The sequence below is a fragment of the Spinacia oleracea genome, chromosome 6 (assembly GCF_020520425.1).
Source record: "Spinacia oleracea cultivar Varoflay chromosome 6, BTI_SOV_V1, whole genome shotgun sequence".
Taxonomy (NCBI): domain Eukaryota; kingdom Viridiplantae; phylum Streptophyta; class Magnoliopsida; order Caryophyllales; family Amaranthaceae; genus Spinacia; species Spinacia oleracea.
Window position 1 is genome coordinate 108,286,852 of NC_079492.1, and position 71,578 is coordinate 108,358,429.

A 71,578-nucleotide genomic window follows, 5' to 3' on the forward strand; every position below is an offset into this window, starting at 1 on the left:
CGGTATGCAAAGGGAGATGATAATTCAGCCGAGAACTTCCAGACTTGTTCTCACTATGACTCACAGGAGGCATACTGGAGTTGGCCCCCATCATGGCGGTTGATGCAGCCTGATTTTGGATGACAAGCCCAGAACCGCCGCCATCACCATCTGTGTCCAAAATCTCAATGGACGGTTGAGGAGAGTGGTGCACCACAATGGCAGAGTCCCCGGTCTTCTTAAAGGTGTTGTCTACGGGAAGCTCAAGAATGTCGCCGGTTGTAGAGATATTCTCCGCACCAACAGCTTTAGTCTTCTTAGTTGGATCAGTCCGACTACTTGTAAGAGAAGACCTCTTCCGGCGGCTACCACCTCGGCCGGTTGGATTAGATTGCATATCTGATTGAAGAGGAGGTTTAGACACGGCGACAGAGGATGATTTGGATTTAGAGCTGGTACTCACACGGTTCTTAGCAACGGTTACAGCAGAACGCCGCCGGGAAGCTCGTGTGGAAAAATGTAGATATTGTGTCTTATCGGCCTTTGGGCTGAGGAGGCTGCGTACACAAGGGTCTCCACTTGTTGTCAAAACCCATAATATCTTTGTCCAAAGTGTGAAGACCTGCAAAAAAATAGAGTAACAATTAATGCCGACAGAATACATATACAATAGATTAGACCCATGTAGCGAAAACGTAAACGGCCCAATTAACTGAAGGCATGTTTACCAAAGCAATGAGTACTGCATAGGCCGACATCCAAAATATAATATGCATTAGGGAGCCAGTTTAGGTTTACAGCCTGCTTTTTGCTGAGACCAACATCCAAAAGATCATACTCTAAATAATTGAACGCCTTTCTCTCACGGCGGCCCAAACCACGTTGATTATACTGCTCCATTCGAGGTCTAGGTTTGCCAAAAGTCCGATGAAGAGAGAAGTCGTCAGGAACCTGAAAAAAATAAAAACGATCCTGCCGGAAACGGAAATGACCGATCTCGGTTCCAGTGGGAGTTGAAATCGTCAAAAGGAAAAATATAGAATGCTCCGGAAATGATGATATTGCCGGAAACGGAAATATGGATCATGTCGGAAATATAAATATTATCCAAGTCGTAGATGTTGCCGGAAACGGAAACATGGTTCGTGTTCCGGGGTTGAAACGATGGTAGGAGCGTCCTTGATATCTTGAGTTCCGGTCACGTACGATGCCTGCAAGATGAACTTCAGGACAAGGAGGGGTCCCCAAGGCGGAGCCTCCAACGCTCAAGTCAGTACAATTGATGTATAAAATGAGAGTGTTTAGGGGAGAGAGGTTGTAGGGTGGCTTCTCTAGAGTTAGAGAATGGCCCTTTTACCTTGCCCTTTGAGGGGTATATATAGTGCCTTGTTGGGCCTTTGAGGCCTTGTAAGTGATATTGGGCTTGAGTAAGTTTTATTGGCTTTTGGGTTAAAATGGTGAGCCCATTTTAACACCCCAACAAATGCCCCCCAAACCCAATTCTATTTGAAAAATGGGTTGGGTTTTGATTTTGATCACGGAATTTTACCTTCAGCTCGGTTTTTACCTTTGGATCGGTTTTTAACCTCGGCTTGGTTTTTACCTTCGGCTCGGTTTTTACCTTTGGCTCGGTTTTTACCCTCGGCTCGATTTTTAACCTCGGCTCGGTTTTTTACCTTCGGCCCGGTTTTCTATCTTCGACTCGGTTTTTAACCTCGGCTCGGTTTTTTACCTTCGGCCCGGTTTTTAACCTTCAGCCCGGTTTTTTACCTTCGGCTCGTTTTTTTTTTTTTTTTTTTTTTAACCTCGTTCTTCAAATCCGGAGATCTGTTCAAGAACGTGCTTTTAACCTCGGCCGGGATTGTAACATCAGTTCGAGTTGTAATCTCGGATGGGATTGTAACATCGGTTCGAGTTGTAATCTCGGATGGGTTTTTAACCTCGGCCCGGATTGTAACATCGGTTCGAGTTGTAATCTCGGATGGGATTTTAACCTCGGCCCGGATTGTAACATCGGTTCGAGTTGTAATCTCGGATGGGATTGTAACATCGGTTCGAGTTGTAATCTCGTATGGGTTTTTAACCTCGGCCCGGATTGTAACATCGGTTCGAGTAGTAATCTCGGATGGGATTGTAACATCGGTTCGAATTGTAATATTTGATGGGTTTTTAACCTCGGCCCGGATTGTAACATCGGTTCGAGTTGTAGTCTCGGTTGGGATTGTAACATCGGCTCGGATTGTAACATCGGCTCGAATTTTAATCTCGGAGCGGCTTTTAACCTCGGCTCGAATTGTAACATCGGCTCGAGTTGTAATCTCAGAGAGGTTTTTAACCTCGGCTCGGATTGTAACATCGGCTCGAATTTTAATCTCGGAGCGGTTTTTAACCTCGGCTCGGATTGTAACATCGGCTCGAATTTTAATCTCGAAGCGGTTTTTAGTGTATTTATGTTTGTCAAACACGAATTTGTAATTCGTTTTGAACATGATGAACAATTTGAGGTGTATGCTCTTGCAAAATGACTTATTGTTAGACAGTGTCTGTCAAATTAAGTTTCCAAGAATATTAGCATTTCACCAAATTTATCAAGTCAAGTAAATTATATATGCTGACAAAATATGAAGTACAAAATTTAAATAAATGGAGGACTTAGCTTTGGGCTGACAGCAAGGTGGGTTATATTAACTGGATGTTTGAGCTCCGAGGACTAGGAACAAGCACCCGGGGTCCTGGAATTAGTTGAGCTTGTGCTTTGCTCGATCCATTTTGTTTACCCAATTTATCTCCAATTTCATTGAGGCCATGTTGGCCCATTAACAAATTCCTTGCCTTTTATTATTTGGCCCATCAGAGTAAAGGTAAGAAAATGCTCTTCACCGTGACTTCTAATGAAATGGACACAAATGGAGCCCACTTGTACTCCCAATATATGACAGGAAGGTTCCTTGACTTTAGATACATCCAACAGGTTATCATCAACTTTGAGCTTTTTTATCTAATCCTTCCGCCTATCTATTCGTTGAGGTGCGAGACCGTCGAAATGAATAGATCTGGGTACTAGATATTTTCTTCTCTCACATTGTAGCTGAGGGATTCTTCTTGTGTAGTTTGTTTCTAGTTCCATCGATATTTACCCTTGAGCTTGAATGCTTTACATATACTCTGTGGTTGATGTAAGTTGCTGATGCTTGAAGATGGACTTGACTCCATGGGATTTTTGACCGACACTTTGTGGTCATCAAAATGACATCGGCGGGTCATACTGAGGTGTATATGTTCGGCTCGATGGTCGACCTCGGCGGGTCAACCCCGACGTTGATAACCTTGGATACGAAGCTTAGCTCGGGCCTTGACCAACTCTTGAGAGCTGGCCTCGGGTTAGCCATCTATTTAGACCTCGGGAGCATGAGCTTAGACCTCGGGACCTTGGCCTCGACCTCGGGAGCGTCGACCTTGACGGGTCGATCTTGGATGGGTCAGCACGAACTCGGTGGGTCAACCTCGAATCTACGGGTACTCGGCACAAAGCTTCTACGTTCGGCACTGCCCTCATCAAGTGAGCTTCGGAACTGAGTTTTGGTACCGAGCTAGGGAGCTGCTGACCCCGATACTGACCTTGGTACTGAGTTCAGCCTCGGGAGCATGGGCTCGGACCGTGGCTCCACCTTCAGACCAGCTTCGGGTGATAAGCTTCGGGATTATGCACCTCTTCTTGAGTTTTGCTACTCCAGCTGCTGAAAATGAGTTTCAGATTTACATAATCATGATGGTTAATATGATTGATGTTGTTGTTTCACCAATGAGCTTCGGCTTGGGCCTCGGTTTGGCTCGATGCCGTGCTCAGTTTTTGGTACAGGGTTGGCATCTTCGGCTTCGACGTTGGAGATGTTCGGGAAGCTTTCTGCTTTGGGAACAAGTGTCTGCTTTTCCTTATGTTGCTGAAGTAGTCAATTTGGATCAACTCACAGCAGGTATGAAGGATATATATACATAAGACTTTCCAATCCACCACTTGATAAGCTTGCTGACTCTCATTTGGCACATTGTATTTGAGATCTCCTCAATTACGTAACCTCGAAATGCTACTCTAGATGATGCCGAAAATGATATGTATATCATGAAATGTAGCTTCTTAGTGCTTCCCTCACAATAATCATGATGGTTACTGTTAGGTTATGAAAAATATAAAACATATATTTCATGCAGAACAACAATAAAGCCAGGAATCCAAATTGATTGCCACATAACAATTAGCATAATTTAGGATAAATACATTCGAAGCGTGCCTTCCCTAGCTACTCCCGAACCGAACAAGAACAAGTTTAGGACTCCAAGTATAGTCCCTCCGTAGATAGTCCACAACACGTTCGGATCCGCCTTAGATTCAATTAACTAGAATTTAGCCTAAGGTATTATGTTATTCGTTTATAATTATTTGGCAAATTATTAACCTTTAGTTTTTAACTCAAAACTATATGAATACTTGAATTGATGTATTATAAATTGTGATTTCCATCACCTATTTATAGGGTAGGATTATCGGAACTAGAAACCTATTAGGATTCAATTTATCTAATTCAATTAGAATTTAGACTTAAATTAAATCTATTAATTTTAGTGTTTAGCTTAACAACTAATTCTAGTAGTTTCAGGAAAATAGTTAATCGGATAAATCCTAAATGCATAAGGATTCGAAACACGCACGAACACAACGACAAGCACCAATCAGCCCACGAGGAGCTGTTATGCGCGCGGTGGGTTGGCTCGGCCCAACGCTGGTACGCGACCCACGAAGGGCGCGCCAGCCTGCTGCCCTTGCCGAGCTTGCTGAGCCTGGCCTTGCTTCATTGCTTGGCTAGGCCTTGCTTGCTTGGCGGGCTGCTGCTCGCCTGCTATGCTTGCGCGGGCTTCTCTAGGCGCGGGCCTAGCTTCGTGCTGGGCCTTGCGTCTAGCAAGCTCGTCCGATGTTTATTTCGTACGTCGCGCTTCCGTTTTATTTTCCGATTCCGAAATTCATTTCCGATTCGAACAATATTTAATATTTTCGATTCCGGTATTAATTTCCGTTTCGAACAAATATTTAATATTTCCAATTTCGGAATTTATTTCCGATTCCGATAATATTTCCGATTCCGGCAATATTTCCGTTTCAGGCAATATTTCCGATCTCGGCAATATTTCCATTTCCGATAATATTTTCCGATACGTACCATGTTTCCGTTTCCGGCAACATCTACGACTTGGATAATATTTATATTTCCGATACGATCCATATTTCCGTTTCCGGCAATATCATCGTTTCCGGAGTATTCATAATTTGCCTTTTGACGATTTCAGCTCCCACTGGAACCGAGATCCGTCGATTCTGAATATCCATAAATGGAGTATTTAATTCACTTAAATACTTGATCCGTTCACGTACTATTTGTGTGACCCTACGGGTTCAGTCAAGAGTAAGCTGTGGATTAATATTATTAATTCCACTTGAACTGAAGCGGCCTCTAGCTAGGCATACAGATCACTTGATCTCACTGAATTATTAACTTGTATAATTAATTAACACTGAACCGCATTTATTAGACTTAGCATTGAATGCATACTTGGACCAAGGGCATTATTTCCTTCAGTTACATGATTACTGTTGTGAGTATTTTGAGGCATTAGGCCACAAATTCATCGATTTCTCGCTTGTTGTTTATGACTTATTTCATAACTATAACTTCATTTTTCCGACACAGTACCCACTTACTAATAATGCAGATCTGTTGGCAAAATGGAAGTTTTAGCCGGCTATTTTGGATTTCTCAGATTTTCCGGCCACTTTTGTTTTAGAACACGATAGCCATGAGAGAGTGGATCTTCGTGGGATTTTGCTCTCGATCCCCACAGACGGCGCGCCAAATTGTTCCGTGTTGAAACGATGGTAGGAACGACCTTGATATCTTGAGTTCCGATCACGTACGATGCCTGCAAGATGAACTCTGGGCCAAGAGGGGGTCCCCGAGGCGGAGCCTCCGACGCTCAAATCAGTACAATTGATGTATAAAATGAGAGTGTTTAGGGGAGAGAGAGTGTAGGGTGGCTTCTCTAGGGTTAAAGAATGACCCTTTTACCTCGCCCTTTGAGGGGTATATATAGTGCCTTGTTGGGCCTTTGAGGCCTTGTAAGTGATATTGGGCTTGAGTGAGTTTTATTGGCTTTTGGGTTAAAATGGTGAGCCCATTTTAACACCCCAACAATTCGTATCGGAAAATATCATCGGAAATAGAAATATTGCCGGAATCGGAAATATTGCCGGAAACGGAAATATTACCGGAATCGGAAATAAATTCCGGAATCGGAAATATTAACGGAAACGTAAATATTTGTTCGAATCGGAAATAAATTCCCAAATCAGAAAACGAATCGGAAGTGCGACGTGCGAACGCTCGACGAACGAGCTTGCGAGACGCAAGGCCCAGCGCCAAGCAAGCCCGCGCGGAGCAGCAAGGCATGGGCCGAGCAAAGGCAGCAGCGCCCAACGAGTGGGCTGCGTGCTGCTTGCTCCCACGCCCAGCGCGCATGGGCCGAGCAAGGAAGCAACGTCCATTCGTGGGTTGCGGGCTGCGTGCTGCACGACCAAGCAACGTGGGCTCAAGGCCACACGTGCAAAGCCTTGGCCGGCTAGGATTGCTTGCGAGTCAAGTAATCGTGTTTTCCTAATTCTACTGAAATTAGATGTTTTAGGTAAATCTTAAATACTTATTATTTTATTACCCCTAGGATTCTAATGTTATTAGTTAATTAGAATCCTAATGGATTTAGTTAATCAATTCCTAGTAGAATTCAAACTCCTTTATTTCCACCCTATAAATATGTGGTTCATGATCACAATTTATTATGCAATTCAATATACTATTCTAACTTATTAAGTTCAAGAGAGAATTTAATACTTGCCTAATATTGTTGTGAGTTTCCCGAGTGCACATAAAACCTTAGAGAATATTCTAGTTGGTTGAATCTAAGGCGGAACCGAACGTGTTGTGGAATATTTACGGAGGGGTGACATTTGGAGTCCTATACTTGTTCTTGTTCGGTTCGGGAGCAGCTAGGGAAGGCACACATCACATTGTATGTATCCTAATTATGCTAATTGACTATGTGGCAATTAATTTGGATTCCTAGCTTTATGGTTTTTCCGCATGAATTATATTGTTTATATTATTCATAACCCTACAAGTGCCTCTGTAGCATTTTTCTCAAACGCTACAGTTTTTTGCCAAATTGCACTTTCCAGCATGGTGCGTCCGCACCCAGTATGGTGCGTCCGCACCCAGTATAGTGTGCTTGCACTGCTTGCGTGTTTTCCAGGATGGTGCGTCCGCACTTCTTATGGTGCGCCTGCATTGCGTGAAGTTGCAGTTCCTATATAACGTGATTGTTGCTGCAAATTGAGGAGATCAGACTTTAGTTTTTTGGGTGAGTAAGTATAGAGTAACGACGATTAGCACATAGAATAGGGGTAGCATTAGGATAGTTTATAGCTTAGATTTCCACAAATCAAACACTAAATTCCAGTTTCATTATTTCAAATTCGTAGCTCTTTCCTTCAATTTCAGATTGTTCTTCAATTTTGTTCTTCACGTTCTTAACAGTTTTTGTATTCAATTTCAATCTTCAAATGGTATAATTCTTTACTATCTTCTTTAATTTGTTCTTAGATTCTTTAATTGCTTCATAGATTTGTTTATACTTTGATTTTGTTGATTGAGTTTTGGATTAATTTGTGGTTGAATTTTATTGGATTTTTGGTTTGTTTTTCTTATTTGAACTTTCTGAATTTTAATGTTTGAATTAGTTTAGTTATTGCAATTAGAACCATGATTAGGTTTTGTTCTATTTTAATTCTAGTTCTAATCATGCTTATAGTGTAGTCATAATCTAGAGATTAGAGTTGAAGCTTTGGATGTAGAATTAGGAATTTTGAAGATTATTTTGTGATTGATATTGTGATTAAATTGTTAAATAATGTTTGATTCCATGTCTAGTTAGTTTAGGATTGGCTAACCTAAATTACTAGCGTGTTGGAGTGTTTAGCTTCAAATTGGCGCGAAAGCGTGATTCGTAGCTTGCATTAATTACTTTGCCTTGTTTGTTCTTGTGTTCCTCTTCGAGTCTTGATTGTAGCAAAAGCTAGATTAGGATTAGTTGAGTAGTGCTTGAAATCGAAAGGTATTCGAAGCCATATATTGGTCATTGCATTCATTCATTTAGTTGTTGCATGTCATGAGCATTTAGGATCTCCGGAACTCCCAATTCGAATTCCTTTGCTAATTCCCGAAATCTCTAGAGTTTCTTTACTTGTGCATATTTCATATATTTTGATTTCAATAGCCTTATACATACATACATTTCCCGTTCGAGCTAGCTTGTGAATGCAATTAGCTTGAAAATATCAAAGCATCCATTCTCTTGGGACGATCCCAACACTTGCCACTATAGTCAATATAGTTTGTTCATTTAGGAGTTTATAAATTTTGTTTGATTAAGTGGTATTCGTCAACGACGCAAAAATCGCTTGTCAGAGACCACTAAAAGGCATAAAAATACCCTAGAATGCACGGTGCACCAGGGTGCACCTAATAATTTTCACAACAACCACCACTACATCCACATTATACAAAGATAGGTTGAGTTTGAAACTAATTACACTTCTTTCTTTTTACGGTGACCAGAATGACAACTCAACGCAATAATCTCAAATAGTGGGTGATAACTAAACGAATGATAGGCGCTACAAAATCACGTAATACAATCATACAAGTACTCTCTCTGTCCATGTTATTTTTCTAAGGGAAAATAATGATTATTGATTCTTTCCTACACTATAGATCGAGAAATTTCAAAACAATCCCCTTGATTGACATATCAAGTGACATTCTCGTAATTATAATGAAACATATACAATCAAAAATTTGCAATGTACAATATATTTTATATTTTTAAAAAATAAAAATAAAAGAAATTAATTTTAATGTTAAAAGATATTGTATATTTAAATATGTAGTTTGTATATTTTGACAATTTATTTGCGAAAATACCCCTTGATATATTTTACTCGCCAATCATGTAGATTGACTGGGCGGAGCTCCTATAGAATATAGTAGAGAAACAAATGTCAACATCGTGATAAAAATGGTATGGAACAAACTCAAATGACAAACCAAAAAGGAAAATGTCAAACATAAGGAGAAAGAGTATTTTCATTGTGTTTATAATAGGGCATGGACTGATTAGATAGACTGATAAAAGCGATGATATATTTAGGGTTGTACTCCGAACTTCATTGATATTTAAAAGTGATAATACTGTAATAACTAATACTCCCTCTGTCCAAAAATTATAGTTCTGTTTTATATTTCGAACGTTCAAAATTTATAGTACTATTTTCTTATTTGGACATTACTTTTCCCACTTTCTCATACATTCTCCCAATTTCACATACACTTTCCAACTTTCCCATATAATGTCCCACTTTCTCTACATTATAATCCACCTTACACTTTTTCATACACTATATTTCACTTTCCCACTTTCACATACACTATATTCCATTTTTCTTAAAACCCGTTTTACGTCGTAAAAGATTTGTCCATGTTCATTGCTCATTCATTTAACATATTGGACAATTGAACCGCCGGCTCGATAAACAAACACTCAAATCTCCGTCCGGTGTTACCAAATTTCGCGTTTTCCTGATTGAATAATAGGGTTTGGAAAAGAGCAATTATTATACGGAGTATAAAAAATGGGGGTTTTTATTCGTCGCCCCATTCCGTTAAAATCGCCCCAATTTATTGTGTGAATGTACGTTTTTTCCCTTTAAATTGATTTCACCCCTCCCCCCTTTCACCCATCCCCTTCCTCGTCCCTACCCCCTTTCCCTGTACTTTACGCCGGCACCAACACCACCCTTATATTTTACACACCACCACCACCCTTGTACCTTCGCTCATTCCTCCCCTCTTTTGCCTCCATCACCGCACACACAACACCCCCTTCACTCGTCCCTCCCCCCCTTTCCCTCCTTCATGCCAGCACCCCTGTCCACACACACCACCACCACACCACATTTTCCCTCCATCACCGCACAAACAACACCGCCGCTCCCTCTTTACCCATCACCTTTTTTTTATGAAATTCAAATTCCCGCGCACGAGATTTACGCCAGTCACCTAGACCACCGCGCAAACCCGGTGCGCTGGAAACACGGGAGTCAGCGCGAATCTGGTACGTTGCCCCCTTGTCGTCGGTGTAAAGGGTGTGCGTGGTGTTCATGGTTTGTGGCGCAATTCTCGTGCGCGGGACTTTGCATGATGGATATGGGAGTGGCGCACGAAATTTGCATGGCTTCCATGTCCACGGCACAAACTTTGTGCGCCACTTCCATGTCTTCCATGCACAGAATTTGCGCCATGGACATGAGACTGATGCAAATTCCATGCGCCACTCCCATGTCCACCATGCAAATTCCGTGCGCGGGTAATGAGTAATAATAAAAAAAATGTACCATTTTTACCTCCTCCATTGATGCTACAAGTCGAAATTCCGGCGTACTACTTCCACGACTAAAACCACTACGTGAGCTCCCCCTCCAGCTTCTTTGATGAATTATGAACAAAGTAACGTTGGCAACAACTTTTACTGGCGAGATTACGAGTTAAGGTAATATAATGAGTTAAAGAGAAGAAAAAAAATTGCACGCCGGAATTTAGGTTTTTCGGCCACTTTCCGGACACCAGGCTGGAGGGGGGTTGAGAGAGAGGTGAGGGTGAGGTGAAGTGAGGTGAAAAGGGTAAAAAAAAATGAATGAAGGGGTAAGTTTATATAAAGGCAATTTTATACTGTCACTATAAAAAATAGGACATTTTTAGCGTGCGCGGGCGACAAATAGCGATACCCTACAAAATAAATACGGAGTAGAAAAAATTAAACAGTAAATACAGAAATTATTCCATAGTACTCTCCTCTCCGAGTCTCCGTAGCTGGTTCCTTTGGCCCATGCAATATTATACTCGTATTTATTGTAGCTTATTTTTGCAGAGGCAGAAAAAAAAATTAGTGGGAGAGAGAGAGAAGAGAAAGATAGAGAGAGAAAGAAGAACAAAGTTGCGGATTCTCAAGCAACTATCTTCTGGAATCTTCTATTTGAGAGCAAATCCTTCTCCCTTTCTTATCGCCAAATCTTACTTGGGATTTCTTGTTTCTCTCTCCTCCTCCTTCTACCATGTCTTCGCCGTCTCAAGCTTCACTTCTGCTCCAAAAGCAGCTCAAAGGTTGTTAACCCCAATTCAATTTCCAATTGATCTTTTTTCTTTTAGATTTAATTTTCGTTTTGTTTAATTGGGTTTTTCAAATTGGGATTTCTTTTGATTAGCTGTATGTGAAAGATTGTTGATTGGTTTTCTCTGTTTTGCAGATCTTTGCAAAAACCCTGTTGATGGGTTTTCAGCTGGATTGGTGGATGAAAATAATCTGTTTGAATGGAGTGTTACGGTTATTGGGCCTCCTGATACTCTTTAGTAAGTTTCTTGTGTAAATTCTGCAATTTTTTATGTGTTTCTTTGATATCTAGGGTTTTAACTTTATGTGAATTTAGCGGGGAATTTGGTGAATTTGTTTGATGATCTTTGTTTGAAAATGAGTGGCTGGTCTCAATTGTTGTTTTGGTGTTTGCCAATTGATTTATTTTCTTTTGTTGCTGTCGAATTGAGTGTTGAAGATCCTATTATTATATTTTGCTGCCAATACGTTTGATTCTTTTGGGTGATCCAATGTGCTATTGTAGTTTGTTCTGTTTTGGATGATTCACTTTTTTTGGTTGTTAGATGTGGTAGTTCAATTGGTTATTTTTGATGATTTTGTTGTCAGATTCTAATCTTTCATGGTATGAAATTGGATGATAATGTCTCGGGGAAAATTGATAGTTTGTAACTGCAAAGAAATCCCTAGAACCAGTAACTTCCTTCATGCATTCGTTATCTTTCGTAGTTGGATTATGTACTTACAAGTTAAAAACCTTCTGCTGTGTAGTGAAGGGGGATTTTTCAATGCCATAATGTCATTTCCGCAGAATTATCCAAATAGCCCACCGCAAGTGAGGTTTACATCGGATATGTGGCATCCTAATGGTTGGTTGATTCTTTGATTTCCTTTGGCTTGATGTTTCCCTTGAAATCTTGTGTTGTGCTGAAAGATGTGCATTGGTTGAATTTCACAGTTTATACAGATGGCCGGGTTTGCATATCAATTCTTCATCCTCCTGGTGATGACCCAAATGGCTACGAGCTTGCAAGTGAGCGATGGAGTCCCGTTCATACAGTGAGTGTTTAACGCATTAGAACTTGTCATTTTTCTCATGCTTGACTTTGACTTGTGAAGTTCATTTGATAAGTCTGATGATGTTTGAATATTGGACTATTTGAGAGTAAAACAGTCATCTGCAAATGTATATTTATATCTATGCTATCTAAAATCTGATTGAAACTTTGAAAGAAAAACGTACCTGCAGCCCTTGCAACATCTATAAATTTTGTCTTGTGAATGTAATTACTGGATTCATTGGTAGTTGCTATGTTTTATTTGATCATGCCTTCAGACTGTCTTACAAAGTACTTCCTCCGTCTTTTAATAGTCGCAACGTTTGGACTTTTGCCACTATTCATATAATCTATTTTGACTATTCGTAGTGTTTTTTGTATAAGATAAAACATAGTCATGTGGGATCTTGTTAGATTCGTCTCAATGTGTATTTTCAAAATATCAACTTTTTATAATTTTTGCATAAAGAGAATTTAAGATATAAATGATCAAAATTGTGCATTGGCATGCGTGAAACTAACAAACGTTGCGAGTATTAAAAGACGGAGGAAGTATATGAAATCGGTTTGTATCAGTTTTAAGTATACTTCCCTCCTTTTCCGAGCATAAATGGCTTCTTATACTTATTATGTTGCTAGACTTAGCTGAAAGGGCATAATTCTTGGTCAGTAGTGGCATTGATGATTGAAAAATAGTTTAAAAGATCATCGCTATGATTTTTTTGCATCTGATATTCTTTGTATTAGATTATGAGGCTGTTTACAGTTTACTTCTCTGAACTTCCACCCACTCTTCCTTCCTTCTATCTTTCTGATTCCCTGCACCTTTTCAATCTGATATTTGAAGAATGGCCAAGTGCTTACACTAGTTTATGTTACATGTCAGGTGGAAAGCATAGTTCTTAGTATCATATCAATGCTTTCGAGTCCTAATGATGAATCTCCAGCAAATGTTGAAGCTGCGGTAAGTTCCATCTATTATTTCTGTTTTAGAGATTCTTATACTGGGAAGATTTTACATTTTTTGTCCACTTGATCTCAAGTTTGCTTATACTTAGTTGGTTAGGGTCTGGTGGTTCTCATGAACAGATCAAGATAAGTATATGGTCTAATCAAGCTGATTTTAAACCCTTTGGTATTATTTGATCAGTTCAGCTAGACTAATTTGTATTTACATCCCTAACTACTTTTGTGGCCTTTTTATCATTACACACTGAGAATGGTGGACCTCCTTGCTATAATGGCTACTATGTGATCAAGTGTTTTGTGGTTCTTAAGGGAGGAGATGTGTTCTCCTAGACTCTTTTATTTTCAATTAGAGCAGATTTTCTAAGGGGGGGGCTGTGTTCTTGTAGACTCTTTTCTTTTCAATTAGAGCAGATTTTCTAAGGGGGGGGCTGTGTTCTTGTAGACTCTTTTCTTTTCAATTGGAGTAGATTTTCTTAGGGGGAGTTATGCTGTGTGCAATTTGCAGCTGTGGAGTATTACTGCCGAGCAGAACACAAGAAATAATAGGAAATCTGTGTTCTCATGTCTGATTGTGTTTACTTCCAGGATAATTTGGTTTAGTTTGGCACGCGTACACATTAATAGATTATCACCCGGTGAACTAAAGTTATGTTTTGTAATTTTGCAGAAAGAATGGAGGGAAGACAAAGATCTGTTCAGGAAAAAGATAAGCCGATGTGTAAGGAAATCACAAGAAATGCTGTGATACACCCACATGGCTGCACATCTCTAAAGTTATCTCACCTGCTCTGGCCTTGATTAGATGGTTGCCATTCTGCTTCTATGCGATGAGAAATTAGAAGAAGAACGAAATCTAATGTGGCATCTGTTTTTATAGATCAGATTAGTCATTTTAGGGGGTTTTGGGTGGGATCAGATTAGATTTCTGTCAAAACTGCCTCATGTGCGCTGTTAGATTCATAACATTTGATGTGCTTGTGCCTTTTTTTTGAGTCGTAATGACAGTATAACATATGTGTTTTATTATGTTGTGGGAATTTTCTGCATCATTCATTATAGCTATTAGCTAAGCAAAAATTGCTTAATGCGCGATAAGTTGCTAACAGAACTCTTATGGTTCTTTCTTGTTGCACTATTATCGTATTATTGGTACATACACAACACAATACTCTGTAGTATTGTTGTACTGTCAGTGTACTGTTGGCACATAGAGTATTGTCATAGTATTGTAGTACGCGTCATTGTAGTATGAAGTTTTGTCGTAGTAACCCATAAGTCTATACGTATTGACGTCAATAGTATTGTCGTACGCGTCCTTATAGTATGAAGTTTTGTCGTAGTAACCTATAAGTCCATACGTATCGACGTCAAAGAAATGTTGTCCAAATTAAGTTAATCGAATTTGCATTTATTTAAGTACTAGGTACGTAATTTGTTGCAGTTGATATTTTGAGTCGTGAACCAAGCAACCAACCGACTATTCATGGAATTAAGCTTTTCAGCTTTTCTTCAAAAAGGGTACACGATATTAATTGATATTCACAACATGGCCCCACACGTGCCGACAGTTGGGGCTATTGGACCCTAGATTTTGCTTTACGCTAATTGGGCAGTTGTGTTTTATTCTTTCCTCCTTTGGATGCCAATTTCGGTAGTCAAACTTTAGTCTTCTTCGTATTTGTTCGACGGAGTATGATTCCATCTCCTTATGCCTATTTCCGTTTCTTAAGTGTATGCAAATGTTTTATTAAATAATGGGGAAAAGTTACTAAGATATGAAAGACTAGATTTTTGTATACTTTGGGGAAAAGAAAATAAAAACACTTGATGAATTAATAGTGTATTTCTTCAGTAACCAAATGAGCTATTGTATTTTTCGCTCTTCTAACAAAGAAAGTTGAAAACACGTAAACAATCAAAAATGGTTTTGGATCCTCTAGAGTTTTAAAATAACTCTACAAGGTAGAGTTTGAGATTATCAACCATTGAATAAAAAATCAATGGTTCATATATTATCTTTCCAAAATTTCCCCTATTTTTTCTAATCAATATGAGTCATTAATTTTAAAATGTATGATTTAGATACAACTCTACCTTGTAAAGTTTTATTAAAACTCTAGAGAATCCGGACTCATTAAAAACACCACTCATATTACGAAAATAGTCTAACTAAAAGAAAATTGGGCTACTACCTCTTATTCCTTGTGTATGGTACGAGATACGTTTAACGTATCATACTCCAAAAGACATTGTCATATCCTAGTCTTCTTGCCAATTCTACCCCAAATTTTTGTCGCACCAGTCTCCGCCAAATCAGAAGTTCAATTTGCTTCGGATCTTTTCACAGCTGCAGATCGCAATTAATGCCATCCCACGAGTGTATTTCATGTACACTTTAATTCTTATTAATTTGTTATATCCTTGTATTTACCCAAAAGAATATTCCCTCCGTATTTTTTTAAGAGATACACTTGTCATTTTTGGTAACTTATCAACCCACCACCTAATTAAATAATATATCTACTACGCTTTATGACCCACCATCCAATTAAAAAATAATTTTACAACTACACCCACCCCACCCCCACCTCCACCTCCACTTGTTCAAAAAGACATGGTCCCCAATGTACTTATTTATTAAAATATCTACCCCAACCCCACTTCTTTTATTCTTCTTAAGACCCGTGCCCAACCAAGTGTATCTCTTAAAAAAATACGGAGGGAGTAACTTAAGTAGTACACGTGATTTTCTTTCCTAATTAATTTAGAGATAGACAATTGACCTTAATTTAGGTTAATAAACTAGTATAGTACCCGTGCGATGCACGTTAATTTATGATCTAAATATCAAATTTGCATGACATTTAAATTATAGGTATAGACAATTATTATCAAAGGAGCTGAATAGATTTGTTACTGCCCTCATTGTGTCTTATTTATTTAAAAAAAAAAAGTTAAAAACATAAGTGTGCATAGATTTTATTCCCTTTCATCACTCGAGTCAAACATTCTCATCCATCCTTTATTTTGATAGTCATACCTACTTAACTCGCGCCCATCATCTACATTAATTACCCTATCACTTAACATCTACCCCCGCAATGTACTTTATGTGGCTAAATATGACTTGGAGTCAGGATGGGATTGATGTGGAGGATTGTCCCTTTGTACTTGTACCCGCCTAAAATTTCCATCTCCATTTTAAGCCACCACGATAGGTACGATACTAATCTCCATCTCTCTCCCCCTCCCTCGCCTAATAAAATTTATCTCCGCTATCACCCACCAGCCTTAAACCTAGTCATAGACACGATAATTTTTTTTAAAAGAGAGTTTTAAAGTTTAAAACTCTATTTTAGAGTATTCGACAATTCGGTTGTCTGGTTAGAGTAATTGAGTAAATAAACAAAATAGTATAATATGTATGCTAGTAGTAAAAAAATGTTGATATATTCATAATCAATTAGATGAAGGATAAACGATGGTGGGCAGGTCCAATCTAAAGTCTGTCCATAATCACCCTGTCACCTACGGCTGATACATCAAATAATTTATCCTCATCACCACCACTTTTCTCCATCTAAGCCCACTTGAGGTGGAGGGAGGGGGAGTTGTCTCCCAAAAAAGCCCCTTTAACAATTCGATATCCCTATATTTGGTCAAATTCACCTTACCTTTCAACTAATTTTTGAATATATTGACATCAATTTATTATTAAAATGTTTTTGTGATTAACCATAATATTAATTTCCCCTCTTTTTGTTAGTAAATAAACAGAACAAAAATATAAAATGTAGGCTATTAGCTAAAAAATGTTGATATATTCATAATCAATTAGATGAAGGATAAACGATGGTGGACAGGTCCAATCTAAAATCTGTCATAATCACCCTATCACCTGCGGTTGATACATCGAATAATTTACCCTCATCACCACCACTTGAGGTGGAGGGAGGGGGAGTTGTCTCCCAAAAAACTCGCCGCATTAACAATTTGATATCTCTCTATTTGGTCAAATCCACTTTCACTTTCAGCTAACTTTTGAATATATTGACACCAATCTATTATAAAAATTGGTTTTATTATCAACCATAACTCTACATATTTAGGATGAAGATTATTTATAATAAGTACAAACTAATTGTTTATATTAAAAAAGAGACAAATCAATGAGATATTTTCATCACCAAGTTGATATCCTCTCTACTTATATAATTTATTTTTTGAAAGGTAAGGAGAATATACTTAAGAGCCCCTCCGCACGAGAGACACTGCTAAGTAGTCATTACAAATAATAGAGGACAAACTTTGACTAGTAGTAGGATCTATATACATATTTTCACTAATTAGATGGCCAACATTAGCAATCCAATTAGCTGCCGAGTTTGCTTCTCTGGAAACGTGCTTGATTTTCCAAGTGTGAAAGAGGCTAAGAAGGTGAGTGATGTCCGTTATGATGTTGTTGATTTTCCAAGGTGCCGCCCATAATCCTTTAAATGCGTTGATAATGAGAAGGTTGTCGCCCTCAATCTGTAAATGATCTATGTTGAGTCTTCGCGCTTCCTGAAGTACTTTATGTAGAGCTATTGCCTCAGCCATGAAAGCCTGTGTATGACCAAGGTTGAAGGTACAAGCAAATGTAGACTTTCCAGTACTATCGCGGATAATAATTCCTGATGCTGCTGACGTAGATTTACTTAAGCCGTCGAATTTGACTTTGAAAGCACCCGTCGGAGGGGGGTACCAACGAACCATGATAGGGGAAGATGGTGGGGGAGGAGTAGTGGAATTGTGTGAGGTGAGAGGGGTGCCTTTAAGTTGGTGATGGTCGATAATAACTCGAGACTCCCATTCATGGTAAGCGGAGTATACTTTATGAACAATTCTGAAAGGATTGAAAGAAGCGTTATTAAAACACGGTTGCTAAACGCAGCCTAATTTTACTTGACGCAACCCTTTTTACTTTCATTTTTTTCATTCTAAAAAAACTCTATATTTTCTCTCAACCTTTATTGATATTATTTTGGTTCAAATACATTTGATTTTTTAGTGTCACGTGTAGCTAATCAAATTAGAATTTATATTTTGATTGCAATGGACGATATTTTTTACTGGAAGACCATGGAATTGAGGTAATTTTTGTATTTTTCCTATTTTTTTGAGTATTTTCATGCAATTGGTATGAAATAAATACTTATATTTTATACAGATTGAAAATAATATAATTAATTATTTCTTACAGATTGAATAAAATATAATTAACTATTCCATACAGATTGAACAAAATAGAACTAAGTATGACGTACAAATTGAACAAAATGATGATACTAGTTCTTTCAATTGTCTATAATGAAAGAGTTGTCTGCTGGTCATGTAGTGGTTGTTTGTTATACATTAGTAGTGTCGTAGTGATGATAGAACTTATTTATGTTATGTTCAATTTTGAACGGAATTATGTTTTGTTCAATTTATACGGAATACTTAGTTCTTTTATGTTCAATCTGTACGAAATAATTTATTATATTTTGTTCAATTTGTACGAAATAGTTAACTATATTTTGTTTAATCTACAAAATATAAGTGTTCATTTCATATAACTTGTATGAAAAGACTCGAAAAAACGAAAATTACCTCAATTTCAAGTCAAAAATGTCGTCCATTGCAATCTGAATATTTATTCTAATTTGATTAGACGTGAAACTAAATAAAAAAATCAAATTTATTTGAACCAAAATAATATCAAAAAGGAAAAATTGATTCTAAAAATACAACCTTTAAGAGATCTGCTTAAAAAGGGTTGACTTTCCGTTTAACTAAGAATAACACAACATTTTAGACAGGTCTTCTTTTAAAGGGCTCCCCTCATAAATGACTTGCTATAATAGGTAATATGAAAACCAACCTCACAAATTATACAATTTTTCTTTATATAATTAACAAGATGATTTGTAACCTATTACTTACTTTAGCAAGTTATTATAGAGGGGAGTCTTTTAAAAGAAGGCCAGATAAACATAAAGTCACCCCTTGAAGTAGATCGCTTAAAGGTTGTATTTTTAGAATCAATTTTTTCTATCAAAAAAGGTTAAGAGAAAATAATAAAGTGAGGGTAGAGTTTTTTTTTTAGAATGAAAAAAATGAAAGTAAAAAGGGTTGTGCCAAGTAAAATCAGGTTGCACATAGTACTCCAATGCAGTCATTCTTCTCCTTCCATAGTGACCATAAAAGAAAGACGAATTTATATAAGGATGTGGGTAATTCCTTAGAAGTTTTAGAGTTTCAAGGAGATCATGGGTGGTTATTGAATAATCCAATCAATGTTTGGTGAGGGAGAGATCCCACATAGTTTTAGAAGAGGGACATTGCATGAACAAATGATTTGTAGTCTCAATGTAAGTATCACAAAAGGGACATTCATCAAAGGAAAGTATGTTCCTTTTATGAAGAGTGTCTCTGACTGGTATGCTATTCTGGCAAATTTGCCAAAGAAAAATAGCAATTTTGGGTGGAATGTCTAATTCTAAGATCCAATTATGATGCCACTTTTGAGAAGTCTTTTCCAAATTATGAACTAGCCAGGCAGCAAATTTGACAGAGAATTCCCCTGACGAAGTTACTCCCCAAGTCAGTCGATGATAGAGATTGAATTCCATTAAATAACAACAACATAATAGAATAGGTATTCAACCCAAATACACTCATACTTAAGTTAGAAAGATAGACGTTACTCAACATTCATCTGTGTGAGATTTCATCATCCACGACGATCGTGATTATTTGTTACGAAGTGTTTTTTATTTACTCGCACTAGTTTCTATTGTAAAATTTGTATGCCTATTTTATTAATTAATTAATTAATTTTACTTAAGAAAAGGAAAATAACAATAAAGTATGAATATAATAAGTAAATATTTTGGCAAATACTCTGTAGAAATATAGAATCAAATGCTTAAAAAAGTATAAATATAGGAAAGCGGACTCATAAATCCTAAATCCCATTGAATTGCCGACTTGCCATCATCCCAATTGAAGAAAAAATAGAAATCAAAAAATTTATTCTCTGCTCTCATGGCTTCTCAAGCTACTCTTCTTCTCCAAAAGCAGCTTAAAGGTATTAAAAAAGGATTTATTTTCTTCAATTATTTCGTTGAAACTCATAATTCTTTTTCCTGAATTTTGGTTGGTGATTTACAGATCTTACCAAATATCCCGTAGATGGGTTTTCAGCAGGCTTATTAGAGGAGAACAATCTGTTTGAATGGAGTGTTACAATTATTGGTCCTCCTGATACCATGTAGTAAGTTTCTTGTCTCTTATTTCAAGATTTTAAATTATTTTCTCAATTGATTTTGTATGTTTTATTTAATTTTCTGTTTCTTGGACGATTTTTGTCGATTAATAGATTTTCTTTGATAAGTTTTGTAAAAGTATTCTGTTGTTTTAGAATATAATCTTGCCTTACCCTTCAATCAATCGTTAATTATGATGGGTTGTTAGTTTATATACGGAGTAGTTCTTAGTGTAAAAATTACATGGGGTTTGTAAAGAAAATTAAAATCGTGGGTAAATTCACGGTGACAGATTTTTATTTGGTCGACTGACAAAAGACTTGCTCCAAAATTGTAAGTTAAGGTTGTTTATATAACATCATATCTTAATTGTATGCAGTGAAGGAGGATTTTTCAATGCCATAATGAAGTTTCCTAAGAATTATCCAAACAGCCCGCCAACAGTAGTGTTTACATCCGAGATTTGGCATCCCAATGGTAATTTTTGAGAAAATTTCATGGTTGGAATTTATGTCTGCATTTTCTTTGTTTGAAAATAATTTCTTGTTTTATAATCGAGGGCATGGCATGTAAAATCCAATTGTAAATTGTATGATAGTATGATGTTAAGACTTAAGAAAGATAACATCATACTCCGTACAATTTTTGCAATTAGTTTGAGTTCTACTTGATTCATTGCCTTATAGAAAAGTGTGTTGCTAATTGTGGTTTTTGCTTGCACATGACAGTTTATAAAGATGGAACAGTATGCATATCGATACTTCATCCTCCAGGTGATGACCCTAATGGATACGAGCTTGCCAGTGAGCGATGGAATCCTGTCCATACGGTATTTCTCTAACCTTTTTATCTTTGCTGTTGTGTAGTTCAATCCCCTCGAGCTCATTTAAATCATAGTGTCATGTAGTCTAGAAGTATTCAACTTTATAATGATTCAATCTGCAAGTTATTTAGCCTCATAAGTCCTGTATTTGTACTGTATTAAGCAAATTTAGCACCACTGAACTGGTTAGAAATCCGAGCTTCTGAATGCACGTGTAGATTGGTTATGCAAGATTTGTCCCTGTATTTTTGTGTATGAATCAGTCTGTAGAAAGAAATTTCTTCAATCATCTGCAAGGATGAGTAAAGCCGGGTTTATGTTAGGAAGCTTGTCTAGGTTTTGCATTTCCTGATAACAAAAGGAAAAAAAAGATTCTTTGATATCATACTTTTGTTGGATTGTTTATTGGCTGACACTATATATGGTTGCTTTGACAGGTTGAAAGTATACTTCTAAGTATCATATCAATGCTTTCTAGTCCTAATGACGAATCTCCAGCAAATGTTGAAGCTGCTGTAAGTCCCTCCTTTTCTGGTAGTTGTAGTAGTGTGCCTTGTTTTGTTAACTTAAATTCCATTACTACAAATATATAGGTTTGCTGATTGAGTTTTGCCTATATCTTCTATGATTGACTATTTCTCTGCACCATTCATCAAGTTTTTATTTTAGTTCAAAAGTTGATATTCCTTTGATTGATTTTGTGGGTATTCTGATGTTGATGAGAACACAAGTCAATACAAGAAACTAAAAGTAATCTTGTTATTTCGCACGTGCAGAAGCAATGGAGGGAGCAAAAAAACGAATTCAGGAAAAGGGTCAGCCGTTGTATAAGGCTATCGCAAGAGATGTTATGATCCTCCACACTTGCAGAGATCCTTAGAGAAATCGCATTTATGTTCTTATTTCTTCTGTTACTCTTCTTTGACCTGAAGCCTTAGGAGTTTAATTTGCTTGAACGTGGTTCAGTAGAATCAAGGGGTAATTCTTTCTCGTTATACTTCATTCAGACTTTCATAGCGCCTTTACTTGTTCTTGTGCACAGCGCAAATTGATTTAATATAATGAATCACAGATTGTCATTTTAATTTTTACTTTCATAAGTACTCCGTATAATTTTGCTATTATTACTTTTCAAACAAGAACATCTTTCCTGTTTATACCTTCTCTGGTGTTTTTGCACGATGAGCAAACCCACATAAGGGAGAGCATGGGCACTATGTTTGAAGTGTGTGGTCCACCGTCCATACATTGTTGATATAAAACTAGATACTAAGTAGTTGGTATAAACAGAGCTTTTATTTATATAGTAATCTGTTGATATACAACTACATGTATTATGTATATAAACAGAGCCTTTATTTATATAGTTTAAGTTAAACTCTCAAACATAGTTCCGAACTTGATAGTAACATGATCTAAGACTAGCTAACCAGTCATCCGCTGAGGAACATGGCACCGAGTTTAACTTTCTTGCCATGACTAAGCTCTGCGATTGACTTGCATCTTGTGGACACACTCGTGAAGCTGGATGCTTCCAGTTTTCTTTCTATTTCATTCCAATCTATTACTCTATAGTTCTCTTTTGGCCCGTCTTCAACGTATACCTAGAAACAATACACAAAAAAAAAAGCATCAAACTAATAAGTAGAGAAGACGCTCAAAAGGCTTTGTAGATGGTTGGAATTTGGAAACATACCTTGTTAGGCTGATCGTTGGAAGGTACAGACCAAGCCAAGAGCCACGCACAATTGACACTAGCATACACCACGGCAGCCTTGGAGCCCTTTGAAGGAGCTCCATAGTGTACGAACTTGGCGGTCCCACCTATTGGAATTTCCGTTGGAAATTCAGCTCGGAAACTCACTTCCCCACACCAATCATGTTTATTATGAATATGTAACCTGCTTCCTTTGGTTACGTTTAGTATGCACCCAGCAATTTGTAGTTGCATTTTCTCAATGTTTGGACTTTCTGTCAGTAGAATTTTCTCTGCCTCTTTCATCATTTGCTCTACAACTGCCTTGTCCTCGTTTTGCAGTATTGATGCTGAACTTGCTAGCTGTTGAGCGGAAGCCATGTTACTCTCGTCTGTAAAATCAATCAAACAATCAATCACCGCCAAGAAAGAATAATATATTGAAATCAAAACTTAAACTGAATTCCATGTTAATTCATAAAGCAAAACTACTAGTAAAAGAGATCGATCGAGGAAGATAATACTTGACTTTAGATGTTGTGCTTGGCTGCTGTAGACTTCCCTAACAATTGTGTAGTTTTTCTTACTTCTTCGTAAACACTAGATAAAATTGGAACGATACAGGAAAACATCGCGTCTTATAAACGCAGTGTATGAATATACACAAGCCATATGGCACGATAAAATAGCGAATGAAATGGCAAGTATTAGGTTCTTTTCATTGCATAATTATATTCTTATTTATAGTTAAAAGTGACACTACCTACCAAAAATTGGGTATAAAGTGGTGAAATGCATTTTTTTTAAAAAAAATTCCATGACTCAAAGATACACAAGAGACCTACCATTCTCGACTGCTATAATGTGCTACTGATTCTCTTGTCTATTTGTAGGTCCTCTTTTCTCACCAGCATATAGAATATATGAATAAATCTCTAATTTTCTTTTTCTTCCCATGTTAAATTTGGAAAATGGAATCTATAATAATCTTGTTAGCCATTCATTGCATACTCCAAATTCAAGAGAACTGATCGAGAACCAAAACCAAAAAAATATCCTCGAAAATTACGGGACATATACAACTATACAAGCCCACTCGATCCACTCCTAAGTATGTTGTCTGTACGGAGTGTATTTGAAATGTCAGAAGACTCAGAACTAAGTGATCGTCACCGTACTAGTTTGAAATGTCCAAACTAAGTGATCATATTCATATGTTCTCCTTCCTCCGTTTCATATTAATGACGGCACTTTGATTTTTTGGACACTATACACAAATTCAATTGTTTTGACTATTATTTGCTATTTATGGGTAAAGAAAAATATAGTTGTGTGAAATCTTGTTTAATTCGTCTCAATAAGTATTTTCGGAATAACAAATTTTTATAATTTTTACGAATACAAAATTAGAGATATTAATGTCCAAAATTTATACTGGCAGGCTTAAAAAGGTAAAAATATAACCATTAATTGTCGCAATGGAACTATAGAAGGCCATCTGGCTTGAAATACGAAAATGATAAGCCATGTCGCAATGATGACATAGCATGCTTATACGTTATGATTTAAATTGAAAACTAAAATATTTAACTTATATAATCTATTATACATGTAACAAAAAAAAAAGGAAAATCAATATATTCGAATTTACAAATTGAATACTGTAATTTTTTATTTAAAAAAATTATTTATGATTTGTATAAAAAATACGTATTTTCTTCTTTGTTACAACGGCCTTATTTACATATTTTATAGTAAAAGTTACATTGATAGTAAATTTTATTGATGACGCATGCCTATATGACGCCCATATATAGCATTTAAAATCTGGCATGAAAAATGAGAACAACTAAATGGTGGTGCAACTTGCTACGTTTATCATCAAACCAAAAAAAAACCATTACTCTACCATTATATCCGAACAAAGGAAGTATATACATAATTATTTTAGTACGTACATAATACATTTATTCTGATGGTAAAATTGTGATTGACCATAAAATGGGCGGTTGTAAAATGTAAATGGATACATAAGACTTAAAACAATGTGAAAGTGAAAAAACATTTAATGTTGAGGGGGAGTGACATTGCTCCCAAGCCTAACTACCATGCCATCTATATCCCGAACGTATCCAACCTTCTGGTTCCATTCCTTTTGTTCTGGTTCACTCACTGCTTCTGCCCCGTTCTCCACTGCCCTCTGCTTAAAACAATGCATTAATTTAATTTAAACCAAATAAATCTCCAAAATAGACAAATTAAGACAACATTATTAATTTGGTATTGCTTAATTTAGTACTCCGTACCTTGTAAGCGGCATCCACATCAGCATAGTCGAAGCACACCTCGATTGGGCCACGTTCATGTTTGGATTGAAATGTTTGAACCTCACCTGTGACCTCATCGGTCTCATGTTGATGGATTTGGGTGAATGCTATTGTGGTCTGTCCACTCTCCAGTTCTCCCCATCTAGTACAAATTTATTTAATTTTTTAATAAATACCAAGTATATCACAATCCACAAATCCATCCTCATTCTAACTTTTATGGTATACAAAGCGATACAGTAACACTCCATAAATCATTCATGATTCATCATTCTTGTTATGAAATATTGTACGACGTTACAATATTTCATAACACATTCATGCACAATATTATTAACATAAACACACGCAATCGATTGTTTTTCTCATCCCTCTGCAGTACGGAGTATATTGCATCGGTTAGCGCAAACATTGACAAACCCTCGCCACATGCACAAATTCTTAATAACGGCTGGCATACCATAAATATTTTAAGGCGGATAAGGAAAACTTTCTAAATTATATTTATATGAAGTATATTTTTTTTTAAAAATCACCCCCTTCAAAATCATTTACATGATAGCACTGCATATAAGTATAACAAAGTAACTTTAGAAAGTTTGAAATATTTAGAAAGTTGGGTGATGATAAAGGTCGCAAGTTGCGACAACATTTAGTTGTCACAATCTAACGTGTCGAAGTTTAATTGGTACATATAGGCGCCACGTAGGCTATGTGTCATCAGGATATTTTTACTATCAATTCAATATTTTTACTATGAAAATATGTAAATAGATTAATCGATATAAAAAAGGAAACAAATTAGAATATTAAAATTTTCTTACCTTTTTTGAAAAATGTATAATAGTTTATATAAGTTAAATATTTTAGTTTCCAATTTAAATCATGACACATAAGCATGCCATGTCATCATTGTGACACGGCTTAAAGGTCGCGTGTTGCGACCTTTATCATTTTCGTAGAAAGTTTATCCGTTAAAAATAACAGTATTAACTTTAAAGTAAATAAAAACCATGTTGAAGTTAATAAAAAAACAAACTGGATATTGATATACAATAAACTATGTACGAGAGGCATGATCATGCATCACATATAGCTTGGAGATATTCAAAAAAAATATATCAAAATCTAAGAAATTAACATAATATGCAAACAGCCAAACACAAATATATTGTTCTTCGACATCACAAATTAATTCGATGTAACATGACCTTCCACATATATGAAGTCCATGTCGATTAATATTTATAATTTGTTAAGGATGGGATGATGTTACATAATACACATACCTGTGGGAATTATCTAAACGGCGAACGTTAACACCAAATGCTTTGGCATAAAAAGCTACTGATTTGGCAACGTCTTTCACATACAAAACTGTGTAAGCATAGGCTGGCTTCAGATTTGAAGTCATTTTTATGTTTTGATCGACTTTGTGAGAGATTTGAAATTAGATTCAAAATTCAATATTTCTGATTATTGTAATTTCATGGAATTGCAGTTTGTTATCGTCATTTATTTACATCTTCCATTTCAACACGTTGTGCGCGCCTCTGCAAGGTGTGAGCTCGTGAAGGCTACGAAGATGCCACGTTCATACATGCACCTGAATACGATGATAATTACAAACTAGTTTTTCTTTGTTTGGTAACTTAAAGGATAATGGTAGAAGATGGTGAAGATTGAGGGGAAGAAAGGAGAGGAGGGAGGAAAGAAGGAAAAGTGGTTTCCCTCCCTTTCAAATGGAAAAAGGGTTTTCCACATTTGAGAGAGTCATGTAAAATTGTTTTGCATGCCTTACCCAACCAAACAACGTAAAATGATTGAATTATGGAAAATCGTATTCCATGAAAAACGTTTTACGCCCTACCAAACGGAGCCTAAGGTCGTATAATTTTCAATAAGGTCCTATAAGTTTAGATAAGTTCAAATACGAAGTAATAATAATAAATAAAAATAAATAAATAATAATACTAAAATATTCTTATTTTGGAATTTATTGGAACTTATTAAAATTTACTAGAACTTATTAAAACTTACGAACTTATTGAAACTTATTTGAACTTACTGAACTTATTGGACCAAAAACTTATTTTTTTAAAGGTGAACAGAGTGTCCCATAACCAGTATTTACTCGATGCGCGGTACATGATTTACAAATTTTAACTTTAAACGAAATATAATAATTTATAGAAAAACAAAGAAATATACTCTCTTCCTCCATTATTACGGGTTAGTCCTATTTCTTATTGACTTATATTTTTCATTAGTCTCTTATACAATATTTCTTTATTTTTCCAACCGTTTAAACGAAAAGTTAAATTAATTTATGAAAAAAACAAAAAAATATACTCCCTTTCTCCATTATTGAGGGTTAGTCCCCGGTCTTTCTTATTGAGTTGCTTTTTATTAGTCTCTTTACAATATTTCTTTATTTGTTTAACCTTTATCCCCATTATACCTTTTAAATATACAAATCTAACTTATAAGAATCAATTAGAAGTATGATCTCATCATTTATTGTGTTATCCTTACCCATTTTTTTTATTCGTCCGAGTGGTCACTGCATATGTACCTTACCAGTAGAAAGGTTCATAACACCTAAAATATTTAAAATTTAAATATAAATATCTAAGTACTCCCTCTGTTCCATGATGTTCCTCATGTTTACTATTCACGTGGTCAAAGTTTAAAAACTTTGACCGTAATTAATAGTATGAAAACTTTGACCGTAATTAATAGTATGATTAAGAGTATAAATGTTAACTTGTGGGATATCATTTGATTCGTTTTAATATAAATTTTCTAAATATAAATTTTCTAAATATAAATTTTTTATAATTTTTACTAATACGAAATTAAAAATATTAACGGTCAAAGTAGTGCATAGGAGACCGCGCATAAGGGAAAGTGAGGAACATTATGGAACGTAGGGAGTATATGGTATCCCACTTTTGAAAATACTAGTTGTTGGACCGTGCGCTAGCACGCACATGTAAAAATATTACATAAAAATTTACATTTATTTTGTATAAATATACATAAAAAACGGGCATTTACAAATTTATGGAAAATATTTGAAAATCAATGCTAAAATTCAATTTGTATGTAATTAATAATACGAAAAATCATAAATACGTTTATATCATAGGTGTCTTTAATATTGTAGCATTTTTGTTCTTCTTTGATTCCTATTTTTTTATTTTCTATTTTTCAGCAACTATATATATAATAATTGTACTTATGAATCATAACCATTAGTTAATTTAGAATTTTAGAAATACATTTTAGAGAGAGAAAGAAGAGAAGATTTATATTCTCTTAACATAAGAGAGATTTTTTGAGAGAGAAAAAGTGAGATAGTGAGTGAAAGAGTGAAAGAGTGAAAAATACATTTTCTCCTTATTTTCTCTTTAAAATTCTTTATGAATGTTTTTCCTTAGTTGAAAATGAGTGAATTAAGAAAAATGCTAGTTCAATTTGGCAAGTCTTCGAAGTCAGAGAATCACATGAGAGCATGATATTTTTTGAGGATATGATTGAGATAAGTTTTTGAAGATTTATTAAAAGATATTGATGAAGGAAATAGTGCCCTTGGTCCAAGTATGCATATAATATTAAGTCTAATAAATACGGTTCAGTATTAATTAACTGTAGACACCTACTTTTGTCCCCATTCCCGAAAGGGAAAGGTTCGATGATGAAAACATAAATCTCCACTTGACAACGCATCTCCTATAAAATAAATGAATCTCAATTCCCCTTTTCATTTCACCCGAAACCTGCTATTTATGGAAACCTGCTAAAAATAGTAACTGCCGTAAAAGGTAGCTTCTAAAAGTGGCAAGTCATAAAAGATAAAAACCTGTCAGAATTAGGTGTTGCACTCCAACATAAATCCTAAATGAGATAGAAAACTGCGAGAATCCAATTCCTAATATGATTCGGAAATAAGAGTTACGTATTAATTAAAATCCTAACGAGCCTAGAGTTCGTAACGGGCCCAGACGCATTCCGTCATGAAATTGATACGCACTAAAAGACTCGATTAAGTCTCAAACACTACGGATTTCAGGAATCCGAATCTGACTAAGAAAACAGCCCAGACCCTATTTTCAACGCCTGGCTCTGGGCGCCGAAATCTTCGGCGCCCGGGCCTGGGCGCTGAAAATACCTGGGTACGTGTTTTTTCCTAATTCTTTGTGGATCAGAACTCTGCAATTCTATCTTTCCAGAACTCTTCCCTATAAATACAGCCCCAAATTCGACGTGAAAGGAACACACACAACACACACAATTCATATTCTCAGTATTGACTCAAACCCTTAGCCTAAGCCTCACGCTGCGAAATTGTTCACGCGTTCTGTCGCAATCGATCCATAAATCGAATAGAACGTATCCTGTCCCATAATTGAGATTCGTTAAATAAAAAGGAGAAATAGCAAAGTCAAAGTGGTTAGTTTTCTGAGAACCGTGACGCACCTCTCAAGGGTGCGTCGTAATGTGTCCCTTTCCGATGATTTAATTGCTTTCCTCGCCCTTTTTATGAACTGTTAAACTAACTAAATCTGATTGTTCTATCACGCCTAACAAATATAATATTTTTGGGAAATTGGATTATCATGCTAGGTCCCTTAATGCTATCTAAATAAGATAATCGCGATCGATCTAGTATTATACGTTGCATATTGCTAAAATCAACTCAGATTAGTTTAATAGTTAACGCATGTCCCTTCAATTATTTATGCTGAGCTAGTAAGGATATCCTGCCTCTGGAGTTATCGACGAGCGAAGTACTCCTCTCGGTAGTTACAGTCCCCCGAACCCTCAATCTGTACCTTGCGGGTGTATGTTGAGAGATCCCCACACCAGGGATCACAAGGGAACCTACGGCCGTCGTGGTCAAACATAATTGCACTCCCTTTATGTCACGATAACCGGGTTTCGTCAGTTTTTCTCATTGTTGTTAAAAACTGAATGGCGACTCCTATATTACTAGTCAATTGGGTGTAAACTCACAGGAAATCCAATTACACTTGATTGAATAAAAAGAATCGTCACATCCACGAGGGACGAGGTCACGCATTAGCCTCGTGCTTTTTCGACCCCCTCACAGTGGCGACTCCACTGGGGATAGTGAAGGAAATACTCGTGCTTGTAGGTAATCAAAATAGCCGAAGGGTGAAATGATCCTACCCCGCGTTTATTTCCCCATCACGTTGGGACGACCTGAAAATCAGCATATTAATGTGAACGGGCAGAACCGCATAACGAATCTCGGCTCCCACGGGAGTTGGGACTAAGGATACCTTTTTTCGCCAATAGGGGGGTGCATACGCCGCGCATGTTGCCCACTCGGTACTTGTGCAGGTAGTACACCTATCCCGAATCCAATCGCTCGCTCATTAGGTCCCTCTCGCCTGCATGCCCCCTTGGCTTGCACTTACGGGTTGGCCTCTTGAGCGAAATTCGTCTGTTGAAGACACTACCTTGATCGGGGCATGTGTTGGATCTACGATAGAAGCGGTACCAAGCTAGGCGCAAATACTACCCATAGAAGCCTATCATAAACTACGTGACATATTTAATTTTCAAATCCATGTTTGTAATGTAGTTATGTGTAGCGAACTATGTGACTATGTTATGATTGTGCGTACGAATAATGCTAGACAAATAATGCTAGAAAACCAACGACCTTAAAAATTGCCCAAACATTCATAAACCAATTTGCCGAAGAGTTATACCGAAATACGCGTTCCGCAAACCCGAACGATCGCCACAGAAATAAGCGACGCTCGGGATGGCCCGTAACGAATCCCACAAACGCTGTACAACGCGTAAAGGACGTTATAAGGCAAGCGCGCAAAATCAAGTCGCATAAACAAAAAATATACGCCAACAGAAATCGAGCACCAGTCAGGGACGCATTTTCAGCGCCCCTGGCTGGGCGCCAGAATCTCTCACGCCCACTGCTGGGCGCTGAAGTTGCTGCCTGGCCTTATGGTCAGGCACAGCAGCCTCGGTGCCCGCGCATGAAAAAATATACGTAGCAAAAAAAAAAACTTTTCGTAAAAATTGCTGCAGGGGCGTATGAAAAGGCACTCGACTCTAAAAGCGACTAAAAATTAAAAAAATAAATAACTCTTTGTGTCGTTGATTAGGCCTCCTACGACGACAATGCTCGGCATCAAAACCGAACATGCTAATAATTATGAATGTCACATGGGCAAAGTATTCAAAAAATAATGTTCGAATAAAGTCTTCAAGAAAAAATAAATGTTCAAATAAAAAATACATAAATCCGAGTCCAGACTAGGCTATGCCAAAGTACAATCTAAATACTAAGTCTTAGTTGTATTATCCATAAGAATCGGTCCTAATGCTTGGTGTCGCTCTGCAAGTTAAAAGGTTAAACCATATTGAGTCTCCCTTCCTAACGTTTAAATCAATAAGCACCCATATGTAATTGTCATCCCTTGCTAAGAATCCACGGCCTCAATACTCTCTCTCACCCATAAAAAGAATATGTTATGTATTTACAAAATGGAAACGGTCACATTCTGAAAATCATAGTCGCACAACCCCCAGAGTGAACCTAAGGTGTCAATACCATTAGCAAAAATTAATGGCCTCAAGGCTTATGATCACATTGGGTCACGACTATCATAGTCCTCTCGAGCCACTCGCTCCTCTAAATACTCCTAAGTACGGACTAAACGATTTTCCATGAATGCAACATGACCAACCATGAAAATACCCAAATCGGCATACCATAAGGCCCCATTGGGGTAAAGCAATACACACTAAGAGAGAAGCCGCACTAATGATTCTAGTCTTACAAAAATGAAAATTCGATTTCCCCAAGTAACTACCTTGCCAACATTAAGCAAAATGGCGCATGACGAATGAACACCCAAGGGTTAAAATCTAAAGTGTCAACCAACGAAAGTTATGGTCCAATTAGCCTAAGTCTTAGAGTCACTGGGTCAAGTATTATAGGCTTACGCCACGTCATTATGTTGAGTCTAGGCCACCTCCTTGTATTCATACACGGGTTATAATCAGAAAGATTAATGAAAGTTCGAGTCTAAATCACAACTTTCAATTAAATCCCAGAAACTGGAATCTGAAAAGAAGCAAAAAAGTTATTTTCGATGCAATTCTTTCGTTAAATTTCAATAAGGTAAAAACAAGATTCCGAATCTACGCTATTTGCACATTTTAAGAAACGACTAAATACGCTTGCAAAATAAGGCAATTTAAAGGTCCACCCTAGGCCTACTAAAATTAAAAGTCCACTATAGGCCTACCAAACGAGGCTCACTCAGTCTCGCCTCGTGACTCAAAGACCACAACCATCTACCTTTTAGCCCAAATAAAAAATTTGATTGAAGGATTTATGTCGGGGGGGAAATCCCAAGCAAAAAGAAAAAAGAGAAAGAGGAAAGGGAGAGCGAAAAGAGCCATGAAATACTTAGCCCGTACCTCCCAAAGTACGAAATCTACCCAAGTAAACGAAGGAAAAGAATTGAGTCAACCAATCCAAATCATAAAATTCTACGATGTCTACCCTTTCCAATCCTTATGCTCTTAGACGCCTTCGCTCTGGGGTCCCTGTTCAGCTCATTTAACCCATCCATGTTCTCATTGCCATAACCCAAGAAACCATTACTATATAATGACTATATAACTTGTATGGATACATCCTGTTGATATACCCTTGAGCTGTCCCCATGCTACTCATTGACCTTGGTTGATTTAAACTCATGACACTAGCTTGAGGCTGCAAATTGTGAGTCCTAGAAGATGTAATCCTTATGCTATACAACTCAACTTATCCTATCTCATTCAACCCATCTTTCAAGCCGTCTTGAGTCACGAATAAAAAAGAAAACAAATGAAAAGTGCAAAAAATAATAAATAATAAAAAAAGCAAACCTTGCAAAGCGCCTTTAAAAATTAGTCTAAAAAGAAAAAGAAGCATTTAGCGCACCAAAAAAGATCCGCCCAGAAATAATTTTCAGCGCCCACAGCTGGGCGCCGAAATCTTTAGCGCCCCAGCCTGGGCGCTGAATCTCTCTGCTTGCCAAATTTTGTCCAGAAGTGCTCGTCATTTTATCCACACATGCACGGAAAAATAACGAGCACTTGGAGGGGTACAACACGTATTCAGATATACGTACCACCAAAAAATACATGTACTCAATCAAAAAATATAAAACAAATTTTTTGCTTACGGCAAGGCAGCAGATTAAAATAATAATAAACTTCACTTATTCTACCGTTTCAAATAATATGTTTCCATCTCAGAACATACTTATCGAATTCGGCATTCTAAGAAACCATTTTCTAGGCTAAGAACTACGCAAGACCTGATTCCAAATTAAATCTATTTAAGGCGGATACGTAGGCAATCCATGATTCGGTCCAACCAATTTGCAAAAATATTAAAGCCTATAGAAAAACAAGAATAAGAAATAGAGTCCCTTATTGAAATTTAATTACTTGCAATCCAAGTCGAAAGAAAAATTTAAATCAAAGGGAGAATCCAAGTAATCAAGATGCCAAAATTAATGAGCACACATCGAAAAATAATAAGGGGACGTACCCTTGCCAGAAAGAGCACTCACACTCCTAGGCACCTAGCCAAGACTCAAAAGATCGCTTTGCCTCAATTAAGTGGGGGCTAGCACAAGCGTCCATGACCTCTAAAGTACTCGACTTGACCCTCCCTAAAGCGAACTAACTCACTTAAAGACTTTCTTTCACCAATAGACATAGTCGTTCGCTTAAAGACCTTCTTTCACCACTAGACACAGTCATAATCGCCAACAAGTAATAAAGGCAGTAAGCTTGCAATAAAGAGGATTGTTCTACGGCATCGCCCCATCGTTCATTCGAGCTCAGGGCACCCGTTTGTGGTAATTCAAATGTTTGCAAATCCCCTTTGAAAAAAAAAAGAACTCACCCTACTCAGACATATGACACGGGCATCTAAAATCGAGATCTAAAAGCATCATTAATGGGAAGACATAATAACAACTGGGGGCTAAAAAATTGAAATGAAAGAGCTCGAGAAAGAACTAAGTATACCTTGACCTTTTGTGCAGACATACACCAAGTAAATCTAAGTAGATTTGAAAACGGTTTATATTCCCGCAATTCTGGAAAAGATAGCCCTAAAAGCCTAAAGCATATGCCAAACGGACACAAGTATATCTTGACGCCTGCACCCTGGCTTCCAGCAAATCCTTAGACAGCATTCCAAAAAATCGTAACAGTATTTTTGATTCACTCATGTAATCCTGTACGAACCCTTCTATAAGTCAACCTACTTAGGACACCTCGGATTGTACACAGTAGGACTCGGATTTTAAATAATTTTCAAATGATTTTTAAAAGACTTCTTCGAACATAATAAAGTGTCGTTGGTTTAAAGCTAAGTATGTGTTTATCTCGATATTGCAAGTGAGTAAAAAAGATTTCTAAATATGATTATGGGTAAAGAAAGGCACCTAGCTTTTGGTCAAGGCATACTTCAACATGTGACTACCTTGACCATGGCAATGTCGCATAATACGACATTTACAAGAAAAGTAGCAGATCACTACTCGAACATACCTCGCACTAAATGAGTCTGGTTCAAACTATTCATGATCCGTGTCACCATGAATGCATAAAAACGTATGCCAAATATTATAGCACCAAGCCAATCCCGTAACTACAATTGGGGGCTTGAGAAGCACACTCTAAAAATGCTCGAAATGACGATTTTATCGCAAATTCTCGACGCTAATGCTATACATACGTCATAGGGGCACAATCCTAAGCTTAATCGTGTAAAACGAACCTTAGAATGGCTACAACCCCTCCCAAATTCTAAGCACTACTTAGAATATATAAAGTCACCCCACTAACAAGGGTAACTGAAAATCGCGAGTCACCAAAACTCCGATCAAAACACTGCACATAACGCTCTCCCTATAAAGCGCCCGTTACACAGTCTACCTCGTTCCAAAGCAAAAGCGAAAGAAAAATCAAGGATAAGAACTGTCAAAATATACCCAGAAATCATTTTCAACGCCCAGAGCTGGGCGCCGATATCTTTAACGCCCCAGCCTAGGCGCTGAATCTTTCTGCTAGCCAAGTTTTGCCCAGATATAAAAAGAGAAAGAAACACCTATGAATCCTCGCATCGAACGAAGTAATAAGCCGTGCAAACCCACGCAGAAGGTGCTACACTTGTTCGAACACCTGAACGAGGCGTGATGAAGTACTCCAATGCAAAAAAAATATGATATCCCAACACCTGGAGAAATGTTCTAATACATGTGGTTAGGCCACACAAGCCTACGTCGCACCATAAGTTCAACCATCCCACGGTACAAGTCTAAAAAAGAGTAAGGCATATTGCACTAATGTAGGCACGACCAAGAGCACGTGTAAAAGAGGCAAAGACTACTTATCGCCCAAATGCAAGCCACACGACTTCTACATTAAGGATTAAAGGTAGCAAAACATTACCTACCACGGAAGGGATAGCTCGCACTTACACGAGCGATACCCCAAGGCATCTTTTTCGAAAGAACCTACGAAAATCGTACGCCAAAAGGAAGCATCCCAGCATGCATACTTGGGGGCTCCAAGCTACGAAACAACCATAGCAAAATAAAAAATTTCGAAGCAAATGTTTGAACAAACGAAAGGGCACGATGTTTGAGCCCACTTCATGAATGGGCCTGAACCCTATCAAGCTTCTAAGAATACTATTCAAAATCAGTCATTGCTCAAAAAAAAAATGATTCAAGCAAACTGATTAATGGATCGCACACAAGGGCCATTCTATGAACGCTCGTTCGCACATACATATCATCATTCTAAGTATCGAACATTCACGAACGCGTTCAAAAAGAAAAATATACAACAACAAGAGCGGTCAAAGTCTTACGCCTCAAAGTATGTTCCTCGGGCCATATAGACTCGCCCAACTATCGCAATAACTGTACGCCTTAAGAGCAACAGTTCCTTAAAATAACCGCCCAAAGCGACAAGCACCGTAGTCCACCAATCGGCTACGGCTTCTCAAGAAAATCATCACGTTCTAAAAATAAAGAAAAAAACAAAAGAGAAGAGAATACATAGAACTTCCAAGAGGCCAACTGTGTCATCAAGAAAGCTAGCCAGGAATTATTTTCAGCGCCCAGCGCTGGGCGCCGAAATCTTTAACGCCCAAGCTTGGGCGTCGAAAATGATCCCAGACCCTCTCTGACTGCTATAGGGTCCTGCCATATTCATTTGACTTGAAAGTTGCCGATTTCTTTACTGAAAGTCGCACCTCACGGCTTTGTTAAGAGTAGCACACCACTACAAAGATCGCTCGCACTTACGAGCACAATCCCAAACACGATCAAGGACATTACAGAATGCGTAGGAACCTCTTTGACAAGAAATGACCGTCAAGCACGAATGCTTGGGGGCTCGAAGGAAAATATATATTATGCAAAGTAAAAACAATATTCCCAGACTACGCTGTACGAAGTCCCGTGTTTGGATGTCTCAAAAAATAAAACCGGTTTACGACCTCAAGACAAAGGTCGCCGTTGATGCTTATACATAGTCCCCTAATCAAGGACCCAGGTAGTGGCAAGATTGAGTCGTAAAGACTAGCTCAAAACCATGAAAGGTGATGACCACAAGACAATGGTCCGTCTAAGCACGTTGTCAACCCATATTCAGGTTACAACTAAATCCGAGCATCCCTCGAAAGAATTCGCTCCTGCAAGAATGAATGAAAAGAAATTCTCAAGAGAAATCACGAGAAAAAATAAAATAGGGACTTGCCCACCTCAATCGGGCAAGATCGCGCCACGAACTACGCGAGTTCCAAATCGAAAAAACGAATTCAGGGATGTCCACCCTCAGCGGACAGGACTCGCCCACCTTCAGCGGGCGGGGTTTGCGTAACTAGCCGCGCAGATCCTCAGTTTTCCAAAAATAAAATTTTCAAAATTCAAAATGAAACAGGCTCGCCATCTCCAGCCGGCGGGGTCTACGTCACAAGCCGCGTAGGTCCTTATTTTCAAATTTCAAAAACAGATTCGTCCACTTCTATCAGACGGGGTTTCCACCCTTAGCGGACAGGTTCGCCATCTTTAGCCGGCGGGGTCTACGTCACAAGCCGCGTAGGTCCTTATTTTCAAATTTCAAAAACAGATTCGTCCACTTCTATCGGACGGGGTTTCCACCCTTAGCGGACAGGTTCGCCATCTTTAGCCGGCGGGGTCTACGTCACAAGCCGCGTAGGTCCTTATTTTCAAAATTTCAAAAATAGATTTGTCCACTTCTATCGGACGGGGTGTCCACCCTTAGAGGACAGGCTCACCATCTTTAGCCGGCGGGGTCTGCGTCACAAGCCGCGCAGGTCCTTAGTCGCTGCAGCGATAACTTTTTCTGGTTTTCCCTTTTCCAAAAATTAAAAGGATTGGTTTTCCGTTTTTTCATAAAAAGAGCGATGTGCTGGATTTTCCTTCGTTTTACGTCCCATAAAAACAAGGGGGTTTTGTCGTTTAACTAGCCCTGAAAATGAGAATCTTTAAAAACATTTTTACCTCGTGATTGGGCTTGGCCAGGCCCAATTACACTTTAAAGCTTTGATTTCAAAAACATCTGTAGCTACTCCCAATGACAAAGTGAGGGAGTTTCTACGCACCTTTAGATCCTTCCAATGACAAAGTGAGGAAGTTTCTATACTATCAGTTGACAAATCCCAATGACACGTGAGGTATATGTCGACATTTCAAAGTGATGACCCTTAAGTCAAATGTTATCACTCGGGGGCTCGTGAGACCCTCGCAAAAAACAGGTCACCATAGCTTATTTGACGCACTGCGTCTAATACTTTGACCATCGTCTCATCCCGAGACTCAGTCAAAGTGGGGGCTAACTGTAGACACCTACTTTTTTCCCCATTCCCGGAAGGGAAAGGTTCGATGATGAAAACATAAATCTCCACTTGACAACGCATCTCCTATAAAATAAATGAATCTCAATTCCCCTTTTCATTTCACCCGAAACCTACTATTTATGGAAACCTGCTAAAAATAGTAACTGCCGTAAAAGGTAGCTTCTAAAAGTGGCAAGTCATAAAAGATAGAAACCTGTCAGAATTTGGCGTTGCACTCCAACATAAATCCTAAATGAGATAGAAAACAGCGAGAATCCTATTCCTAATATGATTCGGAAATAAGAGTTACGTATTAATTAAAATCCTAACGAGCCTAGAGTTCGTAACGGGCCCAGATGCATTCCGTCATGAAATTGATATGCATTAAAAGACTCGATTAAGTCTCAAACACTACAGATTTCAGGAATCCGAATCTCACTAAGAAAACAGCCCAGACCCTATTTTCAACGCCTGGCTCTGGGTGCCGAAATCTTCGGCGCCTAGGCATGGGCGCTGAAAATACCTGGGTACGTGTTTTTTCCTAATTCTTTGTGGATTAAAACTCTGCAATTCTATCTTTCCACGAACTCTTCCCTATAAATACAGCCCCAAATTCGACGTGAAAGGAACACACACAACACACAAAATTCATATTCTGAGTATTGACTCCAACCCTTAGCCTAAGCCTCACGCTGCGAAATTGTTCACACGTTCTGTCGCAATCGATCCATAAATCGAACAGAACGTATCCTGTCCTACAATTGAGATTCGTTAAATAAAAAGGAGAAATAGCAAAGTCAAAGTGGTTAGTTTTCTGAGAACCGTGACGCACCTCTCAAGGGTGTGTCGTAATGTGTCCCTTTCCGATGATTTAATTGCTTTCCTCGCCCTTTTTATGAACTGTTAAACTAACTAAATCTGATTGTTCTATCACGCCTAGCAAATATAATATTTTTGGGAAATTGGATTATCATGCTAGGTCCCTTAATGCTATCTAAATCAGATAATCGCGATCGATCTAGTATTATATGTTGCATATTGCTAAAATCAACTCAGATTAGTTTAATAGTTAACGCATGTCCCTTCAATTATTTATGCTGAGCTAGTAAGGATATCCTGCCTCTGGAGTTATCGAGGAGCGAAGTACTCCTCTGGGTAGTTACAGTCCCCCGAACCCTCAATCTCTACCTTGCGGGAGTATGTTGAGAGATCCCCACACCAGGGATCACAAGGGAACCTACGGCCGTCGTGGTAAAACATAATTGCACTCCCTTTATGTCACGATAACCGGGTTTTGTCAGTTTTTCTCATTGTTGTTAAAAACTGAATAGCGACTCCTATATTACTAGTCAATTGGGTGTAAACTCATAGGAAATCCAATTACACTTGATTGAATAAAAAGAATCGTCACACCCACGAGGGACGAGGTCACGCATTAGCCTCGTGCTTTTTCGACCCCCTCACATTAACAAGTTAATAATTCAGTGAGATCAAGTGAGCTGAATGCCTGACTAGAGGCCGCTTCAGTTCAAGTGGAATTATTATATTAATCCACAACTTACTCTTGACTGAACCCGTAGGGTCACACAAATAGTACGTAAACGGATCAAGTATTTAATGGCATTAAATACTCCATCTATGGATATTCGGAATCGACGGATCTTGGTTTCAGTGGGAGCTGAGATCGTCACATGTAAGAAATGAATACTCCGGAAACGATGATATTGCCGGAAACGGAAATATGGATCGTATCGGAAATATAAATATTATCCAAGTCGTAGATGTTGCCGGAAACGGAAACATGGTACGTATCGGAAAATATTATCAGAAATGGAAATATTGCCGGAATCAGAAATATTGCCGGAAACGGAAATATTGTCAGAATCGGAAATATTATCGGAATCGGAAAATAATTCCGGAAACGGAAATATTAAATATTTGTTCGAAACGGAAATTAATTCCTGAAACGAAAATATTAAATATTGTTCGTATCGGAAATAAATTCCGGAATCGGGAATTTAATCGGAAGCGTATCGTACGAATTAGCATCGGACGAGGCCTGCCAGACGAAGGCCCAGCACGAAGCCAGGCCATCGCCCAGCACGAAGCCGGGCCATCGCCCAGCAAGCCGGGCCATCGCCCAGCAAGCCAAGCGCGCCACACGAACAGCCAAGGCCACGCCAGGCCCAGCGCAAGGCCAGGCCCAGCAGGCCGTGGCAGCGCGCGCAGCGCGCGCAGTGGGTTGCAGCTCGCGTGGGCTTGTAGCTCGTGTGGGCCGAGCGGCCGTGTGGGCTGTGCGCGGGCATGGCCTGCACGCTTGCGGGTCATGCTCGTGTAATGTTTGTGTTCACATACGAAACCTAAAAAGTATAGGATTTGTTTAATGATTAAATTCCTAATCCTAAAAGATTAATTAATTAAATAAGAATTCTACTAGGATTCTAATTTAATTAATTCGTATCCTAGTAGGATTCGATTACTTATTCCATGGTCTATAAATATGAGTTAAGGGCTCATAATTTAGATCGAGTATTCAAGTGTTCAAAGTGATTTTTGAGAGCAAAAATTCAGTCACATAATTGCCTACAAGTTGCCGAAAATTCCAAGTACCTTGAGGGCGATTCTAGTTGATCAAGCTTAAGGCGGATCCGGACGTGCTGTGGACTATCTACGGAGGGACGACACTTAGAGTCCTAAAGACTTGTTCTTGTTGGGTTCGGGCGCAGCTAGGGAGGGCACGCAACAAAGTGTATGCATCTAAACTATGCTAAATGATTATGTGTAAATAATATGCTTTCCTGGCTTTATGGTTTTTCCGCATGATTTATGTTTTGTCATATGAATCATATGTTAGGTTATGATACATATGACATTTACATAGATCATGCGGAAACAACCATTAACCCAGGAAACATATTATTTACACATAATCATATAGCATAATTAGATGCATACTCTTTGTTGCGTGCCCTCCCTAGCTGCGCCCGAACCGAACAAGAACAAGTCTTTTAGGACTCCAAGTGTCGTCCCTCCGTAGATAGTCCACAGCACGTCCGAATCCGCCTTAAGATTGACCAACTAGAATCGCCCTTAAGGTACTAGAAAATTTCGGCACTTTTGAGCAAGATGTGTGTTTGATTTTCTCTCAAAAACTCACTTTTGAATACTTTAAAACTTGTATATAAATTATGACCCCTAGGCCTTTATTTATAGAGTTATGGAAAAGGAATCGTAATCCTAGTAGGATGCGAATTAATTGGAATTAGAATCCTATATGAATTCTATTTAATTAATTTATCCAATTAGGAATAGACATTTAATCATACACTGACTCTTGCTGATTCAGGAATCACGCATGAGCACAAACTCACACACACACGGCAGCCACAAGGACTGCCCATGCGTGCGAGCTGCAGCCCACGCAGCAAGGCCCACGCATCCGTGGCCTTGGCGCGCGCTGGGCTTGTGGCGTGCGTGCTTGCTGGGCGACGGCCTGGCTTCGTGCTGGGCCTTCGTCCGGCAGGCCTCGTCCGATGCTAATTCGTACGATACGCTTCCGATTAAATTTCCATTTCCGGAATCTATTTCCGATACGAACAATATTTAATATTTCCGATTCCGGAATTAATTTCCGTTTCGAACAAATATTTAATATTTCCGTTTTCGGAATTATTTTCCGATTCCGGCAATATTTCCGATTCTGACAATATTTCCGTTTCCGGCAATATTTCCGATTCTGGTAATATTTCCATTTCCAATAATATTTTCCGATACGTACCATGTTTCCGTTTCCGGTAACATCTACGACTTGGATAATATTCATATTTCCGATACGATCCATATTTCCGTTTCCGGCAATATCATCGTTTCCGGAGTATTCATTTCTTGCCTGTGACGATCTTAGCTCCCACTGAAACCAAGATCCGTCGGTTCCGAATATTCATAGATGGAGTATTTAATGCCATTAAATACTTGATCCGTTTACGTACTATTTGTGTGACCCTACGGGTTCAGTCAAGAGTAAGCTGTGGATTAATATCATTAATTCCACTTGAACTGAAGCGGCCTCTAGCTAGGCATTCAGCTCACTTGATCTCACTGAATTATTAACTTGTTAATTAATACTGAACCGCATTTATTAGACTTAACATAGAATGCATACTTGGACCAAGGGCATTATTTCCTTCAGTCTCCCACTTGTCCTTAGGGACAAGTGTGCATTTCCTAATTCCTTTGTCGCTCGATGCTTGCTCTTGAACATAAGGTAAGAGTTGTCATCCTTATTATGTCCAGAGGTGTTCCTCGGTTTCAGAGTTCAACTGATCAAATAAACAGATAATCATAGCCTATGATTCATCCGAGCACGGCCATGCATTTCACAGTTTCTAGCTCTCCGAGTGGCCTTGTACAACTTTTAAGCATCTCATCCCGATTTATGGGAGGACAATCCCAATCTTGCGATCTTGAGATTAGACTTCGTTTGATAGGTGATTACCTGAGCGTTGCCTTTATAGCCTCCTTTTACGGTGCGACGGTTGGTCAACGTCAAAGCAACCAGTTCTCAAACAAGTAATCTCAAATCACTCAGGTATTGAGGATTTAGTGTCTAATAATTTAATGAAATTTACTTATGACAGATTTTCATCTCTTACAGTAAAGTTTCATAGGTCTTGTCCGATACTAGTCTTCCCAAAGTAAGTATCTATGCAAATGATTATGACATTGCCATGTCCACATAGTTCAAGAAACAGAACTACTAGTCATCTTGCACTCTAATCGTCTAACGTTTTCTATGCGTCCAATTTTATAGAAAACTCCAATTAGGGACCATTTTCAACCTTTGACATTCAAGTTCACTTGATAGACATTTCTTAGTCACAGGACTGGTCCTGACAGTCTATCTTGAATATATCGTCAAGTTGAAGGGACTCATCATTTAATAAACCACAAATTAAATGGAAAAATGAATTTCTTTCATTTATTGTGAATGATTAACCAATAATGTTTTACAAAGATTTAAACTCTAAAACTTTAAAACATTAAACAGAGACATCAAAGCCATTCTCCAATATGCTTGATTCCCATAGCTGCAGTGTGCGAGTTGTGCTTCGCTTGCGGCAGAGGTTTAGTTAATGGATCTGATATGTTGTCATCAGTTCCAATTTTGCTTATCTCGACTTCTTTTCTTTCAACGAACTCTCGTAGAAGGTGAAATCTACGAAGTACATGCTTGACTCTCTGGTGGTGTCTAGGCTCTTTTGCCTGTGCAATAGCTCCGTTATTATCACAATACAGGGCTATTGGTCCTTTAATGGAGGGGACTACACCAAGTTCTCCTATGAACTTCCTTAGCCATATAGCTTCCTTTGCTGCTTCATGTGCAGCAATGTACTCCGCTTCAGTTGTAGAATCCGCAATGGTGCTTTGCTTAGCACTTTTCCAGCTTACTGCTCCTCCGTTGAGGCAGAAGACAAACCCAGACTGTGATCTGAAATCATCTTTGTCGGTTTGGAAACTTGCGTCCGTATAGCCTTTAACAATTAATTCATCATCTCCACCATAGACCAGGAAGTCATCTTTGTGCCTTTTCAGGTACTTCAGAATGTTCTTGGCAGCAGTCCAATGCGCCTCTCCTGGGTCTGACTGGTATCTGCTCGTAGCACTGAGTGCGTACGCAATATCCGGGCGTGTACATATCATAGCATACATTATTGAACCAATCAATGATGCATATGGAATCCCATTCATTCGTCTACGCTCATCAAGTGTTTTTGGGCACTGAGTCTTGCTTAGAGTCATTCCATGAGACATGGGTAGGTAGCCTCGCTTGGAGTCCGCCATCTTGAACCTATCAAGCACCTTATTGATATAAGTGCTTTGACTAAGTCCAATCATCCTTTTAGATCTATCTCTGTAAATCTTGATGCCCAATATGTACTGTGCTTCTCCTAGGTCCTTCATCGAAAAACATTTCCCAAGCCAAATCTTGACAGAGTTTAACATAGGAATGTCATTTCCGATAAGCAATATGTCGTCGACATATAATACTAGGAAAGCAATTTTGCTCCCACTGACCTTCTTGTATACACAAGATTCGTCTGCGTTCTTGATGAAACCAAAGTCACTGACTGCTTCATCAAAACGTATATTCCAGCTCCTGGATGCCTGCTTCAATCCGTAGATTGATTTCTTTAGCTTGCATACCTTTTTAGCATTCTTTGGATCCTCAAAACCTTCAGGCTGTGTCATAAACACAGTTTCTGTTAAAACGCCGTTTAAGAAAGCAGTTTTGACATCCATCTGCCATATTTCGTAATCGTAATATGCAGCGATTGCTAACATTATTCGAATAGACTTTAGCATTGCAACTGGTGAAAAGGTTTCATCGTAATCCACACCGTGGACTTGCCTGTAACCTTTTGCAACCAATCTAGCTTTGAAAACTTCAAGTTTCCCATCCTTGTCCTTTTTCAGTTTGAAAACCCATTTGCTTCCAATGGCTTGGTAGCCATCTGGCAAATCGACCAAATCCCATACTTGGTTTTCAGACATGGAGTCTAATTCAGATTGCATGGCTTCTTGCCATTGCTTGGAGCTAGGGCTCGTCATAGCTTGCTTGTAAGTCGCAGGTTCATCACTTTCAAGTAATAGAACGTCATAGCTCTCGTTCGTCAAAATACCTAAGTACCTTTCCGGTTGAGATCTATATCTTTGCGATCTACGCGGGGTAACATTTCTAGATTGACCATGATTCTCACCAGATTCTTCTAAAGATCTCTGAGTTTCATCCTAAATGTCATCTTGAGCATTCTCTAGAGTTTGTTGTTCGACTCGAATTTCTTCGAGGTCTACTTTTCTCCCACTTGTCATTTTGGAAATGTGATCTTTCTCCAAAAAGACACCATCTCGAGCAACAAACACTTTGTTCTCAGATGTATTGTAGAAGTAATACCCCTTTGTTTCCTTTGGATAGCCCACAAGGATACATTTGTCAGATTTTGGATGAAGTTTGTCTGAAATTAATCGTTTGACGTATACTTCACATCCCCAAATCTTAAGAAAAGACACATTTGGAGGCTTTCCAAACCATAATTCGTATGGAGTCTTTTCGACAGCTTTAGACGGAGCTCTGTTTATAGTGAGTGCAGCTGTATTTAGTGCATGTCCCCAAAATTCTAATGGAAGTTCGGCCTGACCCATCATTGACCTGACCATGTCTAGCAAGGTTCTGTTCCTCCGTTCTGACACACCGTTCCATTGTGGTGTTCCAGGAGGAGTCAATTCTGATAGAATTCCACATTCTTTCAGATGGTCATCAAATTCATAGCTCAGATATTCACCGCCTCTATCAGACCGCAGTGCCTTGATCTTCTTGCCTAATTGATTCTCTACTTCACTCTGAAATTCCTTGAATTTGTCAAAGGATTCAGACTTATGCTTCATTAGGTAGACATAACCATACCTACTGAAGTCATCAGTGAAAGTGATAAAGTAGCTGAAACCACCTCTAGCATTTGTACTCATTGGTCCACATACATCTGTATGGATTAAACCCAATAGTTCATTTGCTCTTTCTCCAACTTTAGAGAAAGGTTGCTTTGTCATTTTGCCAAGTAAACATGATTCGCATTTACCATAATCCTCTAAGTCAAATGGTTCTAGAATTCCTTCCCTTTGAAGTCTTTCTAAGCGTTTCAAGTTTATATGGCCTAATCGACAATGCCACAGATAGGTGAGATCTGAATCATCCTTTTTGGCCTTTTTGGTATTTATGTTATATACTTGTTTGTCGTGATCTAATAAATAAAGTCCATTGACTAATCTAGCAGATCCATAAAACATCTCTTTAAAATAAAACGAACAACTATTGTCTTTTATTATAAAGGAAAATCCCTTAGCATCTAAGCAAGAAACTGAAATGATGTTTTTAGTAAGACTTGGAACATGGAAACATTCTTCCAGTTCCAAAACTAGCCCGGAGGGCAACGACAAATAGTAAGTTCCTACAGCTAATGCAGCAATCCGTGCTCCATTTCCCACTCGTAGGTCGACTTCACCCTTGCTTAACTTTCTACTTCTTCTTAGTCCCTGTGGATTGGAACATAAGTGTGAGCCACAACCTGTATCTAATACCCAAGAAGTTGAATTAGCAAGTATACAGTCTATAACGAAAATACCTGAAGATGGAACGACTGTTCCGTTCTTCTGATCTTCCTTTAGCTTTGGACATTCTCTTTTGTAATGGCCTATTCCATCACAATAAAGACAGCTTGATGTGGACTTGTCCTGCTTTGATTTAGCATTGCCCTTGGACTTTCCACCTTTCTTGAATGGTCTCTTTCTAGCCTTGAGTAAATCTCTGGCTTCACAGTCCAGTACTATTTCAGCCTTTCTAACAAGGTGAATAAATTCTGCAACTGTTTCTTCTCTTGGTTCACTTAGGTATTGTTGCTTGAAGCGACCAAACCCACTGTGTAGTGAATTGAGCAAGACAGAGACTGCCATCCTTTCGCTTATTGGTGTTCCTAGTAGACTTAGGCGATCAAAATATGAACACATAAGATCCACATGGAACCTCAGTGGGACGCCTACCCTCTGTTTAGTGCGAAGGAGCTGAACATGTGTTTCTTGGACCTCCATCCTATAACACCTGTTGGGAGAACTAACCTTTAGCCCAGACATTGATTCAATCAACTCATGGACGTTCAGGTCCCTGTCCTCCGTACTTCCACGACAGATATCCCTCAGATTCTTGATGAGCGTAAAAGGTTCATAGGCTACAAACCTTCTAGCCCAATCATCAGGGATATTGTTCAGCATGAGACTCATAACCTTTTTGAGATCCGCATCCCAGGCGTAAAATCTCTCAGGGGTCATGTCTCTGGCATAGTAGCTTGGCATGGGATGTGATAGTACATACTCAAGTCCATTGAGTTTGACTATTTCAACTAGCTTAGCTTCCCATTCAAGAAAATTTGTCAGGTTCAGCTTGACCATAAGCTCAGAACCCATGATGATGTTTTGATTGTTGTTTGCCATATTAAAACTACAATTGAAAAGAATAAACAAATAAATAACCATTCACAGTTTCTCTTAATAAACTTAAATTCTAGCATACATGCATAATTCAATGTTTATTAAGCATTTTATTCAAGTTATGTGTTCCGGCAGGTGTGAATAAAATGATTCCAAGATCCTAAAATCATTGAAGAACTAAGCACAGTTTGTCGACTTAATCCTAGAACATCTTAGGTAAGCAAAAGCCTTTTGCTAATAGTCTAGAAACTATTCTTGGTTGATAGGTACGTCTAAGAACTTATTAGGTAAACCTATCGAATTTGCCACGACATAAAAGGACTCCTTACTTATATCGTTGAGTTTCACCAAAACTAACATGTACTCACAATTATTTGTGTACCTTGCCCCTTTAGGACCAATAAGTAACACCTCGCTGAGCGAAAACTATTACTAGATTGATGTAAAGGATATCCAAGCAAGTGTATATTTTGGCATGGCACCTTTTAACTCAATTTTTAAGTTTGGAACTTAAGGCTCTTACTATGTTGGTTAGATTTTAAGTGAACTAAAATCCTTAATCATGCAACATAATAAGCTTTTGATCTCATGCATTTTAAGACATATTTAAAGCAATAAATAACTTAAAACATGCATAAGATATTTGTGATCTAGTATGGCCCGACTTCATCTTGAAGCTTTGACTTCAAAGTCCGTCTTGAAAATCTCCGTGGGAGGCACCATTTTCTTCAAATAGGATAAGCTATAACTAATTACAACTATTTGATGGTACGCAGACCATATTTGAATTGAAAAATAACTTTGGTGCTTTAGACCAATTACATTCAAATTAATGGTACGCAGACCATATTTTCTATCCTATTTGGGCCATACTAGTCACTTCATAACCTGCAAAACAGTACATATACAATATATACCATTCACCCATTCATTATCATGAATGGCCCACATAGCTGGTTAGTAAAACACATTATGCATCACGTAAACATTTGCAGCAATTAATCAAGGTCACCAATAATCTACCAATTATTCAGTCCTTATTAATTCTAATCGAGTTGTTTTAACCTTAAGGATTTGTAGACCTAATCAAGAGTTTATGACTAAAAAGCGCTCCCACTCAAACCAATAAATTCATATGCTTTACTAATTTTAAACATAAAATTGTATTTCTAGTCTAACCGGAAACATACAAATTTAATTAAAATTTAAAGCTCATATAAATTTATAATTGAATCCAAAAATTTAATTTAATTTCAGTCGCATTTAAATTAATTCATGATTTTAATTTTAGTAAAATAATTAGAATAAATTAATTAATTCATCATATGCTTTACTAAAATCCAAGAAATTAATTCAAATTATTAATTTTAAAATTAATTAAAATTACGTGAACTGAAATTTTCAAATTAAACATTCAAAACGATCTAATCGAAACGCAAACACCCTACGCGTTGCACGCCCATGGGCCGTACGCACACAGCCATTGCTGGCCATGTGCGCGCAGCCCATGCGCTCGTAGCATAGCTGCTGCTGTCCCAACGCAAGCCTCCGCACAGCGCCCCATCGCACGCGAGCTATCGCTCGCAGTGCGCGCGCGAGATCGCTCGCTGGGCGCGCTGGCTCGCTCGCTGGCGCGCGAGATCGCTCGCTGGTGCGCGCGAGCCATCGCTCGCTGGCGCGCGAGATCGCTCGCTGCGCGCGCGCGAGCCATCGCTCGCTGGTGCGCGACATCGCTCGCTGGGCGGGCGACGTCGCGCGCTGTGCGCGCGAGTGATGCTGTGCGCAACGCTCGTGGCACGCGAGCTTGCGCTCGCTGCGCGCGAGGCTGCGCGCACTTGTGCGAGGCAGCGCGCGTTGTGGCGCAGCTCGCTTGCTGCCCACACGCGACTGCCTTGGCTCGCCCCTCGCCCATGCCCATACGTTCATTGCTCGTGGCACACGACACAAGGCAGGGCTGCTGCCTTGCGCTCGTGCACTACGCCCTTGCTCATTGCATTCGTGCCGCACGGGCGACGAGCTCCCTTGCTCGTCGTCGCATGCCCGCATTATACAACACCCCTTAAGGGTAACACGAAGCGTCCATTGCTTCGTGCGTGCAAGTTATTTGAACGAATCGCATAAAAATTTAAAATTTATATTTAAAATTAATGACAAATTAATAAATATTATTAATTTCATAATTTTAGGGCGAAAAAATCGAAAATTTATTATCCAATTGATTTCCGATTGTTATGGATTCAAGTCTAGGTCATAAAAATTTAAAATTTATCGTAAATTTACAATTTTTATGGTGGTTTTTAATCATAGGTTTCTAATTAAATTACAATTAATTATGAAAATCAAATTAATTCTAAATTATTCTAATTTTCAACAAATTAATCATAATTACAAATTAGATTGCATAATTAACAAGACTAGGCATTCAAACTTGTTAAACATATGCAGTAGGTCAATCAAAAATTCAAGATTTATCAACAAGAATCGCAAATATTTAATTTAACATCTTAAATTTACGAAATTTTGCATTCGAAAAACTAAAACCTTCGAAAAGTCATAGTTAGGCTTCGAATTTGAGAATTCTGGGTTCGGCAGAAAAATACTATTTTTGTCAAAATTTTAGAATGCCTTTTACATGCGAAATTGACACAAAAATCACTCAATTCGGATGAGTAACGAAGAAACTGCCGAAAAACTGCGTACATATAATTAAATAAACGCAATTTGCAATTAATTAACAATTACGAAAATTAATCACCCCTTTTAATTCTTGCAAATTTGTAATATTTAACCATGTTCATGCAATTTAGATTATGAAAATAATAAGAGGCTCGTGATACCACTGTTAGGTTATGATACATATGACATTTACATAGATCATGCGGAAACAACCATTAACCCAGGAAACATATTATTTACACATAATCATATAGCATAATTAGATGCATACTCTTTGTTGCGTGCCCTCCCTAGCTGCGCCCGAACCGAACAAGAACAAGTCTTTTAGGACTCCAAGTGTCGTCCCTCCGTAGATAGTCCACAGCACGTCCGGATCCGCCTTAAGATTGACCAACTAGAATCGCCCTTAAGGTACTAGAAAATTTCGGCACTTTTGAGCAAGATGTGTGTTTGATTTTCTCTCAAAAACTCACTTTTGAATACTTTAAAACTTGTATATAAATTATGACCCCTAGGCCTTTATTTATAGAGTTATGGAAAAGGAATCGTAATCCTAGTAGGATGCGAATTAATTGGAATTAGAATCCTATATGAATTCTATTTAATTAATTTATCCAATTAGGAATAGACATTTAATCATACACTGACTCTTGCTGATTCAGGAATCACGCATGAGCACAAACTCACACACACACGGCAGCCACAAGGACTGCCCATGCGTGCGAGCTGCAGCCCACGCAGCAAGGCCCACGCATCCGTGGCCTTGGCGCGCGCTGGGCTTGTGGTGTGCGTGCTTGCTGGGCGACGGCCTGGCTTCGTGCTGGGCCTTCGTCCGGCAGGCCTCGTCCGATGCTAATTCGTACGATACGCTTCCGATTAAATTTCCATTTCCGGAATCTATTTCCGATACGAACAATATTTAATATTTCCGATTCCGGAATTAATTTCCGTTTCGAACAAATATTTAATATTTCCGTTTTCGGAATTATTTTCCGATTCCGGCAATATTTCCGATTCTGACAATATTTCCGTTTCCGGCAATATTTCCGATTCTGGTAATATTTCCATTTCCAATAATATTTTCCGATACGTACCATGTTTCCGTTTCCGGTAACATCTACGACTTGGATAATATTCATGTTTCCGATACGATCCATATTTCCGTTTCCGGCAATATCATCGTTTCCGGAGTATTCATTTCTTGCCTGTGACGATCTTAGCTCCCACTGAAACCAAGATCCGTCGGTTCCGAATATTCATAGATGGAGTATTTAATGCCATTAAATACTTGATCCGTTTACGTACTATTTGTGTGACCCTACGGGTTCAGTCAAGAGTAAGCTGTGGATTAATATCATTAATTCCACTTGAACTGAAGCGGCCTCTAGCTAGGCATTCAGCTCACTTGATCTCACTGAATTATTAACTTGTTAATTAATACTGAACCGCATTTATTAGACTTAACATAGAATGCATACTTGGACCAAGGGCATTATTTCCTTCATCATAACCTAACAGTGGTATCACGAGCCTCTTATTATTTTCATAATCTAAATTGCATAAACATGGTTAAATTTCACAAATTTGCAAGGAATTAAAAGGGATGATTAATTTTCGTAATTGTTAATTAATTGCAAATTGCTTTTATTTAATTATATGTACGCAGTTTTTCGGCAGTTTCTTCGTTACTCATCCAAATCGAGTGACTTTTGTGTCAATTCCGCATGTAAAAGGCATTCTAAAAGTTTGACAAAGATAATATTTTTCGGCCGAACCCAGAATTCCCAAATTCGAAGCCTAACTATGACTTTTCGAAGGTTTTAGTTTTTCGAACGCAAAAGTTTGTAAATTTAAGATGTTAAATTAAATATTTGCGATTCTTGTTGATAAATCTTGAATTTTTGATTGACCTACAGTATATGTTTAACAAGTTTGAATGTCTAGCCTTGTTAATTATACAACCTAATTTGTAATTATGATTAATTTGTTGAAAATCGAATAATTTAGAATTAATTTGATTTTCATAATTAATTAATGGTTTAATTAGGTATCTATGATTAAAATCCACCATAAAAATTGTTAATTTATGTTAAAATTTTAATTTTTATGACCTAGATTTGAATCCAAGTTAATCGGAAATTAATTGATTAATAAATTTTCGATTTTTCGCCCTAAAATTATGAAATTAATATGTTTTATTAATTTGTCATTAATTTTGAATTAAAAATTTTAAATTTTTATGAAAACACTAATTAATGTTGCACGTACAAAGCAATGGAAGCTACATGTTACCCTTAAGGGGTGTTGTATAGTGCGGGCACGCGGCGACGAGCAAGGGAGCTCGTCGCCCGTGTGGTACGAATGCAGCGAGCAATATAGCGCATGACGCGCGCACGAGGCAAGGGAGCCTGTGCGTGTGTGTCGTGTGTGCTATACGATGGGCGAGGGCGACGATTTAAGGCACGAGCGACGAGCAAGACGCGTGTGGACAACGATGCTACCGCGCCACAGCGCGCCTGGCTCGCTCAGCCAGCAAGCAGAACGCGCGAGCAGGGAGCGATCCCTCGCTCGGCGCGCGCTGGCGTGCGGAGCAACACGCGACACAGCACAAGGCTGCGCGCTGCGTGGCCAGCTGTGGCGTGTGGCTGTGTGTGCCTTGTGCTACGATCAATCGAGCGGGGCGCGCTGCCTCGTAGCTTGATGGGACTTGGGCGCAAGCCCAAGTGCCTCATCTTGCGACGATTGGTACGTTTTGATTTTGATTTTGAATTTTCAGTTCGGAAATAATTTTAATTAACTTTAAAATTGATAATTTAAATTGTTTTCTTGGAGTTTAATTTTGAATATTATAATTATTATAAATGTTATTTTATACTAATTATTTTACTAAAATTAAATCCTTGAATTAATTTAAATTCATTTAATTCAACTGAAAATAAATTAAATAAATGGATTCAATTATAATTTTATATGAGCTTTAAATTTTAATTAAACTTGTATGTTTCCGGTTAGACTAGAAATACATTTTTATGTTTAAAATTAGTAAAGCATATAAAGTTATTGGTTTAAGTGGGAGAAATTTTAGTCATAAACTCTTGATTAGGTCTACGAATCCCTTAAGGTTAAACAACTTGATTAGAATTAATAAGGACTGAATAATTGGTAGATTATTGGTGCCCTTAATTAATTGCTGCAAATATTTATGTGATGCATAACATGTTTTACTAACCAGCTATGTGGGCCATTCATGATAATGAATGAGTGAATGGTATATATTGTATATATACTGTTTTGCAGGTTATGAAGTGACTAGTATGGCCCAAATAGGATAGAAAATATGGTCTGCGTACCATTAATTTGAATGTAATTGGTCTAAAGTACCAAAGTTGTTTTTCAATTCAAATATGGTCTGCGTACCATCAAATAGTTGTAATTAGTTTTAATTATAGCTTATCCTATTTGAAGAAAATGGTGCATCCCACGGAGATTTTCAAGACGGACTTTGAAGTCAAAGCTTCAAGATGAAGTCGGGCCATACTAGATCACATTTATCTTATGCATGCTTTAAGTTATTTATTGCTTTAAATATGTCTTAATTATGCATGAGATTGTGGCTTGATTATGTTGCATGATTAAGGATTTTAGTTCACTTAAAATCTAACCAACATAGTAAGAGCCTTAAGTTCCAAACTTAAAAAAAAAATTGAGTTAAAAGGTGCCATGCCAAAATAACACTTACTTGGATATCCTTTATTCATCGATCTTAGTAATAGTTTTCCGCCATAGCGAGGTGTTACTTATCGATACTAAAGGGGTAAGGTACACAAATAATTGTGAGTACATGTTAGTTTTGGTGAAACTCAACGATATAAGTAAGGAGTCCTTTTATGTCGTGGCAAAATCGATAGGTTTACCTAATAAGTTCTTAGACGTACCTATCAACCAAGAGTAGTTTCTAGACTATTAGCAAAAGGCTTTTGCTTACCTAAAATGTTTTAGAATTGAGTCAAAATACATAATGTGCTTAATTCTTCAATGGTTTTAGGGTCTTGGAATCATTTTATTCACACCTACCGGAACATTAAATTCGAATAAAATGCTAATAACTTGTTTCAATTGCATGATTGCTTTAATTCTCAAGTTATTACTCATGATAAATGTTTAGACTTTGCATGATTCAATGTATGTTTTAATTATTGTTTATAATTAAATATCTTGCACTGCGGTAAATCCTTTTAGAAAAGTAACAGTAAATTTCCTCGATTGGTAGTGAATCCAAGAACGATTCACGAAAATGAGAGAAAATGAGAAATTTAAAATGTACGTTTCTTATAGCGACTTTTATGGTTGTTTTCGAGTAAAAAAATCGAATGGCAAACCAATTGGTGCTTGTGAATTCAAAATACACTGTAGTTTTGAGATCATAAAGCATTGAGCTTAAACGCTCAGCTTTACCAATGGTTAACAACCTAACATATTTTTCCATTTAATTCTCGAATGAGTCTAGTCCCTAGACATTCGAATAGATCGATGCTTAGAGAACTTTAGAAGCTTCTGGTAAGATCATCTAGTTGAAACAAAATATTCAACATAAATTAAAATGGTAAGAACCTTGTTGGAGTGACATTGGACATGTCTAACAAAGTATAAAAGTCAACTCTAAAGAATTCAATTCTTAAGACTATAAGAAAGGGTACAAGAAATAGGAAAACAAAGGAACAAATGAAAGGAATTTACAATTCCGTTTCTACCTAAAAGTTAATATTTAAAGAGAAGTGACCTAGCAATCAAACTTCCTTGGTATCATATACCGCTTGAGGTTCTTACTTCGGTAATAACTCAAACAATGGAAGCTAGGCTACACTAATTAATGACCTACAAGTGGGAAATGAAGCATGGCAATGCTACATTAGTTGTAGGGTCATCTAGTTTGTTTTAAGTCCTTTCAAAGGCTGGAACTTAATGGTTGTTTTGTTCCATAATCAGCATACCTAAATTTCTGCTTCAAACACAGAAAGACTCACATTCAGAAGAACAAAAACAATGTTTGTTTGTTTATTTGAATGAAATGGTCATTTACGGGTTGAGTCAATATGCTTGATTAAAACAAACAACTCTTTAACAATAAAACTTTACTAGGTTCAAATCAAACCCTTGATTTGAGTTCCACTAATCTTTGGCATTGTTGCTTAGACCATATCAACAAGTTAACACTCATAAGCTTTATTTTGATGGACTTTTGAAAGTTGATTGATTTCTAGATCAATTCAATACAAGCTAGTCTTACTTGTTGAAAGTAACAAAAGATATGAACTATTGTTAGAACGCCTAGACGATAGAGTTCAAAGCTAAAGAAAGGTTTTATGACTTTATTATTTCACATAGATTTGAGTGAATATAGGTTTATTTACTCAATGTGATATAAGTTTGAATCTGTTTGGCTAGTTCAAAGATTCAGAAGTATAAATCCCACTTGGAAAGAAATCACAAAGATCTAGGTTAGATCATGTTGATGATTACTTGAAGACCAAAATTGATCATCAAAGATTGTGTGTAGTAAATTCACAATCTAGCTCCATAAGATATGGCATATGTAAGTTGGAATGATCGAAGTCGATTAGTACTTGATTCGATCAATGATGGATCATAAAGACTTTTCCTATAATTTCTAAAACAAAATGCTCAACTGCCACCAAACTAAACCAAATTCGTCAAAGCTATTGAAAAGTAATTTCAGAATATCTTTTCAATAATTATATATCTAGAGAGTTGCTAAACTCAGTGGGAGCTTAGTGTTTGTCATTCAACAAACTAAGGCCCAAGTATAGATATATGTATCATTGTGATTTATTCAAATGAGACACACGGATATTTTTTCTACCACGAATTTTTGAGAACATAATGTTTGTTTGCTCGAAATAATGTCCTTTTGGAGATTCGTTTCCAAAATGACAAGTGGGAGAAAAATAGACCTCGAAAGTCTTCGAGGCGAATAACAAACATAAAACGGAGATTCCGGAGGCTTTTCGAAGTTCTTTAGAAAATCCGAACACTTATTCTTTAAGGACTTTAGAAGTGGCTTTAAAGAATAGACATCTCTTAGAAGACTTTACAAGTGCTCCAAGGAGAACAGAATATTCAAAGGACTTTCAAGTGGCTATTGATATTCTATTTGTTTTATGTTCTATACCCAAATAGGCATAGAGTTCAAGTCACTGGAACTATGATATTCTTCTATTGGATAGTGAAGAAACATGGAGTTCATGTCACTATATTCTTCTATTAGATAGTGAAGAAACCTACAACTTGCAGTCAAACTATTATCATATAGATTAATGAGTTTGTGACCTGTAAGAAAGCTATGACGAAACCCATATTCCCTAAAATGGTTAGAGGCCATATATAGACTCAAATGTTTTAAATGGTTAGAGGCCATAAAACATACTCAATGTTTTGATGACAAAAATGAAATTTTGTTGATTTGCAAGAATAGTTTCACACCTATTGGTTGCAAGTTTGTTTTAAGGATAAAAACCATCAAACATGAAATTGTGTTAACACACAAAGCTAGATTAGTTGCTAAAGGTTACAAGCAAATTAATGGCATGGATTGTGTTGAAACCTCATGCATAATCGTAATGCTCAAGTCTATAATTCAAGCAATGATTGCATATAGGTACATATGGCAATTGGATGACAAAACGTATTCCTCAATCAAATGTTGGAAGAAACTATGTACATGGCATGTCATAGGATTTGTGGATCCAAATAATGCTTGAAAAGGAAAGCTAGCTTATGAAATCTAAGTACAGATTTAAGCAAGCAATTGGGAATTGGAATTGTATTTTAGTGAAGCTAATAAGTATTTTAGTTTCATAAAATGTACATGATTCTTATGGATATATAAGAAGTTTAGTGGGAGTACGTAAAACTTAATTGGTCCTATGTGTATCACACACATATCTCTTTATTGTGAAATAACATTCAAATACTAATGACTTAGATTTGAAATTATTCATCAATGATGGACCATGGCGAAACTTAGTACATACTGGGTATTAAGATCTATTTAAGATCTTATAATATTGTTTTAGATTAAGTAATGGCATTTACTAAATCAAACACGGAAGATTCCATTGGAGATATTCGACCCATGTGAATAAATCTAAATAATGAATGTTTGAACTATGTATAAGCATTTACTAAGTTAAACATCAAAGGATCTAAGTGAGATTCTTAACCTATATTATATGTCAAAGAATTTAGCTGGATTCAGTATCTACTGAAATTGAATGAGCTAAAGTTACATGAATAGAATTCAATTGGGAATTATTCTGCAAAAGAATTTATCATGTATAATATAATATGAGGATCGCCAAAAACGTATCGTATGGCTTTAGGCATGACGAACATATACCAGTCTATATTGATCTAAGTGAAGATTAACTAGATTGAGATCGAGAATACTTATGGTACTTGAAAAGGTACATAGGAATAGTTCTTGATTCAAGGAAATAAAGATATGCTAAATATTGATGCTACACGCATAAACACTGGCAAAGGATCAAGCAAGACCCTTTGGAGTTAACCATTGACAAGGACGAGCTAAAGAGCATCGTGTTTTGAAATGGCAACATGGATTGGAGACCATGAGTTGTTGCGTGGGAAATTAAAATATTAATTTCTATGTTCCAAAGATACAGCTGGAAAGTCTTCCACATATCTGTGAACTGCTTGGATAAGTAAATCCAAACAAAGCATCACTAGCAACCTAAACAGTTGAAGTAAAAGTACTTATTGCCTAAGAAGCAATAGAACAGAGTTGTTTATGTTAAAGAGTTCTTCATTGAACTTGGGTAGATCACATGTCTGATGACTTGATGGTTCTTCATTGCAAAATGCGTAGAACCACTCTTGTAGCTAGAAAGAATAGATCACAAACTAAACACACTCAAAAGATCTTATCATCCTATCTCGAAAAGACATTCGATGAAAAGGATATTAAGATTGGCAAAGCATGATAACTAAACCCATGCAACAAGTGAGAAACAACACTCACATTGTAGCACTGGAAATCAAGCATAGCTTTGAATTCCATGAACTATTTTAAAGATGGGTTAGAGGCCCATGGTTGTAAAACATTGGGGTTGAACATTTATCATATATGAAATGTATTTTCATATTCCATTTAATCTTGGTTAGTATTAAATGATGAGTCCCTTCAATTTGACGAAATATTCAAGATAGACTGTCAGGACCAGTCCTGTGACTAAGAAATGTCTATCAAGTGAACTTGAATGTCAAAAGTTGAAAATGGTCCCTGGTCGGAGTTTTCTATAAAGATGGACGCATAGAAAACGTTAGACGACTAGAATGCAAGATGACTAGTAGTTCTGTTTCTTGAACTATGTGGACATGGCAATGTCGTAATCATTTGCATAGATACTTACTTTGGGAAGACTAGTATCGGATAGACCTATGAAACTTTACTGTAAGAGATGAAAATCTGTCATAAGTAAATTTCATTAAAATTATTAGACACTAAATCCTCAATACCTGAGTGATTTGAGATTACTTGTTTGAGAACTGGTTGCTTTGACGTTGACCAACCGTCGCACCGTAAAAGGAGGCTATAAAGGCAACGCTCAGGTAATCACCTATCAAACGAAGTCTAATCTCAAGATCACAAGATTGGGATTGTCCTCCCATAAATCGGGATGAGATGCTTAAAAGTTGTACAAGGCCACTCGGAGAGCTAGAAACTGTAAAATGCATGGCCGTGCTCGGATTAATCATAGGTTATGATTATCTGTTTATTTGATCAGTTGAACTCTGAAACCGAGAAACACCTCTGGACATAATAAGGATGACAACTCTTACCTTATGTTCAAGAGCAAGCATCGAGCGACAAAGGAATTAGGTAAATGCACACTTGTCCCTAAGGACAAGTGGGAGACTGAAGGAAATAGTGCCCTTGGTCCAAGTATGCATATAATATTAAGTCTAATAAATGCGGTTCAGTATTAATTAACAAGTTAATAATTCAGTGAGATCAAGTGAGCTGAATGCCTGACTAGAGGCCGCTTCAGTTCAAGTGGAATTAATTATATTAATCCACAGCTTACTCTTGACTGAACCCGTAGGGTCACACAAATAGTACGTAAACGGATCAAGTATTTAATGGCATTAAATACTCCATCTATGGATATTCGGAATCGACGGATCTTGGTTTTAGTGGGAGCTGAGATCGTCACAGGCCAGAAATGAATACTCCGGAAACGATGATATCGCCGGAAACGGAAATATGGATCTTATCGGAAATATAAATATTATCCAAGTCGTAGATGTTGCCGGAAACGGAAACATGGAAATATTACCGGAAACGGAAATATTGTCAGAATCGGAAATATTATCGGAATCGGAAAATAATTGCGGAAACGGAAATATTAAATATTTGTTCGAAACGGAAATTAATTCCGGAATCGAAAATATTAAATATTGTTCGTATAAGAAATAAATTCCGGAATAGGGAATTTAATCGGAAGCGTATCATACGAATTAGCATCGGACGAGGCCTGCCAGACGAAGGCCCAGCACGAAGCCGGGCCATCGCCCAGCAAGCCAAGCGCGCCACACGAACAGCCAAGGCCACGCCAGGCCCAGCGCAAGGCCAGGCCCAGCAGGCCGTTGCAGCGCGCGCAGCGCGTAGTGGGCTGCAGCTCGCGTGGGCTTGTAGCTCGCGTGGGCCGAGCGGCCGTGTGGGCTGTGCGCGGGCATGGCCTGCACGCTTGCGGGTCATGCTCGTGTAGTGTTTGTGTTCACATACGAAACCTTAAATGTATAGGATTTGTTTAATGATTAAATTCCTAATCCTAAAAGATAAATTAATTAAATAAGAATTCTACTAGGATTCTAATTTAATTAATTCGTATCCTAGTAGGATTCGATTACTTATTCCATGGTCTATAAATATGAGTTAAGGGCTCATAATTTAGATCGAGTATTCAAGTGTTCAAAGTGATTTTTGAGAGCAAAAATTCAGTCACATAATTGCCTACAAGTTGCCGAAAATTCCAAGTACCTTGAGGGCGATTCTAGTTGATCAAGCTTAAGGCGGATCCGGACGTGCTGTGGACTATCTACGGAGGGACGACACTTGGAGTCCTAAAGACTTGTTCTTGTTCGGTTCGGGCGCAGCTAGGGAGGGCACGCAACAAAGTGTATGCATCTAAACTATGCTAAATGATTATGTGTAAATAATATGCTTTCCTGGCTTTATGGTTTTTCCGCATGATTTATGTTTTGTCATATGAATCATAACCTAACAATTGATGCTCCTGATAAATGTTGATCAAGTGTTTAACGTACGCTTTCCTTGTTCTTTCCTCTAATGTTCTTTTCAAATTGTAATGTCCTTTTAATAACTTTACTTTTACCGTGTCATCAACATAGTTTGTTCTTTTATATCAACATAGATTGTTAATTCTTTTAAATTTTAAGAGAGTTTTTTTTATACAATTAATGATTTTTTTTAAATTAAAAAAAAAATTGAATTTAAAATAATAAACAAATTATACTAATGGTTTAAAAACAACTTTTAAAAGAACATATATATATTATTTTAACTCGTAACACAATATTCTACTTTTTTTATTAAAAGAACAAAAACGATTTTAAAATGAACAGATCTATGTTTTTAAGTCCAAAACCATTAAAACACAATTTATTAAAAGAACAAACTACACTTGTAAACGAACATAGAAACATTTTAGATCTGGTTTTAAGTTCAACAACTTCATTGCAATATCATCTTCTTTTCTTAATAAAAACACATAAAGCATAAGAAAAGAACGGTAATAAATTAAAAATACCATAGATCTAGATCCGGTTTAAAGTTCTTCAAAATTTTGTCGTTTAATTTTAACTAGAACATATAGTGGTTTGAAAAGAACAAATAACACTTAATAAAGAACATAGTTTGATTCATGGCAAAAGAACAAAAATACTTTGAAAAAAATATAGATTTAGTTTTAAGTGCATCAAAAACTCTTTGTTTCGTCTTTTTAATTAGAACAAAAAATTGTTTGAATAGAACAAATAACACTTAATAAAATACTCCCTCCGTCCAAGATTAGTTGTTACACTTCCTTTTTTCGTCCGTCCCTGATTAGTTGTTACAATTCTAAATTAGGAATGACCCCACAATTCTTTTATTGTCTCTTTCTTCTCACTAAATTCTTTTTTGTCCCCACACCCTCTCTCATTCAATTAAAAAAATACCACACTGACTCCTATCACATCTAATTTTTCAATAAAATAACAATTGCTAACCAAACAACCACTTATCACCTAAAACTTTGTGCAAAGGTAAGTGTAACAACTAATCTGGGACGGAGGGAGTAACATAGATCTGATGTGTAGGATAAGAACAAAAAATACCTTTAAATAAAAATATAGATCTAGTTTTAAGTGCATCAAAATATCATCGTTTTCGTCTTTTTAATTAGAACACTAAATGGTTTGAAAAGAAAAAATACAACTAATAAAAGAACATAGATCTGCTGTTCTTTTCATCCCTTTCATTATGTTCTTTTGTTTGATAAGGAAAAAGAAAATGTTGTTCTTTTTCATGTGTTTTATTTTTTTCATTATTTTGTTGTACTTTTTTTTAATTTTTTTTTTTAATTTTGAGTATTTGTTATTTTCTTTTTCTTTTTCTTTTGTTCTTTGTGTTTTATAAAAAGTTGTTCTTTTTTTAATTAGTTTGTGTTCTTTTAACATTTTTACTATTTTCTTAATTTTTTATAATATTATCGATACTTGATTTTTTTTTTTTCACATGATTTTTGAACAAATAGTTGTTTTTTTTATAGTTTATATGGAGAGAAAATATGTTCTTTTCATTTTTGTACATTTTCTTTAGTTTTTTAACATTAGTGTTCTTTTCAGATTTTGGTTAATTAATGTTCCTTTTGTTTACTCTATTATGTTTTTTCTGTTTAGGGTGCGTTCTGTTCAACTTATTTGACATGAACTTATCTGAACTTATTGGAACTTATTCGAACTTATCTGATATTATTGAAACTTATTACTAATAACATTACTAATAATATAATAAATAATAAATAATAAATAATAAATAATAAATAATAAATAATAAATAAGTAATAAGTAATAAGTAATAAGTAATAAGTAATAAATAATAAATAATAAATAATAAATAATAAATAATAAATAATAAATAATAAATAATAAATAATAAATAATAAATAATAAATAAGTAAAAAGTAATAAGTAATAAGTAATAAGTAATAAATAATAAATAATAAATAATAAATAATACGGAGTAAATAATAAATAATAAATAATAAATAATAAATAATAAATAATAAATATTAAATAATAAATAATAAATAATAAATAATAAATAATAAATAATGAATAATGATAATAAATAATAAATAATAAATAATAAATAATAAATAATAAATAAAAAATTGAATAATAAATAATAAATAATATATAATAAATAATAGATAATAAATAATAAATAATAAAGAAAAAAATGATATATAATAAATAAAAAATATCAAATAATAATAATAATAATAATAATAAATTATTAGTAAATAATAAATAATATTAATATTAATAATAATAAATAATAATATTATTACTAATATTGGAACTTGTTGAAACTTATTGAAATTTATCTGAACTAATCGGAACTTATTTGAACTTATCTGAATTTATTGGACCTGAAACTTATTTTTTTTAAAGGTGAACAGAACGTACCCTTAGTTTATTACGTTCTTTTTCATTTTTTGTATTTTTACGTTTTATTTTAATATTTTTGCATTTTGTGCAAGTACACGTAGATCAACGTAGATCTACGTGCACTTGCACCCTCCGCACGTTGCTCTATAAGTGTTAGGATTTTGAAAACACCCATCCTCCTCTCAAACGTTCTTCCTAGTCCCTAAAAAAAACATAACTCCAAATCCTAACCCTTCCCCGGACCTTGATTTAGAAAACCTCAGTATAATATTCCAAATTCTTGTGTGTTCTGTATCTCCTTCCTCCTCCTCACCCTGCTCCCAAAACCCTTCGAGAAAAGCATCATCGTTGTTGTATTTATAGTTGATCTATACTCGGAGGCGCTTGTTCCAACAACCTCTCCTTCTCTGCGGCTGCTGTTCTTGGTAATTATCTACAAGTATATTGTATCGATTTTTATGTTAATTTTATTTGTATTGTTACCGATTCAAAGATGTAATTTTTTAAATTGATTTTATTCTGTTAGGTTTTTTGTTAGCTTTGCTAAGGTGTTGTGTAATTAGTAGTATAATACTTCTTTGATGTGATTCGATTATTATATATTATGGGTTTCAAATTGTTGAATATATCATGTTTGGGGTTGTTTTGGTGTTTTTCATGAGACATTCTACTTGAAATTCGAATAGTCCTTTTTTATATGATTCAATTTTCTGACGATCATGGTCCAGCCCTCTTTGGGCCCAGGGCGGGTGACCCTCCTGCTCTGGCTCAGGTACGGGCCTGATGATGAATTAGGTGTGGATGATCTTATGGTCGTGAAGATAGAAACATATCAGGACTTTACCTTTAAAGCGAAATTGGATGTTGATGCTTGTATTTCAGTTGTGGTTGTTATTTTCTAATCGTTGAAAGTTGTTTTTGGTAAATAAGCATTATATTAACAAGAATCAAAAAAGTGTTTGTATAAGGATAAATTGTTTTTGGTAAATAAGCATTATATTAACAAGAATCAAAAAATGTTTGTATAAGGATGGGGATTACTCCTCCCACAAAACCCAACAACCTACTACCAAACTACCAAAACAAGCTACCAAACTACCAAAACAAGCTACCAAACTCCAGTAAACAACGGCTCAAAACAATATATAAAAAAAACGACCCAAAAAAGTAACAGCAATCCCTGCAAACAAAACCAGACCAGCATCACTGCACTACTGCAGTCTAACAGCAGTTCCTGCAAACACAAATCCGAGCAGCTGCAATAGAAAAGCAACTCGGTACATATACTACAGAGTGCAGACTAGCTTAACAACAAAACCAGTTAACCACACACCTCTGCTATGCAGTCAAGACTCAAGCCCCTCAACAAAAGCCCCACAAGTCAACTTAAGACACAACTAAACACACAGGAGTTCAATTAAAATCCAAACAACATCAGCAATAGAACAGAAAGATTGAAACCTTACCCACAAGGTCAACCAAAGTCAACTTGCTTCCCAAAACCTACAACAACCATCCAAAATCCATTAGCCTAAGTCTAATAGGGCCAAAACAGTCCAGAACTATATATTCATCTAGTCATCTGCGCATTAGTTATATCGAATATTTTTCATCTTATATACTCTGTATTTGTGTTTATTAGTTTAACCTTGTGTCACCAATGTAATTTTTGGTGCTTGAATTGCAGGCTGAATTCTGGTTAGGGGAAATACAGGAGCCAACCGATAAAAGTGTTTGTTGAAAGAGGTGAGCAAGATCCTATTCCTAGCCTCTATTGTTGCGATCTCTACGCGTTTCTAAGGAAGGACTCCTTCATATAACCTATGGGAAAAGATGTTAAAGCAACTCCTGTGTTTGAGTTATCTTCATTTACCGTAACAAATGATGTATTCAATAATCTTCAGGATGAAAACGGGTGTGCGTGTATTGAACTTTATGGTCACATCAAATTTATTGATGATAATTCTGATGAGTACATTCTGTTTGATTGTGATCCTAGTGATCCAGCGATTGTTTATTTATCGGACAATAATTCGGTACTCCTCAGAGAATCTATATTTAACCCGCCTTATTGGTCTTATTGGATGCATAGATTCTCTTTGATAATTTATCTAAAAGATAAGCGTAGAGATATTGTAGTTGTGGATAGTACCAAAGACTTTGATTTCGCCTTTATGGATGTTTACGATGTAAACGAAGGTTGTTGGAAGATAGAAACCCCCATGTGTGGACTTATTTCAGTGCATTACAGAATTCTCCCATACGCAGTCTATGCTCATGTGGATGTTGAAGTTGTTGACTATAATGGTAGTAGAAGAAGTCATACAAATGAAGATTGTGATAAGCCTTTGAAGAGTGAAGACCTGTGTCAGGCTGTTGTGACCGGTAAAATTTCTTCTACTTGTAAGACACAGGATAAGAGGTGTATTTCGCGAGTGATATTTGATGAGAGTTGTTATGATCCTGCAAATTTGACTCCTACCGACCTGCTTTGGATCTGTTGGTTGGCCGTTCCAGCTTATTCTCGGAAGCTTAGAATTGAAGTAGACTTAGAAGTTGACGGCGAAAAGATAGGGAGTGGTCACGTTTTGGATTTCGACGTCAAAGACATCTGTGTGGAAACTGAAAAGGCAATTAAGGAACAAAATTGGTCCATCATAGTGAGGGTGGACTGGAAGCATGCATATTCTTTCATTACCAAAGAATATTTTAATCGGATTGACCCTAAGCTTTTTGTTGAAGGAGCATCTGCTACAGAAAGTGAAGGTCATTCAACGTTTTCAAAAGTTTCAAATAGAGAATTACATCTAGAGGTTGGTGCATTTGTCTTTTGCTTTCTCCATTACCATATACTACGTAGTTAATCTTCTTAGTTTTTCATATGGTGTTTTCTTTACAGGTCTTTCCTGATATATACGACCCTAGCTCAGTGAGCCCTACAGATATGAGCACTAAGGGGTAGGTGCCTCTTACCATGCTTCATTTTTCTTGTAAACATGATCTTTTGAACTACTATGTTTTATTCTCTGGAATGAATTAATTAATTTATATTTTGTTTTATATGCTTTCTTGATGCTCCTCTTTCATATACATACAACCAAGCTATATTATCCTTTTTATGTATGGTTTGAAAAGGATTTTGAAAGCCTTCTACTTTATCAAACACCAACCTAATACTTTGCAGTACCTCTTCTAACCTTCCCCCCTCAATCACAAGTCACAACCATGGATACTGCTTTTTTGTCAATACTATTGTCCATATATTTTTCCAGTTTGGAGTAGAAAAAATAGAATGTATTTATGTTGTCTGCCTACTTATTCATATTTTTTTATAGCTTGCTGAATATGCTGTGTTGGTTTACTTGGCAATTTCTAGAACCTGGTAAGGAAATGGGAGAAATTTGGTAGCCATTACGGGATTCACGAACAACCAACAAATTACTGTTTTCTTACCAATTTCGTCTATTGACATTTACTGAACAGTTTCAGACAGCTGCATGATCAGTAAATAACTAAAAACAAAAAGCAAGCAAGACCAACGTTGTTAGGGGACATGTTTTATTCAAATTGTAATCCATTTCATGTTTACTATGGGGTCTAGTATAGTCTAATGTCGGAGATGCAATGTTATTGTGGAACTAACTATTTGTTTTTCAGGATGGTACGTGATCCTATACCTTTGTTCTTTCCATACAACCACAGTCTTGTGGAGATTTTCTCAGTTTCTATTACTCCTCCTCGCGAAAAATGTTGGAAACTCTGTGGAGAAGTCGAGTGTACTGATACATTTGAGACGTATAATATCTTTTGCAAAGAAGGGGAAGAATATGTTGAGGTGAGTTACTCTAAAAATACCTTGCCATTACAGGAGCCTTGTAGTTGTTATGTGGGTGGAAATTTATGTTTAGATATTCTCCTAAGAAATAGTCAAGGCTTTGAAATCAGCAATGGTTACGTGTCATGGTATGAATTTCAAGTTACTAATTGGTACGACCAACGTATATGTTCAATAGTTCGTGGCAAATACGGTTTTGCAGCGGTTCATTATACTATATTTTCGATGGCAGCACAAGCTGGAGTTACGATTGTTTTAAATTCCAACGATGGTTGTTCTCGTATGATTCGTGGGAACATCTTTGGTCGTTATAGTGGTTATAGATATCACACTTACTACGAGAAGAAATATTTTCAAAGTAAGTTGTATGAAAACTGTGTGGAGGTAAATAATGCAGAGAAATTACCATTGTCAAAATCTGTTGTTGCAGTGCCGGTGAATCACTCGCTTATTCTTGAAGCATATATTCAAGTTGGTAAGCTTGGCAAGAATTTTCAAGATGAATATTTCAAGGGTCAGGTTACATTTAAGCCGGTTTTGACTGAACCTCCTGAGGTTCAGTCTAGCCATCAGACAATTTATGGAGAAGACTTCAGTTTATCAGTTTTAGTTAATTGGGGGTAAAAAAAATCTATATCTCTAAATAAGCAATACAAATATTTTGGTAAAATATTACAGAGCATATCAAATTATCAATTACCTAGTGTGGCCGCTTCTCCCCTCTGTCCCTCTTTTTTCTCTCTTTTTAGGGTATTTAAAAATTAGGGTTTTTTAGGACGGAAATAGCCAATTTTCTTTGGAAATTTGGTTATTTTCCCCTCTTCTCTTTCATTCTGTTGTGTTTTTGCGTTAGATATCAATAAAACTACATAGTTTCAGTGTAGTAAGTACCCCTATGGTGGGTTTGATTGTTTCGGTGTAGTAAGTACCCCTATGGTGGGTTTGTTTTTAGTTAAGTTTTGTGTGTTTAGTTTAGTTCAGGTTGTTTATTTGGTAAAGCCTTATGCGGGATTGAAGAGGATGTCAATCTTTCGACTACAATCAGACGAATCAGACGGAAATCATATTAGTCACAGCCACAACAGATCTATAGACCCCCTCGTCAATGAAGACGGTAAATCACATTGATATAAAAAAGGGTATACAGAATGTTTGATATACTACGATCGTAGTTATGGTGAAAAGAAGTTTTTATTTGATTCGATTGCTATGTATTTGTTAGATTTAAATCTTTATGTAGATGCCGTATGACTTTTTATCAATGAATTAATTTGTTTATAAAAAAAAAGTTGATTGAGGGTAACAAGTTAGTCTTCTTTTTGTTGCATTGTCATTATTCACACATATTTCGTATTCTTTATGACTTGATCTTTACCATTTATTTTGTACATCTTTGAAAAAATTTAACTGTTTAGACAAATATCTTCATCACGTGCCGAAGGATATGTATATTGATGTTGCAGATATTCACATAATTAATTGATGATATTCTTTTTTTTATTTTCCATTTTGAAATCCCAAACCTTTAAAATGCATGAACTCAAAACACTATGCTTAACAATAGTGTATTGAGTCACATTTAGGTGAAATTCACTATTCATAAGGAAAGTTTTTATTTTCCTTCCCTTTAAAAGCTCTATCAGCCTTGCTCAATCAACCAAGGTTCGATTCTTGGTCCTTGCATATTTCCAAAATATTTTGCTATCCCTTTTCTCCTTTCCTTTCTTTCTTCTGATCCACCTCCTGGATCGTTTTCAATTTCTAACCTAAGCTCCTCTCTCCTCTCACCTCCGCCCCCTCTCCTCAAATCAAACTCCACAACGAGCCACCAAATTCCGATCTTCCCACCACCATTCATGTGCCGTTCGTCACAGACTTAACCAGGTGGTGGCGGTGCTGCGTTCGAGCTGAATCGTTTCTTCGGCGGCGGATTTTTTTTCCTGTTGGAACACCAAGACGCAACTCAATTTCAGTTGGAGTTGAAGCTTTGATTTTTTGGGTAATTTGTTCTTGTTCTTTTATAATAATCATCTGGATGTATTTGGTTTAATTTTTCGCGGATTTGTTGATTTGTTCAATTTTTTTTCCAATTGTTGATATGATTATCGTTCTTCGTTTATGATTTTACTGGACTTGCGTTTTTTTTTTGTTGTTTCATTAAATTTTTGCTGATGATTTCTATCTATTTTTAATGGGATTTTGATTTCAGTTGGAGTTGAAGCTTTGGTAATTCTACAGGAACTCAAATGGCCATTTGTATCAGTGTTTAGAGTTTGTCTTGCCTTTAAGAAGGATTAGGGGAAGACGACGTTGACTGAACGAGTTCTGTTTTACACTGGACGAATTACCATTCAGTGATGCTACTTACTGCAGCTGGAAGGGGTATCAGGTATTCATGAATTGTTCAATCCCAATTATGTTTTTTTTTTTTTTTTTTTTCATTTTTTGCTTTCAGACTTTCAGTTGAGATTAATTAAGTATTTTGGCAGACTTGCGATATAGTTTGCTGTTGCAATTTGATTTGATTTGTTTGGGAAAGTCTATTTGATTTGTTAATGAAATGTCATTTCTGATCGAAGAACTGCCGTGAAACCTTTAGTTGTTTGTTGAAGTGGGTTAAGTTTGTCATCATTAATTTCTGGAACTATGAGCTTACCGAAATAGGAGCATTGGAATGAGCTTCCCGAATTGCGGGTTATCTCATTCCCAACTTTGAATGTAGGCAAAGGCAACCTTCAAATAAATGAAAAAGCAAAAAATGTGAACTTTTGTGCTCTTGTTTTTATAGTGGGTTAAAATTTGGCCATTTCATGGGTTTAAATAGCTGATTCCATCGGGTTACAATTGGGAACATTTCACTAAATTTCTATTTTTTTGGACTTGGGCCAATGCCTTTGAAATGGGATTCTTGCTAATTTAGTAATTTTTGATCCCAAAATCTGCAATTTAGGTTGAAATGTTGAATAATCTTTAATTTGTACATTTTAATTAGATTGATTTTTAGTTAGGGTTAGCAGTTTAACATAGTACATGTTAGCTATTTAGTCTTATTCTATATCATTTAGAAGCAAAATTTATATGGATCAAATTGTTTTTGAAGCTCTCTCTGTTAAGCTTAGCTACCCTAAAAGCCTAAATGCCTATTTTTCAAACACATACTACCACCACCATCACCTCAACTCAGTATAGATTCTGCCATAAGCTACGTAAATTGAATCTACCAGTATAATTGAAGACATCTTTAAGCAATTAAGCATGCCAAGTTGCCAACTGCCAATAAAAAAAAGTCTACAGAATCACCAGAGTTGATGGAAGCACCTTTCTTACTACTAATTTGAATCAAAATTTTCAAATGCATGTTTAAGTTTCAGAGTTTTCGAAACTTGCCTTAGCAATATACTAATTGCCTACAAGTACATAAACAAAAGCCTGCCAGGAATTGTCTTCCTGCTGTCCAGGTGAATTTACCCAAATTTCTGTATAGACCTGGCAACGAAATTTAGGAAATTCAATCGACTTGTATTTGTAGTGTGAGCTGTGAGCACAAGAAACCTCACCGTGGATATGTAGCACCGACCATCTCCTTTGAGTTTTAAGGCTATTGAGTCGTATGAATCCAAATCAGTGAAGCCGTTAAACTGGAATGAAAAAATGTACAAATGAGATTAGATATCATGTCATTGGATGTTCTTTAGATTATCTCATAAAAAGGTGATCAGCCCATCATTTTTTTCTCTTTTAAACTTCACTATATAAGTCATATTGTACAGGGCATGACAGACTCTGCAATGAGTCATATTGTACAGGGCATGACAGATTCTGTAATGAGTCCATTAAACATGTGTACACAAGTTCTATAGTTTTTCTGTCACTGACTTTCAGTTGAGCCTTAACCAAAGCTTCCGAGTGCTCAAAAGCAAACCAAAGGAAAAGCTATGGATTCATATATCAGTTATATCTGATATGGGGGGAAGATGGAGTCTTGCTACTGTTTACTTGGTTGGACACTCTTATGTAGAGGGTGCAGTCTGGTGAATAGCTGGGACTAGCATCAGCTTTGTAATTATTAGAGAAAACAACTTTAGTTAATCATGATGGTTATTCAGAGAAATGTTGTATTGTGTAGTTACAAACCTGAAGCCTACTATAGTTAATCCTTAATCCGCCCAGAATATCCTCATGTACTTTAACTGCAGCTCTGCTGCTTTCCTCCATTTCTAAGTTCATATCTGTTTATTTTGGTGGAAGTGTATCACAGTGTTGAGTTTTTATCCTGATGCTTCAATCTTGCATGTTTTTCCCATTTTCGTTCAACTCGGTTTTCTTGGTTGAATCATGGTGGTTATTGCAGGTTTGAAAAATTATGGCTGAAGGAGAGGAAGACATGCCCAGGGATGCAAAGATTGTGAAGTCATTATTAAAATCTATGGGTGTTGAGGAGCATGAGCCCCGCGTTGTGCACCAGTTTCTGGAGCTATGGTACAGATATGTCGTCGATGTCTTGACGGATGCACAAGGTTACTCAGAACATGCAGGCAAAGGCACAATTGACTGTGATGATATTAAGCTTGCTATCCAATCAAAAGTGAATTTCAGATTCTCACAACCGCCACCTCGGGAGGTACTTTTAGCTTTCCGTTTACCCCTTCTTTCTTTAAATAAATAAAACTATGTTACATGTACATTTTATTGGAATTGCTTTTGTTATGATCTCATTTTCCTATATAGGGAAATAAATGCCCCCTTTCTTTAAATTGCCTGACATCTTGATTCCCTACTTGTATGATTGATTAGTAATCAAAACTAACAAATAATGGCTGCAAAAAACTACTAGGATTGAACGATCCTGAAGAGAAGATGAGATTA

The 71,578-nt window shown here is 36.9% G+C and overlaps 5 protein-coding genes and 1 long non-coding RNA gene across 11 annotated transcripts in view; 4 read left to right on the forward strand and 2 right to left on the reverse strand.

The window, feature by feature from the left end:
* The first annotated feature begins 11,060 nt into the window (after window positions 1–11,060).
* LOC110796568 (ubiquitin-conjugating enzyme E2 7) lies at window positions 11,061–14,336 on the forward strand. Its single transcript, XM_022001628.2, has 6 exons — window positions 11,061–11,297; window positions 11,441–11,543; window positions 12,055–12,152; window positions 12,242–12,342; window positions 13,228–13,305; window positions 13,978–14,336. Exons 1-6 carry the CDS (start codon window positions 11,249–11,251, stop codon window positions 14,053–14,055), a joined length of 507 nt encoding a protein of 168 aa, XP_021857320.1. The 5' UTR covers window positions 11,061–11,248; the 3' UTR covers window positions 14,056–14,336.
* Window positions 14,337–20,261: 5,925 nt separating this feature from the next.
* On the forward strand, window positions 20,262–22,513 carry LOC110796570 (ubiquitin-conjugating enzyme E2 7). Its single transcript, XM_022001632.2, has 6 exons — window positions 20,262–20,421; window positions 20,505–20,607; window positions 20,979–21,076; window positions 21,328–21,428; window positions 21,860–21,937; window positions 22,199–22,513. The coding sequence occupies exons 1-6, from the start codon at window positions 20,379–20,381 to the stop codon at window positions 22,274–22,276; spliced, it is 501 nt and encodes a 166-aa protein (XP_021857324.1). The 5' UTR covers window positions 20,262–20,378; the 3' UTR covers window positions 22,277–22,513.
* Window positions 22,514–22,699: 186 nt separating this feature from the next.
* LOC110796569 (jasmonate-induced protein homolog) lies at window positions 22,700–23,824 on the reverse strand. Of its 2 annotated transcripts, none has more exons than XM_022001631.2 (3): window positions 23,648–23,824; window positions 23,119–23,510; window positions 22,700–23,026 (listed from the first exon to the last, which is right to left on the reverse strand). In XM_022001631.2, the coding sequence occupies exons 2-3, from the start codon at window positions 23,497–23,499 to the stop codon at window positions 22,856–22,858; spliced, it is 552 nt and encodes a 183-aa protein (XP_021857323.1). In that variant the 5' UTR covers window positions 23,500–23,510; window positions 23,648–23,824; the 3' UTR covers window positions 22,700–22,855. The 2 variants fall into 2 exon arrangements, with proteins under 2 accessions (XP_021857323.1, XP_021857322.1); XM_022001630.2 differs by having other exon boundaries at window positions 23,643–23,823.
* Window positions 23,825–25,183: 1,359 nt separating this feature from the next.
* LOC110796574 (uncharacterized) lies at window positions 25,184–26,859 on the reverse strand. Its single transcript, XM_022001635.1, has 3 exons — window positions 26,735–26,859; window positions 25,425–25,587; window positions 25,184–25,318 (listed from the first exon to the last, which is right to left on the reverse strand). Exons 1-3 carry the CDS (start codon window positions 26,857–26,859, stop codon window positions 25,184–25,186), a joined length of 423 nt encoding a protein of 140 aa, XP_021857327.1.
* A 36,188-nt stretch (window positions 26,860–63,047) lies between these two features.
* On the forward strand, window positions 63,048–71,200 carry LOC110796571 (uncharacterized). Of its 5 annotated transcripts, none has more exons than XR_008923075.1 (6): window positions 63,048–63,302; window positions 64,565–65,690; window positions 65,777–65,835; window positions 66,535–66,712; window positions 68,951–69,101; window positions 71,064–71,200. XR_008923075.1 is itself a non-coding variant. In XM_056831061.1 (6 exons), the coding sequence occupies exons 2-5, from the start codon at window positions 64,701–64,703 to the stop codon at window positions 68,701–68,703; spliced, it is 1,245 nt and encodes a 414-aa protein (XP_056687039.1). In that variant the 5' UTR covers window positions 63,048–63,302; window positions 64,565–64,700; the 3' UTR covers window positions 68,704–68,711; window positions 68,922–69,059. The 5 variants fall into 5 exon arrangements, 2 of the variants coding, with proteins under 2 accessions (XP_056687039.1, XP_056687038.1); XM_056831061.1 differs by lacking the exon at window positions 71,064–71,200 and adding an exon at window positions 68,686–68,711 and having other exon boundaries at window positions 68,922–69,059; XR_008923073.1 differs by lacking the exon at window positions 71,064–71,200 and having other exon boundaries at window positions 66,535–68,711; window positions 68,951–69,067.
* Window positions 71,201–71,549: 349 nt separating this feature from the next.
* LOC130462562 (uncharacterized) overlaps window positions 71,550–71,578 on the forward strand; it is a 2,829-nt gene continuing 2,800 nt past the window's right edge. The window contains exon 1 of the long non-coding RNA XR_008923076.1: window positions 71,550–71,578. This exon is cut by the window's right edge and continues 149 nt beyond it. This is a non-coding gene — a long non-coding RNA (uncharacterized lncRNA).

Excerpts from the sequence above, each read along its gene's own strand:
- LOC110796569 (XM_022001631.2), bottom strand. The coding sequence starts at position 23,499 with ATGGCTTCCGCTCAACAGCTAGCAAGTTCAGCATCAATACTGCAAAAC. Across the intron at positions 23,027-23,118 it reads CCAACGATCAGCCTAACAAG|GTATACGTTGAAGACGGGCC; the intron begins GTATGTTTCCAA and ends TATTGTTTCTAG.
- LOC110796568 (XM_022001628.2), top strand. The coding sequence starts at position 11,249 with ATGTCTTCGCCGTCTCAAGCTTCACTTCTGCTCCAAAAGCAGCTCAAA. Across the intron at positions 11,544-12,054 it reads GGGCCTCCTGATACTCTTTA|TGAAGGGGGATTTTTCAATG; the intron begins GTAAGTTTCTTG and ends TCTGCTGTGTAG. Across the intron at positions 12,343-13,227 it reads GATGGAGTCCCGTTCATACA|GTGGAAAGCATAGTTCTTAG; the intron begins GTGAGTGTTTAA and ends GTTACATGTCAG.
- LOC110796574 (XM_022001635.1), bottom strand. The coding sequence starts at position 26,859 with ATGACTTCAAATCTGAAGCCAGCCTATGCTTACACAGTTTTGTATGTG. Across the intron at positions 25,588-26,734 it reads CGTTTAGATAATTCCCACAG|ATGGGGAGAACTGGAGAGTG; the intron begins GTATGTGTATTA and ends AATTTGTACTAG. Across the intron at positions 25,319-25,424 it reads ATGTGGATGCCGCTTACAAG|AGGGCAGTGGAGAACGGGGC; the intron begins GTACGGAGTACT and ends TGTTTTAAGCAG.
- LOC110796570 (XM_022001632.2), top strand. The coding sequence starts at position 20,379 with ATGGCTTCTCAAGCTACTCTTCTTCTCCAAAAGCAGCTTAAAG. Across the intron at positions 20,422-20,504 it reads TCTCCAAAAGCAGCTTAAAG|ATCTTACCAAATATCCCGTA; the intron begins GTATTAAAAAAG and ends GGTGATTTACAG. Across the intron at positions 21,938-22,198 it reads CAGCAAATGTTGAAGCTGCT|AAGCAATGGAGGGAGCAAAA; the intron begins GTAAGTCCCTCC and ends TCGCACGTGCAG.
- LOC110796571 (XM_056831060.1), top strand. The coding sequence starts at position 64,701 with ATGGGAAAAGATGTTAAAGCAACTCCTGTGTTTGAGTTATCTTCATTT. Across the intron at positions 65,691-65,776 it reads ATAGAGAATTACATCTAGAG|GTCTTTCCTGATATATACGA; the intron begins GTTGGTGCATTT and ends TTTTCTTTACAG. Across the intron at positions 65,836-66,534 it reads ACAGATATGAGCACTAAGGG|GATGGTACGTGATCCTATAC; the intron begins GTAGGTGCCTCT and ends TTTGTTTTTCAG.